This window comes from Mesoplodon mirus (genome assembly GCF_964341445.2).
Source record: "Mesoplodon mirus genome assembly, chromosome: 3".
Taxonomy (NCBI): domain Eukaryota; kingdom Metazoa; phylum Chordata; class Mammalia; order Artiodactyla; family Ziphiidae; genus Mesoplodon; species Mesoplodon mirus.
In genome coordinates, this window is record NC_138978.1 from 125,476,689 (window position 1) to 125,548,777 (window position 72,089).

The following is a 72,089-nucleotide window of genomic DNA, read 5'->3' on the forward strand; positions in this document are numbered from 1 at the left end:
CTCTCCCATGTATTCCCTGTGTCCTCTCCTCCTGGGATGGCCTAGTAAGGCCCCTTATTGCTATTTGTATCTTTTAAAACTATTACTTCAAGCAGAGTGACTGCCAAGGCCTCACGTTTGAGTGGATTCCTTCATCTGTGAGCACAGAACCTGTAACGTCACCTTGAGGTGTTCTGTGGAGGAAGGAGGAGAGAACACCATATATGGGTGGACACCAGTAGGACCAAGGACCATTCTGCCCAGGAAGGATCAGTCCTCAGTGACTCCCAGAACTCTTGTGATCTGAATTGGACCTATACCTGCCCAGCTATGAATCCTGTTAGCAAGAGTATCTCTAGCCTCAACCTTGTTAGGCAGCTTTGTGCAGGTAACTGGTCCCTTCTAGCCTTTCTAGGGCTTATGGGAAATGCTTTGAGAATCTTTAGAAAGAGCTGGAGGGAGTAGATGCCAGCTCTCAGCACCTACCAACAACACCCCTTCCACTTACACACACATGCTCTGATCCCTCTCACTCTACTTTCTCTCTTTCAGGTTCCGAGGCAGTTGCAGGCACTTTCTTCCAGTGACAAGGATTCTCCTAGGGAAGGAGCTTCTTCTCCTTATATTCCTGGGGGTACTAGGAACTTAGTACATCCAGACACAGGTGCTCAGAAAACCTTTTATGTCACCTCAAGACAATGAAAACTGCTAGTGCCCCAAGGAGAGCCAGGCTGTTTCCTGGATGAGACCATCACTCCTCCATGGCTCAGTTAAGTCACATTTACTGACGTGTAGTCCTTTCATGGTGTGGTACTATAGATTGTCAAAGATCAATGGGATTTTTATCCCATTCATATCTTGTCATGTGTGAACCCATGTGCATGCACATTGCATGAGAATGAGGAAGTTTGAGCAAGAAAGGATAAAATAACTTCATAAAAACCCTATGTCATTTATTCTAAGAAGAATTTTCCCCAATAATTTAAGGTTTTGGAAATCAAGGTGAGCCAAAATATTAGTGTGTATAACTAAAAGAGATAGGGTGCTTTTCTCTTGAAAGTCTTTTATTAAAGTGATCCTGCATTTAAAAATCAATGGTGTCTTAGAATTCTTAAAATACTGTAGCTGTAATACAAAGGCAGAGTTTCCTATAGAGGCACATACAGATTTGAGGACTGAAATTTCTAAAGTATAGGGTGTTTTAAGTGAACTTTCAAGAATGCTGATGGTTAGAGATGAGAGAAGAGGGGGTAGTCAGGGCCATGCTAGCCCATTGGAGTAAAATCATAATCATCAATAAGCTCCAACTATAGGTAAGTGCTATAATATGTTATGGTGTACACCAGAAACTAATACAACATTGTAAATCAACTATACTTCAATTAGAAAAAAAAAAGAAGATGACCCTAAGAGGGACTGAGTAACTTCGCCCAACTCATACAGCTATAAGTGATGAAGTCAGATAGGCTGAGTGACTTAGTGGATTAGTAAGGTAGTCTAAGATGCAGCAGCAAATAGACTCCTAAAGTTTCAGTAACATGCACAGTAGATTTTACGTCTTGCTAACATAAAAGTCCTGGATGGAAGTTCACATCAGCAGACCAACTTGTTTCCACATGGTCTTTCAGGGACCCCTGCTGACATTGCATCTTCAACACACGGCTCCCCATGGCAACCTTGGCATCAATACTGCAATCTGGGGAAAGTGAGCACTGAGACCACACATGGGAGATTCCTAGGACCAAGCCTGGAAGTGGCAATCATTATTTTGGACCAAATTTCATTAAAGACAACATAATTATATAGCCATACTTAAGTGAAAGAGAGCTTGGTAAGTCATCTAACTGTATGCCCAAAGAGGAAGTTGATTTTGGTGGCTAAAACATACTAAAATAATGTTTCTCTTAAAAAACTAAACTTTAGCATTGGATGGTGGCCAATTCAACAGAAATTCCAATGGGGTGTGATAAGTAATATGTTGGAGGAACTGTGGTGCAGAACCAGATTGTACAATGAGGGACCTAATCTACTGCAGGGGATTAGGGAAGGTCTTTCAGAGAACACTTTTAAAAAATGTCCTTAATAATTTTTTATTGTGGTATAATGCTTAAAATGTACCATCTTAACAATTTTTAAGTATATAGTTCAGTGGCAATAAGTACATTCATGGTGTTGTGTTCCATCATCATCATACATTCACAGAACTCTTTATTTTGCAAAACAGAAACTGTACCCCTTAAACAATAACTCTCCATTCCCTCTCCCACCTGAGTCCCTGGCCACCACCCTTCTACTTTCTGTCTCTATAAATTTGACTACTCTAGGTACTTCAGATAAGTGAAATTATATACTATTTGTTCTTTTGTGACTGGCTTATTTCATTTAGCATAGAGTCCTCAAGGTTCATCCAAGTTGGTGAATTTCCTTCTTTTTAAGGCTGAATAATGTTCTATTTTGTGTGTGTGTGTGTGTGTGTGTGTGTGTGTATCATATATATCACATTTTGTTTTTTCACTCATCCATCAGTGGACGAGTTGGGTTGGGTTTCTTTCACATTTTAAGGTGTATCTGAGCACATTACTTTGCATTCATTCTATCATATGCTTGATAAAATGGTTAATCACTCTATCATATGCTTGACTGAAACAAATAAAAAACTCACTTCAGTTCTATACTCAAAAAAAAAATGCATTCCCCTCTATTTCATGTCACTCCTATTTCATACCACAATTACTTTTGTGGTACTTTTCTTACTGTTTTCAAATTAATCTCCTTTTTGTCTTTCTCCCTTCCTAAGTTTTGAATGCCTCAAGACCAAATTTATCTTTACATCCCCTGGTGCCCAGCTAGCATAGTTCCATATACACAGTAGGTGCTTAGTGAAGTTTGCCATCAGCAACCCTTCTTTCTCTTCTCCTGTCCTGGATCCCCTGGCTGGGCCTGTCTCAGGCATTTCCTTGACACACATATCTCACTGTTGTACTACTCATCTCCTTCACCAGTCTGTCTTCTGAATTGTCCCATAGCTCCCCTGATGAATTGAGATACTGGAATGTACATTAACAACAGGGGAATAGGAGACTTTCTCCCAAGTAAAATATAGCATCTCCCCAGTATAAAAACTTTTTTTTTTTGCCTGGGCCCTCAGAGACAGTTCAGTTGCCTCATTGACTAACCCGGGGTAACTCCAGGTTGTACTGAAGCTCTCTCTAGCACTTGAAATTTAGATAGAATTTCCTCGATCCTTTAATTTAATGAGCTGGAGAAGCATCCCCAAGATTTCTACAAATCCCCAAGAACTAACTTTCTCCTGGAGAGCAGAAGGAGTTAGCAGCACCCTGAGAAGCTGCCATGTGTATATCATATGTGTAAAGCTGCAGTAGGTGTCAAGATAAAATAGCACAGTTGCTGGAGCTGTCTTATGAATAGGATGGGGGCAGGGATGGGATCAGGAAGGGTGGCATGATACAAAATACTGCATCTAATTTGTAAGAGCAGAAAATATTTCACAAAGGAGTGGCATTTGAGATATTGATCTTGAAAGATGGAAAGACTTTTTTTAATAGGAGGAGGAATACAGGTAATGGATAACATTATTGTTATTTATTGAGCATCTCCTATATTCCAGGTGCTTTGTGTGCTAACTCAATAAATGTCCCCAACAATAGTAGGAAATGGGCATGGTTACCCCCATTATTCAGATTAAGAAGGAATTCCATTAATATTATATTTCCTTAGTTTTATTCTCTCTCTAAATGTTACTACTATCGAGCTAGTCTCCCCAAAGCTGGAGATTATTCAAAATTCCTTCTCATGTATCCTTACATCCAATGATGAATCATGTTCTTTCCACCTAAATAGTCTTGTATCCATTCCTTCCCATCCATATGCATGACATAACTTAAATTTACACTCTCATCATCTTTTCTGAGTGGTTCAATTATCTCTCTGCTAAGCCATACCTCTAGTTTTACCCCTTCCAAATCACCAGCATGATCTTTCTGAAATAAAAAAAAATGATATTTATTTTCCTACTGGAATGTGTGAGTTAGGATGGTTTACGTTGCATATAACAGAAAACTTATCTCAAATTGATTCAATAAGGAAATTCAATAGGGAATCTTGGCTCATGTAACATGAACTTCAGAGGGAAGGCAGACTTCAGTGTTGACTTACTCTGGTGGTTCCAGTACTGTTTCCCTGCAGTTCTCTTATGTCTGCTTTTCCCACTGTGAATTTTGTTCTTCAGGCTGGTTGCAAGGTGACTGCAGCAGTTTTGGTACTCACAATTACAATATGATGTTCATGGAGAGAGAAAAAAACTGCCTCTTCCTTCCTTTCTTAGGAGGGAGAAAACTTTACCCAGAAGCTTCCAGCAAATTCAAATTTCATTAGATCATATTTCATCATGTGTACGACTCCTGAACCTGTCTCTCTGGTTAAGGGAATCCATCCACGGATTGGTTTAGAGATCCTGAACCAACCACTGGCTAGGTGTATGGAATTATTAAAATAGCTTAGAGTATTCATGACCTGCTCCCAGAGACAGGAGTCAATCTTCATGCCATTTGGATGGCACACGATGGAGGTGGTGCAAAGTTGATATTGAGTAGAAAATCATGAGATCATTAGCATAGGTAGGATGCAAATTCCTTAGCCCATCTGACAAGGGCTTTTGAGTTTTGGCCTCTGCATGTCTCTCAGGACTATTTCCCTTCTGCTTTTCTTTGCATACATAAGATCCAGCCATATGGAACTACCCGCACTTCCCCAAAGAGAACATGGTCTTTCAAATGACCCCATTTTTATATATTTATATTTACATTTACATCTATGTCTATATTTATGCCATATATTTTCCACTTCCTGGAATACCAGTCTCCTTTGATTAACTGACAAACATACCTTCAAGATCAAACTTAAATATCTTCTCCCATATGAAACCTTCCTTGATCTCTTGGACAAGTTTGACCAATGACTCCTCTGTGGCTATAACTGTACCTAGTTCACACTTCAAATATTGCTCACCTTTTTTTCCAATTATTTGTTTTCTTTTTCTCCTCAATGAGATCTCCTAAACAAGATTGTGAACTCCTAGAAGGCAGGGTCTATGTCTTCCCTGTTTCTCTCTCTACTGCCTAGCAGAATTCTTAGAACATACTATATACTCATAAATATCTCTTGAATGAATGAAGCTTGCCCTCAACATCACTGTTTCCCCTCACTTTGTAGGCTCCCCTTGCCTAGTTTTCCTAGCCCTGGCCAGGCTATCCAGGGCTGCCTTGCTGGTCCTTAGATCTTGTATTATCACAGTTCAGTATGAGACCTGTACTGGGTATCGCTCCCAGGAGCAGTTATTTCTCTAGTTGGGTAACTCTCCAGGTAAACTAATCCACTTACAAGTGCTAGTGGTAAAGGCCCCCTCCCAGATTTGTGCTTATTTCTTTCACCATGTCCTTCAGTGATAATGTCTCTGCCTCTCTGCCTGCCCTTTGAGTGTCTCTAATGGGCCTTGGTACCAGGCTGGAGGATAAATTTGGACCCATCACTGGACGACTGCGATAGCCTCCTACTATCTTCCTGCTTCTTGTTTTGCCCCTTTTCAGCCTATTCTCAATATACTCATCAAAGTGATCTTTTAAAAGTCTAGTCAGATTCATGTCTTTCTGTTGCTCAAACTTTTGCAAATGGTTTTTCCTTTCACACAGAGTAAACACCAAGGACCCTACAGGGCTACAGAGTCTGCATGACCTGTTCCCCTACGCCTCATCTCTCTGGCCTCATCTCCTACTCTGCCTCATGCTCACTCTGTTCCAGCCACACTGGCCTCCTAATTGCTCCTGAACACACCAGGCATGACTCTGAACCAAAGCCTTTGTACTGGCTCTTCTCATTGCTGGACTGCTCCTTCCTCATTCACATGGATAATTCTCTCACTTCCTCCAAGTCTTTGTTCAAATGTCATCTTCTCAATGAGGCCAACCCTTACTGCTTTCTGTAAAACCGCAGCTTCCTGCATACCACCTCCGTGAACTCTTGGTTCTCCTTACTCTGCTTTTTCTTTTTCATTTTTACCATTACACTTATAGCTTTCACATGTACTATGTAATTTACTAATTTATTTATTAAGTTCATTGTTATTGTCTGAGTGGGGGAAAATGTAAGCTGAATAAAAAGTCAGGATCTTTATTTTGTTCACTGATATATCCCAAGTCCTAGAATAGTGTCTGTTCTATGGGTGTATCATACATGTATGTGGAATGAATGAATGAAAGAATGAATGAGTGGATTATCCAGACACCTTTTTTTTTGACACCTTTTTCACAGTGGTCCTCCTGAGAACAAAGAGGACATGGATTTGCAGAATGCAGTGGTAGAATACAGTTTTTTTTTTGCGGTACGCTGGCCTCTCACTGCTGTGGCCTCTCCCGTTGTGGAGCACAGGCTCCGGATGCGCAGGCTCAGTGGCCATGGCTCACAGGCCCAGCCGCTTTGGGGCATGTGGGATCTTCCTGGACCGGGGCACGAACCCGTGTCCCCTGCATCGGCAGGCGGACTCTCAACCACTGCGCCACCAGGGAAGCCCCTAGAATACATTTTTGATACTCACTAAAAGGAGTTATGTTCGCAGAAAAAGCTCAAAACACAAACCACTCATATCTTATCACCCAAACTCACTAGAAACTTGCAAAATGTATCATTTGAGCAGTGCTACTGTGAAACTCCTTGAATTGAGAATGTTCAGCCAAACCATTCGCATATGTTCTACACCCACTGTATCCATTTCTTCCTCTCTCTTTAACACTTTACAATCCAGCTTCTGTTTCTTTAATAACTGTATTTATGCTGTGCTTATACTCAGTCTGATTCTATGATTTTTTTTTAGCTCCGCAAGGCATCGGCTGAGAACCTCCAGTTTAAGAACTACTTCTCAAAGGTAAGAACTCTATTGTACTACTTTTTTTAAAAATCCCTAACACCTAATACAGGATATTGCACAGAGCAGGTATTCAATAAAAGTTCACTGAATGCATGAGTGGAGTCTCACCCTCTTTCAGTACATTTTCTGCATTATACCACATGAATGATTTTACAACATATTTGATGTGCATGGCTTCAGCATCCTTGAATGACCTCAACTCTAAATACATATGCCTCTGAAACCCAAACTCCTATCAAAATATAGAACTTTACTGGACTTCCCTGGTGGTCCAGTGGCTAAGACTCCATGCTCCCAATGCAGGGGGCCTGGGTTCAATCCCTGGTCAGGGAGTTAGATCTTGCATGCATGCCGCAACTAAAGATCCCGCGTGCCACAACTAAGACCTGGTGCAGCCAAAGAAAGAAATAAATATTTTTTTAAAAATATATAGAACTTAACCATCATCCCTAAGAGTTTACTTGTGTCCCATCTCAGTTAATTCCTGCCCCCATGCCCACCAGAGACAATCACTATTCTGATCTTTTTTTTTAAACTATAGATTAGTTTTGACTGCTCAACAATTTTCTATAAATGGAATCATAAGGTAAGTATGCATTTTTATAAGGTTTTTTTCATTCAGTATAATTTTCCCAATATCTTGTTTAGGATATCTGCAATTATGTTCATGAGTGAGACATAAATTTCCTTTCTTGAACTGTCCTTCTTCTGGTTTTAGTATAAAGATTATTTCTTCTCTCCCCATGTTGGTTTTTCCCTTTTGCCCAACAGCTAATACAATGATTTATACATAGTGAATGAAAAAATAGATAAATAAATGGAGCTATAATAATTTCATAGTTGTTCTGCTCTAGCAAACTCATAGTCCATGTCAAACTCTAAGGCTGTTCATAAAAAGGAACAAAATTGGCTCATTTGTAGAGATGTGGATGGACCTAGAGACTGTTATACAGATTGAAGTAAGTCAGAAAGAGAAAAACAAATATTGTATATTAACATGTATGTGGAATCTAGAAAATGGTACAGATGAACCAGTTTGCAAGGCAGAAATAGAGACACAGATGTAGAGAAAAAACATATGGACACCAAGGAGGGGGGAAAAGGGGGTGGGCTGACTTGGGAGATTGGGATTGACATATATACACTAATATGTATAAAATAGATAACTAATAAGAACCTGCTGTATAGCACAGGGAACTCCACTTCGCTGTACAGTAGAAACTAACACAACATTGTAAAACAACTATACCCCAATTAAAAAAAAAATTCTAAGGCTGTTCAGTTAAGAATGGCAATACCATTAAATTGAACACTGGAAAGTTAGTCTTGACCAGATCCCAATGACAAACTTGTTAATAACAATCAAATTATAATTTTAATAATAATAAACAAAACATTTTTACTATATATTGCAGCTTACACTACTAGTTGCCACACAATATTCATCCATTGGTAACACCTTTAAGGCAGTGGCCACTCTGAAGTGCATTTTAACATTTTAACCAGGACAAAACAGATATTTATTCAGATTAAAAATATCTCCCTCACAAGGAAGAGAAAAATTTTTTTGTAACTCTGTGTGTTGACAAATGTTAACTAGACATTGTGGTGATCATTTCTCAATATATACAAATGTTGAATCATTGCACTGTACATCTGAAACTAATATAATGTTATATGTCAGTTATAATTTTTAAAAAAGAAAGAAAGAAAAGCTCCCATACAGGCCATCACTGCTTGGTAACTTCTGAGACTGTAACTCATCGCACATGGAAAATGTCAGGCAGAAGTCACCAGGGGGTCCTGAAATTTTAGTCCAGTCAATAATCTTGTTCTATAAACCTCATGCAAACATCTATTTGGTGTCCCAGTCCTTCCTGACATCTGTCTTAGGCAAGTCACGCTTCTGTAATGAAATACCATAAACTGGATGGCTTATAAACACCAGGAATTTATTTCTTCCAGTTCTGGAGGCTGCATGTCTGAGATCAGTGTGACAGCATGGTCAGGTTTTGGTGAGAGCCCTCTTCTGGGCTGTAGACTGCCAGGTTCTTGGTGTATCCTCACATGGTGGAGAGCAGAGCACAGGAAGCAAGCTTTTGTGACTCTTATAAGGGCACTAATCTCATGCATGAGGGCTCTATCCTTATGACATCATCTAAACCTAATTATTTCCTAAAGGTCCTGTCTCCTAATACAACACACTGGGGGTTAGGGTTTCAACGTATGAATTTTGGGGAGACACAAGCATTCAGTCCATAACAGCACTCATTCCCTCCCTGTATACCCAAAGCAAAGTGGGTGGTGAATATATGATGGGCAAGCCCACAGATATTTCTTGAGTGTCTATTATTATCAGCTATAAGAAACATTTCCTTCCCTGGCAATTCATGTGAGCATAGATATAAAAGGCTACATAGAATGAATATCAGTGGAATAATATCAGCAAGAGCCCTGCAAAAGATTAAAGAGGGGAGACCCTGACAGGATGGCATCATCAAAGACAGAAAATTTCATGGTGGAGGAGAACTTGGAGCTGAGCCTTTAGAAAGTGTTTAAGCTTTTGTGGTACACAGAAGATTCCAAAGAACACACAGATTACAAAGTGCTTTCATACACAGACCTGTGAGGTAGGTTTCATTACTGTGAAGACCAGTGGCTTCTATCTTGGCTACCTAACTCATGGACTGAAAAAATGGAATGACCTAACACTAGGAACAGAAGAAGATAAGTGGACTGCCAAATGAACTGAGTGTGAAAATATCTTCTTGATCTGGGTGTCACTTACCTGGGTGTTTTCACTTTGTGAAAATTCATTCATCTATATACCCACAACTTGGACATATTTCTATATATGTTATATTTTAATCTATAATTTTGCTTCAAAATACTTCTTCATTTAATTTACATATTGGAAAATCATCTTTACATCTCTAGAAGACTTAAGGGGGTTGGTCGTTCACAAATTGGAATAAATAGGTTTATCATTAGTGTTACTGGAGCCCAGTGTAAGCTAGCTGTGTAACTTAGGGCAAGTTACTTAGCTTCTTAATGCCTCAGTTTCCTCATCTGTAAAATGAAGACAGTAATAGTGTATCCACTTTAAGGGGTGGTCTGAAGATTAAATTAGTTAATGTGTCAATATATAAAGTGTGTAGAGCAATGCATAGCACATATAAGTATTTTAAAGAAAGAAAAATAAAAAGCAGGTGTTCTTGGCTTATTTCACTCTTGTAGTCACAAAAATCTAAATCAGAGTTTACAACTAGGTTCCATGGAAACTTCACACATGGCTTCAGCAAGAAATTGTGATTGAAAACATCATTTTTGTATGTCGGGTGCTGCTCAGTACTAGTGCTTACAGTGAGGGATGGTGACACAACAACCCTACTAGCAATTTCATTAAGAGATCTTTTGGTCCCACTGGTTGGCGCACAGTAGGACCATGTTCATTAAATTGACTTATTCTCGGTTTTCAATATGGTAATTGGTGAGTGCTGACCACATGGAAGGGAGGACTGTAGGCTTGACGATGTCAGCCTCTCTTTTCCAAATTGCCTCCCCCCAACCTCCTCTTATAAGCCACCAAGCCACCAACTGCCTTAAAAGTGTTGAGCAAACTCTACTAGCATAATAGAGAATCACAGGGAAATGTTCATTCTAAAGAAGGAATTTTGGTGTGCCACAACTCAGCTGTTCCCTGCAGCTTTGCTATTGTTGTAAACATTGCAAAATATGGATTATCTGTTGGAAGTAAATTGTATTGTAAAGTTTTCATATTTCTTGTAATTTTCTCATTTAATTATATTTTTATACCCTTCCATTTTATATTATATTAACAGTTATGTTTTACCAACATGACCAATGATCACATGACAATTTTTGAAGATGAGTCATAAGATAAAAGGGTAAGAGTTTAGACCTAGGCCTGTGGAAAGTTTTGCTGAGGTCAGTGACAAAAATTACAGTCATTTGAATAATTTCACTGCACTGGTGCAATAAAGGACATAAAAGAAGTGCATTTTTACAGTAAAGGCTGATTATCAGTGGGTTTTACATAGGCTGGTAATCCAAGTTGTCCTAGACCATTTTGCTAGGCTCATAATGACTCTTAAAAATAGGCCCACTTCTATTCCCCAGAACTTGTGATTGTCACTTTGGAAAAAGGGTCTTTGCAAACATAACTGATGATTTTAAAATGAGGAGATTATCTCGTATTATATGGTGGTCCCTAAATGCAATCACATGTTCTTGTAAGAGGGAGACAAGAAGGAGAGTTGATACAGAGAAGAAGGTGATAAGAAGGCCGAGCAGAGTTAACATACACAGTTTCCAGGGATATCTTTGGGGGCTATTATTCGGTCTACTGCATGTAGTATGAGAAACTGAGAAGTTTCCACTCTCAAACAGTACAACGAATCAACATAGTAATGACAAGTCACATGATACTGAAGAGGTTTTGTGTAAAAAACTGAAGAATGAGAATTTCTTTATCCAGGTTGATGAGTTAACAGGTTTCAGAAATAAATACACTGTAGCACTTGTAAGATTTTTTAATGATATATTTAAGAAAACATTTTCTGCTGCAAAGGGTAGAACAAAACAAGAAAAGGCCAGGAAATATTGTGTCTTTGTGTCTAGAAAAGATAGTTATCTTGGAGGCACTCTATTGGCAAGTATAACTAGTGGTGTGTCCCATCGATGGCTGGTTCCATATGAAGTTTCATTCTTTGTTGTTTAAAAAAAAATGCTGATGTTATCACAGCAGACTGCCTTCTTCAGAGAGGTGCTATTGAAAAACTCTTGGAGATGATACAAAAACTTATGATGATGTTGTTACAAAAATGCTTAACTTTATTAAACAGAGAACTGTTCACTCAAAAATGTTTAAAAGCCTGAGTAAACACCCAGACAAAGAACATGTCTCCTGCTACACACAGATATCTGGTAGCTGGCAAAAGAAGACCTCTCAACAGGGGGCTTGAGCTGAAAGGTGAATTGCAGGACCCCTTTCAAGAAATAGGAGGCCAGATTTTGCTGGGTGTTTTGAAGATGAAGAATGGCTACAGAAACTAGCTTTCTTAGCAGACATTTTTGATCCCATGAGCAAGGTGAATTAGGTCTCTGTAAGGCCCTGAAGAAAATGTATGGACTTAGGTGACAAGATTCTTATATTTAAAAGGAAACTGAGTCTTTGGAAAAATCACATTGTAAAAGGAAATTTCACACTGTTTTCACTGCTGCTTGGGATTAGAAGAAACCAGCGAGTTTCAAGTCTTACTAAAAATGACCTGGAAGTACTAGAGAAAAAACTGAAGAGTTTTTTTACTTTTTTCCAATCCAAATGGATGACTGGGTGAGGAACCATTTTTCCCCCCCTGAATCTTCTGTGCTTGGCTTTGAGAGAAGAGAAAGTACTTTGTGATCCACAATCTGATCACACACAAAAGATGAGATGCACTGTCTGACCCCTAGACAAGTTTTGGATTTTGGCAAAATAAGGGTATCTTGCCATTCATAGAAAAACAATAAACATTTTGCTGCAGTATTCAACTACTTACATGGGTAAGAATGTTTTTTTCTGGTATGCCAAGCATCAAGAGGAGGGACAAAAATGATCTTATTTTATTTTATTTATTTTTTATTAATTTTTATTGGAGTATAGTTGCTTTACAATGTTGTGTTAGTTTCTGCTGTACAGCAAAGTGAATTAGTTATACATATATCCACTCTTTTTTAGATTTCCTTCTCATTTAGGTCACTGCAAATCAAAAAATGATCTCATTTCATTAAAAAATGAAATCCATTCATGCTTATCTCAAGTTCAACTGAGAATTAAATATTTGTTTAGCAAAAAAAAATCTAGCACAGATTAGACATTAAAGAAATAAAAATTTGAAACTAACACAAAGCACAATGTTGTAAATCAACTACAATTTAAACATTTTTTTTTAAAAAGGAAAATTTTTTCTGCATTTGTGGTTTCAAAAATAAAACTTTCATATAAAAAAAAACCAATCATGTATATAATAATTTTGTTACAGCTACATTTGTGTTTGAGGCAGATCATGGCACTCGGTAAGAAAATATTTTTAAATTCTTGTGTAAATTTGTATCTTAAACTAGATTTTTATTCAGATTGTTTGGCTTATGATTTTAATAGCTTAACTATTCAATAAGTGTTAATAAAATGTCATGTTGTAGATGATGTTAATTAAAATAAATATATAGCTTTTATTTAAACTAAATCAACCAAGCCTACCTTTAGAAAAATTGTCTCATTTTGGCTTAAGTCAGTTATTCAACAAAAATTCATTGCCTGCTTATGAATTTTTAAAAATTATGAAAAGAAAAGAAAGATTGATTTCAAAAAAGATAAGCTAAGCTTAACTCCCTATTTTTTTCAAGGAAGTTTGGCTAAAAAGTAATTTTTAGTTTTAAATAGGTGGGAAACTACTCTTCCCCAGGAAATATTCCACAGAGTACACCTCATTAGCATCTCACACAGTAGGAATTTATTATAAGACTTTTAGGCCAAGTTGGGTTAGGAAAAAAAAAAAGTCAAAGGCATTTAAACAAAGGAAAAACTTTGGAAATTTAGGGAAGTTTTCTCTATCTACACTAATGACTTTCAGTGGAGTTGTGATCCTTTGTGGGGAGGGAGAACCACACAAAAAATACAGTAGTAATTGGACCAAAATAAGTAGGTCTGCAGGAAAACATCATTCTCTTCTAAACAGAGCATTGACCATTATTATCTACACCTTCCTGATGGCGTAAGCCAGAGATTTAATAATTTCTCAGTAGGGCTTCCTTGAGACTTGAAAATTATTTCCGGGATTTCTCCAGGGTAAGAAGACTGAGAAAGGCTGGTCTCAACAGTCAGCTGGCCTCCTCCCCCTCATCTCATGTATTAGTCAGGATCTAGTTAGGGGTCAGACACCACACTAGTAATTTGAGCAGAGAAAATTTAACATAAAGAATTATTAAGTAGTAAAAGGCAGTTAACTAAAAGGGGGAAAAGAGGACACTAAAGAACACAAGAATAGAAAATACAGGAAGCAGCTACCACCTCCAGGGTTAAGGGAAGGAATGCCCAAAGAGGAAACAAAGACTTTGGAAGAGGGTACCCACCATACAAGGTTGAGGTTCAGATCCTGTTGGAGAGAGCAAGGCCACAGCTTACCTGTAGGGCAACAGAGAAATTCGCTGGGCAAACTCACTGGAGGGTGCATTCTGTCCGGCCTCTCTCATGTCACTTGCAGCCACACTGGAGGAGGAAAACAAAGCGCCCCAGAAGCAGGGAGAGAAGCCCCATTCTCTGGCAGGGTCCCTCCAAGTGCCCTCTGTTATTAACAGAGACAGCTGGCAATGGAGAAATGTTCACAGGGTCCTGCTCCAGTGTCCCAAAGCAGGTCAAAGAAGGATGGATTTGAATCAGAGGCAAGAAATTGGTAACTGGCACATCTCACTGTATCTTCACATACCTTGCTAAACAAGACATTGTCTCCCAAGTGTACTACTTAGTACGTTCTATTTCTGTTAACAGAGCATGGAGAATATTTCTAAGCATATATCATCACATAATTATATCTTCATAAATTTTCTAGCTGAATAAATTGAATGTAGTTATTCCTTAACCGAATACATTTCCCATCCTCCTAATATATTTCTATTCTGATCAGTGAAAACCATCAGATATTAAGTAGTTTGTTCTTTTCACAGATAGTTTAAGTTGAAGGCTTTATGGAAGTGTTATTTTCAAGCTTTTAAAGCCATAAGATTTTGCAAATGATACAGCTACAACAGCTTAAAATTTTCACTTTCATCTTTACTCTCAAGTAATAAGATAATACTTTTAATACCTGATGACTTGAGATTTTTGTGTGTGTGAAATAAAAGAGCTAGGGAGCACTAACTTCCAAAAGAATCGTGCCTAGTCTACACTGAACATTAGTGCTCTACAATGCGCCACTATTCAATAGTTTCACCAAGGGGTTTCTCGTGAAGCCCTACCTGAACTTACTAATTTGTAACTCACATGGCTCTCCCATTTTTATATTATATTTGCTTTTCATATCTGATTTAGTAGAATATTTCTCTCATGCCCTTTTTGATATCCATTATCTTTTGCCTAATTTATGTGTAGGTGTGTTATACCATTAGTTTCCGATACCACATGTGTAAAATAAACACACACACAGAAAGTATCTTCCCTTAGGCTTGCAAAATTCTTTATACAGAAGACTAATACAGAAAATCTTTATGGTCTATTAAAAAAAGAGTAAAATTTACATGTAAAAATCGTATGTCTAAAAATTTAAGTTGTTTTGATATAAAAGTAAGAATTTATAGAAAGTTGCCTGCTTTAATAGTGTCTGTTTCAGAATCAGCAGTTTTTCTGATTTTTTAAATTCACTAAAATCATTTGTCATTGAATTTTGTCTAGAGCCTTGGTAGTAACAACAATCAGAAGACTACAAAAAATCCTTGTTTTTGGTAAAGGTGTGGAAAGTGGCTATTGCCACCAAGTAGCAACTAATGAAGATTTTATGTCTTGGGAGAAAATTTTTGGAGAATGTAGTTTTCTGACAGGGCCAACGTGGCAGGTTAAAATCATACTAGTGGCATTAAAAACAGGATAGTTTTAAGGGTAATATCTTAGGTTCATGATCACTTGGGGAGGGGAGAGGATTGGAGGGATCAAGTATACCCATTCAATAAACACACTGGCTAAATTTCAAAGAAAACAGCTCAAGATGGGGCTCAAAGATAAAAAAGAAGTTTTCCCACTGAACCAGTTTAATTTCCTGCCTGCTACACCATCTACGTCTCTGACTCTCATCCTTATTCACTGGGTCTGCTGAGGGGGTCCTAGTAATGGTCCTACCACCATTCTAGAAAATAGAACAGATGAGATCATAGCACCATCTGTAGGTCCCAACAAGGAAGACAGTTTTAGAATGCTTCAATCTGATTCTCCCAGGCATTTTAGGGGTCAACGTGGTAAATAATTCGAAATCCAGAGAAGCATAACTAACAACTATTGCGTGCTTATTCTGTGGCAACCACTATGCTAAGCTCTTTAAACACAGTATTTCTTTTAGTTGCCATAGTAACCCAATGAAGTTTTAATGTTGAAGAACTGGAAGTTTAGTTAGGAGAAGTCACTTGACCAAGATCACACACATGATGGCAAAGTGGTGAATCCAGGGTTAGAAGCCAGACAGTACAACTCCAAAGCCTAGGCTTTCAACCATCACCCTGGATATCTTAATATGTCATCTACAAAGAAATGGTATTACCTATCAGTTCTGCTGAGGCCTGCTAAATGCTTGCAGGGCAGAGATTTTAGATGATGATTACTGAATATATTAGAGACACTTTCTTCTTGAGAAATTTCATTTGCTAATTTATGGACTTTTCTCTTTAAGAATTTGCTAACCCCGCACTTCCCCCAAACCCACATCCTCCAACTAGAAAAGTTTAGTGCCTTTACCTTTCTGAGTTTTTAAGGTAGGCTCTGTTAACGCCCTATGTAATGGGCTGAGGGTCAGAGCTTGGAATTGCCCTGCTACCATGTGGAGAGAGGTTGAACGCTTTAGTAAGAGAGGAGCAAGATCTGGTTTAGGGAAAAGGAAAACGTTCTCCTCATCCTTCACTCATCCTTATCACAATTAAGGATTGTTGCTGTTCCTCATTAGGCTTGGGATGGGTGTAGGTAGAATACAAACTTATCTTTTTCCACTGGACACCAAATAGGTTCTTTGTCAAAATCTCATCAATTTGTTCTATATTATAATACAGATCCAGGGCTTCCCTGGTGGCGCAGTGGTTGAGGGTCCGCCTGCCAGTGCAGGTGACACGGGTTCGAGCCCTGGTCCAGGAAGATCCCACATGCCATGGAGCAGCTGAGCCCATGCACCGCGGCTGCTGAGCCTGCGCTCTGGAGTCTGCGAGCCACAACTGCTGAGCCTGCATGCCACAACTGCTGAGGCCCACGCACCTGGAGCCCATGCTCTGCAACAAGAGAGGCCACCGCAGTGAGAAGGGGGCCCGCGCGTGGCAGCGGGGACACAACACAGCCAAAAATAAATAAAATAAAACAAGTAAATAAATAAAGGAGAAGAAAAAAAAAGAAAGAAAATGCATTGTATTAAAAAAAAAATACAGGGCTTCCCCGGTGGCACAGTCCACCGGTTTGAGAGTCCGCCTGCCGATGCAGGGGACACAGGTTCGTGCCCCGGTCCGGGAGGATCCCACATGCCACGGAGCGGCTGGGCCCGTGAGCCATGGCCGCTGAGCCTGCGCGCCCAGAGCCTGTGCTCTGCAACGGGAGAGGCCACAACAGTGAGAGGCCCGCGTACCGCAAAAAAAAAAAAAAAAAAAAAACAGATCCAGCGCAACCAAAACAACAACAACAACAACAAACCCCAAACTTCAAACTGTTAACTCTCACTCTGCATCCATTTCTCTCCGAAAGAATAAATATGATATAAAAATGTATTAAAAGATATAACATTAAAATATATAGTACCCATATATGAGCATAGCAAGGATCAGTAGCTTAATATCACACATGAACCCATGAAACAAAAAGAGTTTAATGAAATTTGCTCAGGCTGTAAGAACCAGAATAATAATTCATAAGCAGTGTCTTAAAATTTCAGAGGAAAACTGTTAGTACTTGAAGCAATAATAATGCAGCTCAGTGCAAATTAGTAATTAAGGAAGTTTGTTATATTAAGTAAAATAGTGACAAGTGGTGATTCATATCTCTCTTTTGTGATTTTCATTATTTCAGGATCAGGAATAAAAACACAACACTTTTGAATCTAGAGACAATTCTTAATTTTATATAAATGTTTATGCAATTTCTGGATTATCAAGGCCTTTGATTTTCCTTGGTTTGGCTGACTATCTTTTCACTGTTTATTAACACTCCCACCAGAAGGTGGAGAACAGAGCAGAGAGGCTGAGAAGTCCACATCACCTGAACGTCACTGTCTGCAAAAGTGGCTTTTGTAAGAGCTGGACCTGGGAGAGAAAGGAAAGGAAGAGAGTGAAATGAATGGCCTGAGAGTGTTGAGAAGAGACTGTAGGAGGACAAGAGTGGGAGCAGAAAGACCAGTTAGGAGGTTATTTCAATAATCTAGGCAAGAGGTGATGGAGGCTTAGACCAGGCTGGTAGCTGGGAGATGGTTAAAAAAAAAAAAGTGGTTGAGTATATTTTGAAGATAGTAGAAAGATAAGAGTCAAAGAATGAGGCCAGGGTTTGGGGGCTGACTGGGGAGAAAGATCAGGAGTATAGTTTTAAATATATTAAGCTTGAGATATTAATAAAGTGTTGACTTGGCATAACCCAGTCAAAATTTTCAGGACAAATAGTTGCTGGGGCCAGTTGCCAAGAGTGACATTGAGGCATACCCCTTCCCCTTACCTAGCCTTTTCCTCAATAGTGTATACAGTGCAGAACTGCCTGCTAAATATTATCTAAAAGCCAGTTTCAAATCAAGAGATAGTGTATCAAGAAATCAAGATCTATCTTGAAGATAGATAAACGCTCTGCCCTCCATATTCACGGTTTCACGTTCACGATTTTCAGTCTTCTCTGGGGTTGGTAGAATCTGCGGATGTGGAACCCATGGATACAGGAGGTCCTCTGGGCTACAGGATTTTATATAAGGGACTTGAGCATCCATGAATTTGGTATCAGCCAGGGTCTTAGAACCAATTCCTCCACCCCCAGTGGATACCGAGGGACATCTATATACCACTCCATTTAAATCGACCCTCCTTTTCAATACACTTCTCATTGAAGTTATTTTCTCTTCCAGCTTTGACTTCTTTTCCCTTCCCTCTTGGGATGATGATACCATACCACCTTAATGGTAAAGCTTGGGGTCATCAGCATCATATCACTTTCCCACAATCATTATCTTAACTTTCTCCAATCTCAAATAATGAACTTTTCCTTAAGCTCTAAGCATAATTCTTCACTTGTGCTTTTTTTTTTCCTCATTAAACTTGTCTGTCTCCCTCGCCAGATTCTGAGTTCTTTGTCCAGGGAATTATAATAGTTCTTTATAAATTTTTATTGAAGTCAGGAATAAATGAATAAATGGTTTCAAGCTATCAGGCTTTTCTACCTTTCTGGATTTGGGCCCCACAGTCCTCTCTCTAGAATATTCTATCTCTCTTGATGTAAAGGCCAAGACTAGACTGATTTTCATTAATGCTTGAGTAATAAGTGTTTCTACTATTTAGACCCACCTATATTATTAATCACCCATTTTTCATACAACAGTTGGTTGGAGACTTACATGATCTTCTGTTTGTGACTTCTTAACTTCTGCTGCCTTCATCTCTATAGGAAAATAATAATAATACCATGTTTTATAGCTTTCAAACTCTTTTCAAGCATAGTACCTTGTTCTATCCTGACAGGAATGAGAGTTGAAAAAGGCATACCTCACCACAGGCATATCTGAGTTGATTTCTCTCCTTTTATATCCCTTCAATTTATTCTTTTGGACTTTTGATCCCAAAGTAGTTTGAAGAAAAAGCCATCCCTGTTATGTTTTGACATGCTTCCTTTGAGAAGATAACTTCAAAGGGTAATATAGAGTTCTAGATAGGAAACAATAATTTTGTACAGTTTCTATAAAGAGCTATTATTTATCAAAGATCCCTCATGATGTAACAGCTCACAGTAAGTGCTCTATAAAGTTTAGTTTCCATATTTTCTCAAAACAATCTCTCCCTTTTGATCACAGGTTAGTATTTTTCTCCCCAAGTCACTCTACCTCTCCTTGGGCTCTGCTGCTGCAGCTCCAGGGTCAATGGACCTGCCTAGCTCTCTTGTGCCATTTGGCCAAGGACAGTGATCCTAGTGATCCTGGGATTAGACCTGGTGGGTGAATCAGTTGTCCCTCTCAGCTACCTGTTTTACAACCTGGAGAAAAAAAGCCTCCCTATCTCTGTTTTCCTCTGAGTTTGGGAGACTATTTCTGCAGTGCTTTGTGACATGGCTCTAGGGCCTCAGAGGCTGTAATTTCTCCATTGTAACAGAGGGAACCAATGCACCCTCTAAATTTAAGTTCATCCCAGATCTCTTGAGTCAACAGTAGCCTCTAGTCCATTAAGATTTCAAATTCAAATATTTGGAGGTGATGGAATTCCCTGTCATATCTGGCTCACACTGACTTTCCCGAAAATGCCTGCAAGAGGCATCCTGTACCACATTATCCTCCTCCATCTGAAGGGCAGTAAACTTGAACAGGAAAAGAAGTGTGATTCAGGTCCCTCAGATACCACAAGGGGACAGAATACCTGGAGGAGATATTTAGTAGTGTCAAGAAACATAGTTAGTTATCTGTAACATCTTTGCAGTCCACTGAGGAGGAGTCATGATGAGATGATGAGAAGGTTCTATTTTGTTCTAGTGGGCACTCTAAGTCTAAGCATAGGTAAGTGAAAAGAGCAAACCTTACTGAGAGCCCACTGTGTGTCAGGTACTTCATAAGATAATCTACATTTGTTGTTTTATTTAATTATAACAAAGCAGATATTTTGTCCCATTTTAAAATTAGCCAAGGAAACAAGGTCTAAGAGAGTTTGGCTAGTTTACTCAGGGACACATAGACAGTAAGTGGTAGATTGAAATCAGGTCTGACTCTGAAGCCAGGGCTTGGTCTCTAGACCTATAGAAAAAGGACCAGTCAGAGGGCCTGGCTCAGCCTCCTTCTAAAGCTGCTTGTGACATTGACGAGGATGTGGGAATTGAAAAGGTGGGAAATGTCACGACAGACCACCAATTGGTCCACTTACTTCAGGGTGTAGAACAAGGAAATGAGAACAGTCTCTTGAAATACCAGGAAGAAATGGGTTCTATTATATGAATCCTCAAGTGGCCAAAGTTTATGATAATCATTGTGCCTTAGTCAGTTCAAGCTGCTATAACAAATAACCACAGACTGGGTGGCTTAAACAACAATTTATTTCTTATGATTCTGGGGGCTGGAAGTCTGAGATCAGGGTGCCAGCATAGTCAGGTTCTTAGTGAAGGCCCTCTTCATGGTTTATAAACTGCCAAATTCTTGTTGTACCCTCACACAATGGAGAGCAGAAAGAAAAAGCAAGCTCTCTTGTATCTCTTCTTATGAGGGCACTAATCCTATCATGAGGGTTCCACCCTCATGACCTAATTACCTCTCAAAGTCCTTATCTCCAAATACTATCACACTGATGATTGGGGTTTCAATATATGAATTTGGGGGCACACAGACATTCAATCTATAGCACACTGCAAAGAGATATTGTTCAGGAGAGAAGAAAGAACAGGTTAGAGAGGGACAGTAGATTCCTTACAGTTAGAGCCTGCAATTCCAAGTGAGCCTCTGGTATTTCCTGGCGTGTACCAGCCACGTGGAAAGAAAAGAATCTAATCAGAAAGACAATAGGAGTAAGGAAAGTAAAGGGAAAAAGGAAATCTACAAGGTGATCTTGCAAGAAAATTTACAGAAGAGAAAATTAAAATATCTAATAAAAGTATGAAGAAGGTGTACACTACTAATAATAACAAAAAATAAAAACTATATCAAAATATCATTTATTACTTATAAAATTAAAAAGAAAAAATTTTAATCATAATACTTTATAATGAGATGGGTATGGTAAGTCACACACTCTGACTGCTAATTAGAGCATAAATGTATACAACTAGTCTACAAAGCAATTTTTCAACAATGTTAAATTTTGCAGACATTAATTTATTCCTTTCTAGTTTAGTTTTTTCACTGCTACATTATAAATTACTCCACAACTTAGCAACTTAAAACAATAATAAACATTTGTTGTCATAATTTCTGCAGGATTGAATTCAGAAGTGGCTTAGTTAGGTGGTTCTAGCTTAGAGGTCTCTCAAGAGTTTGCAGTCAGGATTTCAGCCAGAGCTACAGTCATCTGAAGACTTGCCTGGGACTGGATGCTTTCTGTTGAGGCAGCCACAGGCAAAGTAGACTAAGAGGAGCACAGAGGCCTGGGCGTCCAGAATTATAGCCACTAGTAACCATAGGTGTGGAAGTGGTGTTAAACCCTTTCCTTTAGTAACTGGGGTATTTCCTCTGGGATCCTGGCTATAAGAAATGTAGGCGGGGTTTTATTTTCCTAGGTTCCCAGTGCTGAGGTGAGGTGCCTCAACAAGAAAAAGGATCAGTTTTAATTTCAGGTGATGTGTGTGAAAGCAGTTTACGTTGGACCTGGAACAGTGAGAACTCAAGAAAGTTTCACATCTCTCAACCTCAGTCCCTTCCTCCAAACCTGAATTCCTCTAATCAACTCTAGACCCCGCCCCTTCTGGGCCCGCCTCCTTCAGCCTGCAGGATTGGCTCTTCCTCCATTTCCGGCTTCTGGGACCACCCCGCCCCCCACAGCGCCTACGGTTTCCGGTGTCATGGCGGCCCGAGGTCCCGGCAGTCGGTGAGGCGGCTGCAGGCCCCTCCCTGCGGAGCCGCTGGTCCGGCGGGCGGGGATGTGACCGCGGGCCCTGCCGTCCTGCCCTGGGCGTCGCGTCAGCTCCGTGTCAGCGTCCTCAGTCCGCACCGATGGCGGGATCCGGCTGCGCGTGGGGCGCGGAGCCGCCGCGGTTTCTGGAAGCCTTCGGGCGGCTGTGGCAGGTACAGAGCCGCCTGGGTAGCGGCTCCTCGGCCTCGGTGTATCGTGTGCGCTGCTGCGGCACACCCGGCTCGCCCCCCGGCGCTCTGAAGCAGTTCTTACCGCCGGGCACCACCGGGGCTGCGGCCTCGGCCGCCGAGTACGGTTTCCGCAAAGAGAGGGCGGCGCTGGAGCAGTTGCAGGGTCACAGGAACATCGGTAATAGCCGCTGTCTCCCTTCTCGTCTTGGCCAAGTCCCAGTCCAGGCATGCACTCCCTCTTGCAGCCTGGCGTTCCGTCTTCCGTCTTTTAGGCTGGACAAGTGGGTCTGGCCCTGTCCTTATCACCCGGTCCAGGGCCCTTTTCCGTCCCCCTTTCACTCTGTAGTACGGTGGAGTTGGTGGTCTGCTTTGCCCGTAGTAGATGCTCAATAAATTCTGTTTTGATTCAGTTCTCGTTGGAGAATGCCGCACCTATTAGCACAGAGAATTATCTTCTCTAGTGACAGGAGGCATATCTTTACTAGATTGTCATGTCTCATACGGAAATGTTTTAATCTTTGCACACCAGTGAAAAATGGGAAATATTTCTAGTACTTGTGACGTCAATGCTAATAACCCGTATAGGTGTTACTTGATACATATTTAGTATGGATTTGGGAGAAATGACTCCCAAATTTTACATAGTAGTCCTATGGAAGTGTGAAAATTATACATAAGCACTTCATACTTTTACCCAGGTAAGACCATGTTTCATGATTCAGATATTCGGAATGTAAGATATGTAATAGTTACTGATGATTGATGTATGAAAACAGTTTTCATTGTTACTATACCAACAGAGAGCTTATAATTAGTAACGGCTTTTGTTAATAAAGAAATGTCTTATTTCCTGGCAAGCATGATCCATATTTAATTTGAAGGTGACCTTTTTAATATTACCATTTGGAGAAGAATTTCTTAACACTAGTGTTGCTTTTTTATTTTTATTTTATTTTTATTTTTTAAGGGTTGCTAAATGGTGTATATAACCCGGGTATTTAAGACGGAAATTTTTTGCAGACCTAAGGAGTTGTTGAATCTTTACAAGATTAGGTTAAAATGTCATCTTGAAAGTCTCAATCTCTCCTTTTAATATTTAGATTATAGAGTGCTATTTTGGATCAAGAAACAATCTTCAATTTTGATTTTGCATGTTGTGACATTTGCCGTAAGAGTACTTAGTATTTGGATTTTTCTTTTGATCATTTTTGCTTGGCACCCTAAGTGCCTATTCACCCATCCCTGAGTGCTTGGGAAACACAATTTGAATTATTGTGCCATGTTTAATATCTTTGAATAGTAATCCGCTGTTGAAGGTCGCCTCATTTTATTAAAATAAAGTAACCCAGTTGCCCAAAAATCTTACTCATGGGAAAAATAAATTACAGTGGGCTTGCTTGCTCATCAAAGTTATCCTTATCTAGACTACCCCAAATTTGTATCCACTTTAATGGTCACTTACTCGGAGTCTGGTTTTTAAAGTATTATAATTCGTTTCTTTTTCTAGTGACTTTATATGGAGTCTTTACAATCCACTTCTCTCCAAATGTGCCATCACGCTGTCTGTTGCTTGAACTCCTGGATGTCAGTGTTTCGGAATTGCTTTTATATTCCAGTCACCAGGGTTGTTCCATGTGGATGATACAGCATTGTGCCAGAGATGTTCTAGAGGCCCTTGCTTTTCTTCATCATGAGGGTTATGTCCATGCAGACCTCAAACCACGTAATATATTGTGGAGTGCCGAGAATGAATGTTTTAAACTCATTGACTTTGGACTTAGCTTCAAAGAAGGCAATCAGGTAAGACATACTTTCTCTCCCCACCCCCTCAGTGGTCTAAACAAAATAGTTTTAAATAACAGAGATGATTTAGTAGAGACTTAAGAGATATTTCTATGTAAAATACTGAAGTGCCTGGGGATGAAGCAAATAAAAAGAATTTCATTGCCATAATCATTAAAAAGGGATATATGTTTGGGTCAGGTAGGGGGTGCTAGTACAAGAGGGCTGTGGAATTATTAAAAGTACTTTACCTACATAGAAGGCTTTTTTTTCTTTGAGCATTTGGTTAATTGCTGAATTACTGTTACTGGTGTCTTCAATGTTGGGACTCTGTCTAATGGCAGAACTCATGTGACAGTTCTGGCAAATGCTCCATTCTCCATGGTTTATCAGCTCTTTGCAGAGTGTCCTTATTTATCAGCAGTGTCTGACAGGCAAGAGAATATCTAAAGAAATGAGCAGTTGTATGGAAAGTGTACAGCTTGCCTTTGAGAACTACCCAGTTAATGAACCAAAGTATTATGGTAGCCAAGGACTCAAAATTTTGACATTCAGTTTGGCAGTGGCTCATTGCACTTTCAGAGAGGTAAATACACTGGTTGGATGGAAAGTGGGCAGTTTTTGATTGGTTACAATATTTACTCATCTTCTTTAGGATGTAAAGTACATTCAGACAGACGGGTATCGGGCTCCGGAAGCAGAACTGCAGAATTGCTTGGCCCAGGCTGGCCTTCAGAGTGATACAGAATGTACCTCAGCTGTTGATCTTTGGAGCCTAGGAATTATTTTACTGGAAATGTTCTCAGGAATGAAACTGAAACATACAGTCAGATCTCAGGAATGGAAGGTAAACTCTACCACTGTTTTGCTTTGGGGCCTTTAATCCCAATGTAAGTGTACTCATTTATAGTGATTCTCTTTGAGGACACTGATTGCTTCATCTCCTCCATATTCCTCCTACTGCATTCATGCTACCTTCAATGCCATTCCTCACTCCCGTAGCTACAGATGTGCTAGTGAGCATGCATTCTCACTGTTTTTAGCTGAGGCCTGGCGTGTCGTAAGTGACTGATTGAATGCATTTCCCCAAAGAAGCAACAGTGATTTGTTTAGTAATATAGTATTATATTCTAAAATATTACTAATACAATACTATTCTATGAGGACTGTTAGAATGGATATTGGTTATTCTTTTACAAATGAAAACTTGGAGGTACAGATATGTAAAACCACTAGCTCCAGATAGTACAACTGGATGTTCTAGACCTGGGCCCCCAATTCTGTCCCTCCTACTCAAAAGTTCAGTGTTCTGTCCACAGTTCCACTCTGCTTCGTGTTTATTTGTATTCTATATGTGAACTATCCTGAGAAAGTGCTGCTAATAACATTGTTTCTTTGGGAACATGGGTTCTAAGTTCCAAACCTCTGACATAGGAATTAACCTTTCACATATTCATGAGTTAGGAATTAACTACATTATGTTTTCCAACATATTGGGGCTTTAATGTTGTGATGATATCATATCCTTTAGGTTAGAGGTTTGATAAACAGTACAATGTTTAGGAATTATTATTGGTTTTGATATTAAACAAGTATTTTTTTGAGCATCTAATGCATAGTGTGTGGCCATTATACCATACAGAGTTTTATTTCTTTTAAACCCCTAGTCATCTATACCTGGTGAAGCAGTTCTTGGAATAAATACTTTAATAGCCTACTGGGTGTACCTAATGCTTACTTTTGGCAAAAAAAGTACTGCCATGTGAGTAAAACCAGTATCATTCTTTATCATTAGTACCCCAAACAGTCCGTTGTTCTTTCTCTAGTGCTAATATAGATAAACGGATCAATTTTCTACATTTAGCTTTGACTAACTTTGAGCTCTTTGGACTATTTCTTCTTGAGCCAGAGCCAATCAGAACTAGATCACATTTGGGCATTTTTTTTGGTGAAATTTAGAGGCATGATGTGTACTAAAGCAATCCCCATTATTTGTCTCCTAGATATAAGCATCATTATTCTGTATTTTATCACTTTCTATAGAGGCAAAATTGCCGAGTATGAGCATAGGCTCTGAAGTTAAATCTCTAGGGTTTATATCTTCCCCTACCTCTACGTTATTTATTTAGGTTTACTAAGCTATGGTTTACTTTCTGTAAAATGAGGATGACAGTGTTGAGGTTAAAAAAGAGATGATACCTAGTTCCTAGCATAGTGTGTGGCCTGTGGTATTAGGTGATGATGATGATATCGGGTCTTTTACTCATGTACACACTTCCACAGTACTCAGGGAGAAAATGTTATGTTCCACAAGGATTTAAGGTATGAATAATGTGACAGATGCAATTTTTAAATACTGTCCTGGTTTCTCTTTGATAGTTTATTTTATTTCTGTCTGAAAACCAATTGAAGACTCATCATGAAGACACTGACTCACCTAGCACACATTTACTTTCTCATTTTGCATTAAACTACATTTCTGTGTGGTTGCTTTGGTATTTGTTTCTTTATTCATTCATCTGGTAAGTGTTCATAGAGTGTCAGGTACTGAGAATGGAGAAAAAATGTTCCTCTTCTCTAGAAGTTTTATAATAATGTACCAATCTCCTTCATTAAGATTGTAAGCTCTCAGAAGAGAGTGTTTTCTGTTGCATTTAATTTAACAAACCGTTCAGTGCTATGTGTCCAGTACTCAGTAAATACAGACTGAATTGAATAACCAAAGGAAGACTTTTTCCGTCTTTTTAGGCAAACAGTTCTGCTATTATTGATCACATATTTGCCAGTAAAGCAGTGGTGAATGCCGCAATTCCAGCCTATCACCTAAGAGACCTTATCAAAAGGTATGTTACATGTACTTTAAACTGGCTTTTTTTTCTGAATGGATTTATATTATTATTTCTGGTTTGCTTAATCATGTAGAGCTTTTCCTTCCTTAGAATCAAAAATCTTTAGATATTCTATATAGGCTAGCTTCTAATAAGAAAGCAATCAAGTTGTTTTACTAAATTTATTTTCAAAGGAGTGTTCTTTTTTCCTAGTGAGTACCAGGTATTAGGCTCTTCCTAGCAGTTATTCAGTGGAAGATAGATGATGGATCACTGTACCTTGGGCCTTTCGTAGCTCTGGCAGTTCTATATATAATAGAGAATAGGTGTTTATTAACTAAAGACTAAGTTTACTTTGGACTACCAACTAAAAGTTTCAAGTAAAGTAATTATATATTATACTTTAAATAATTACCATTGAAAACTCTGGGGACAGATACAGTGGGTTTTTTTTAATTTTTAAATTGTTTTTTAATATAAAAATAATACCTGTCTTTAAAAATGTAGTGACATAAAATAGACTTTCTTTGAATTGACAAAACATGATTTCTGACAAATGGTTTAATTAAAAGGATGTGTACCCTATTCTTAAATTTTCTCCAAACTGGCTTTTAAAGCTTCATTAAAACTGCTCATTAGTCCACTCCTACCCAGGAATGTTTGTTTCTCAGAGTAAACCTACGGCCATTCAGATTCGGTGGCAAGTTAGTCATGCCCTTATGATAGTCGTTGTCGTCCATGTGACTCCTGGGCCAGGTGTTGCTCCGGAGGGTGTTCTGATTAGTGTCAGTTATTGTAAGTGAAGGTGTCTGTTTTTATCTGGCACGATTGATTGTTTTATAAATCTTGGTGTCTAAGGAAATGACACTGCGGTTTTTTTTTTTTTTTTGACACTGTGGTTTTTGATCAGAGATAATTGATATTACACATGTGTATATAATGAAATGAGTCAGGCGGTTATGGAGCTTTTTGCTTAAAGTATACAGATGTAGTGTTTTGATTTCACCCAGTTTCCCCTAGCGGTAACATCTTATGAAACTAGTACAATATCGAAATCAGGAAATTGACATTACAGTCCATGGAACTCAGATCTCACCCGATTTTTTTTTTGTTTTTCTTTTTAACGCTTCAAATCCTTTAATCCCAAATTATCAGTCACAGATAGCAGTTTTTAAAGGATTAAAAAGAAAGACTGCTCCCCTCAAAACATGTCCTACTACAGTAAGCAGTTCTGTAAGTTAAAAAAAAAAAAGTATGTTTTAATAAAACTGATAAATCATTCTGTCTTTAGGATAGTTATGTTCAACAAACCCACATATGCTTGATATCTGCATCTTACCTCCTAGGATCTCAAACTTTATTTTAGAAATAAAAACATGGGGAGAGGACAGTTCATTGTAAAATATGAAAAAGCAGTGATTCAAGCATGTGAGTTTTTGCTTTATATTCCTAGCCAGAGCACAAATGACTGGATATTCTCATCAATACCAAGCTAAAAAAGAAACAAAAAACAAAACTGGAACCACCATGAAGACAACGCCACATTAAACTCTCTTTCTCTTGATAATTTCTGGCTTCCAGCTGACTGGATGAGTTTCTTCTGTCGCTGTATCATCCTCTCTGTACACTTTAATGGTTTTATCAGCTTCAGCTGTTAATAACCGACTTTCAGACTGATCAAAAGCACAAGCAAATATTCCTGACTCACTGTCCAAAGACCCAGGCTGCACTGCTGCATGAACTCTGTGGAAATTGTAGCCAGTTCTCCAGTCCCAAAGATGCGTAGTGCCATTGTCAGCTTCACCAGTTTTACTTGCACTTATTTGTGTGTGTGTCTAACAAATTACAGTAGTTTTAAATAGCTGCCAGTATCTGATTGATACTAGATATTAAATATTGCACTTTATATTGAAAAGAGGCAGTGTAAAATTATATAACGGATTCTAGGATAGAAGTCAAATTATGTAATGGATTCTGGGATAGACTTAAAAGTCTAATTGACCTTGTTATTTAAGCTTGAGGGGTTTGGTTTTATTTTGTTTTTAATAATACTTTTTTTCCCTTTTTTCTACAAGTAATACTAGATTTGGAAGCTATAGAAAATTGTGACAAGAAAAATAAAAATTATAAACTCATTTTCTACTGTTAGCACTTTGGTGTATTTCTTTTCAGTATTTTTCTTCATATTTTGTTGTATATGCATGCAAATTATTCGAACCTTTTTTTTTTATTGTAGACTAAAACATAGATACTGAAAACACATGTGTAGCTTAGTGAATGCTTAGGAATACTCTTGTATCCACTATATTCAGGTTGAGAATTAGAACTTTACCAGCTACTCCTGAAGTCCTCTACGTACCCTATCCCAATCTCAAGCCCCTTCTTCCTCCCTAAAAGTAACCGCTACCCTGACTTTCATGGTTATTACTTCCTTGTTTTCATTGTAGTTTTATTACCTAAGTGTGTATCCCTAAACACTATGGATTAGTGTTGCCCTTCTATTAAAAAAAAACAAATCCCTTTTAAGTTTCATTTACTCTAAAAGGTCTCTTTCCATCTCCTACTCTCCCTGTTCCTTTGTTTATTTGTTGAATAGCCTGAGTTGTTGACTCAGTATAGTTGTCCACAGTCTGAATTTTACAGATTGTGTTATTGTAGTATAGTATAGTCTAACATATTTCCCTATTTTCTGTAAATTCGTAGTTGTATATTTGTATCTAGAGAGTTTTTTTTTTTTCCAGACTATAGATGGTATTCTGTTTTTTTATGTCAGCACATAATGTGGCCATCTCCATTTTGTGTGTTAAGAACTGTTAATACTTAGTGCCTAGATCCATGACTTTGTTAGGGGTTGTAGAATGGTGATGTTCTTATTATGTCATTTTCTCTTCGTTTAGTTAAGACGAAATAAATGCTTGATTCTCTTGACTTGTTTTCATAATGAATTGATTGCCTGTCATCTTCCAAAGCAGACCATCCCCTTTTTGAAAGGTCAAAGTATCATTATTAATTAGTGAATTTAAATATATTTGGTATATTTCAATCCATTGCAGTTCTTATCCTAATTGAAGCTGAAATTATCCCATCTTTGAGGAATGTGAGCCTCTGCAAGTTGGTTTTGGCAGACCTTATTATCTGTAATAGTTTCATTTTTATCTGGTGTGGTAAGATGTTCCTAGTTCAAAGTATACATTTCCTGCCCCAGACCTGGAAGTAGCATTTCTCCAAGAAGCCTGGTTTCTTTTAGTAGGAAATGGTATTTTAAAAACCACCATCTGGGTATTAGGAATACTCACTGCTACTGGGGCGGTCATTGTTTCAAGGCCTATTAAGTGGACAGAGTTCATACTGATGTTTCCAGTTTAAATTCAGAACCACAGTGTTTTTACTTCTTCTGTTTTACATCTCTTTCTCTTATCTTTTATGTCAGGAATTCTGGTTCTTAAGGACAGAGAGAATGCCAGATTAGAATATTTCATAATTACTCATTTGCTTCATTCCACATTACACTAAAACAGTCTCAATAATAGTGGTATAGTAAGATTACTGAAAACAGTTGTTTTTGCATATGCTTTTCCCATTCTTCCCTCTTTTGAAAAATAGTTATATCTGCATTGTCAAATTATATAGCCATTACGTGCTATGCACTCTGTTTTCAAACACTCTCATTTAATCTCAGTTCTATGTGTAACTAGATATTTAATGTTCATCACTGATCCTTGTGTTGATGTCTCTCTAGTCATTTTAGTTTACTAAAGCTTGTTCTCTTGATCATAGGATTAATATTCTCTGAGTTCTTAATGTTTTTTTCTTTTAACATTTTTTTAAAATACTGTTTTATTTATTTTTTAATTTATTTGTTTTATTTATTTATTTTTGGCTGCGTTGGGTCTTCGTTGCTGCACGTGGTCTTTCTCTAGTTGCGGAGAGCGGGGACTACTCATTGCGGTGGCTTCTCTTGTTGCGGAGCACAGGCTCTAGGTGTGTGGGCTTCCATAGTTGTGGCGCATGGGCTTAGTTGCTCTGTGACATGTGGGATCTTCCCGGACCAGGGATCAAACACGTGTCTCCTGCATTGGGAGGCAGATTCTTAACCTCTGTGCCACCAGGGAAGTCCCTTGCATATTAATAATAGTTAAACTGTGCTTATTATAATTGAAAGTCTATTTACCTGGGTATAAAAATCCTTAGCAGACACTTTTCTTGAGTGTCTTAAATTACAGTTGACCCTTGAACAACATGGGTTTGAACTGCAAGAGTCCATTTATACATGGAATTTTTTCAGTAGTAAATAGTATGTTACTACATGATCTGCAGTTGGTTGAATCTGCGGCTGCAGTACCGTGGATACAGAGGAACTGTGAATATGGAGGGCCAGCTATAAATTATATGGATTTTACACTGTGGGGAGGGGGTGTGCCCCTAACCCTGGAGTTGTTCAATGGTCAACTGTACTCTGTTTTCTTCTAGCATATAGTGTTGCTGTTGAAAACAGCGTGTTGATGACACTCTATTAAAAGTCACTTGGGGCTTCCCTGTGGCGCAGTGGTTGAGAGTCCACCTGCCGATGCGGGGGACACGGGTTCGTGCCCCGCTCCGGGAGGATCCCACATGCTGTGGAGCGGCTGGGCCCGTGAGCCATGGCCGCTGAACCTGCGTGTCCGGAGCCTGTGCTCCGCAACGGGAGAGGCCACAGCAGTGAGAGGCACGCGTACCGCCAAAAAAAAAAAAAAAAAAAAAAATTTTTTTTTTCTCTTTTCTGCCTTGTTTGTCTTTAAGACATTATCTCTTGTGTTTATTCATCTTTATGTCTCTTCTAGCTTAAGCTTATTTTATGAAATTATTTTTTCCTTTTGTTTCTCCTGAGTTCTGTTATCTGATTTTTGAAATTTTCTAATTTGATTTATGTTACTCTTTCATATCTTGTATCTTTGTAAAAAATGCCTTTAGCTCATTTGAAATGATAGGTTATAGTGTTCATCTGTGTTGTGGTCATGTCTTTCTTGCATGCATTCGTTGTCTGAGGGCAGTTATTTTGCAATTCTCTTTTCTTGTGTAGTAATTTAGTTATAATACTTTTTATGTGGTTCATTTTTATATGAAATTCATTTTCCTAAACTTACAGAAGAAGGTGTAGCTTTTCTAACTACACAGGGCTCCTTCTGTTGTTTTGTGTAATTTTTTTTGAAAAAGTGTTTTTTTTTCTCTTCCTGAGATCTCTTGGCTCTTCCCTGCTTTTTTCCTGGTGTCTTTGTCTCTTTCTCTCTCAATTTATTTACCCCATCAATGTGGATTCTCTTTCCAAGATTTCTTTTCTTTGCAGGACTCTGCCCTGGAAGGGAGCTTCAGCTGGTTGGTTTTGAGAGGTTCTAGTGTCCAGATTACTTCAGCCCCCTCAGGTCTTACAGAGGACCCCTTGCATTCACTTGGAATTAGAATGTATAACCCCTGGTAGTTTCAGCTGCTTTTCTCAAATTGGCTAACTGTGCTTTCCAGTGAATACCTTTTGGTTCTTTGGGATTTTTTTTTCTCTGGTTCATCAGATTAACTGTTATTTTTGTCTGCTTCCTTCTGCATACATGCCAATGTGGTGCAAGTCCTACTGCTATTGATGGTTTCTCCCTAGCCTCTTTTATTTTGGAGTCTAGTGGGGTTACCTACTTTTGTTAGAGATGTTGTCCATAGATTTTTGATTTTGCTATCAAGTTGCTTTATTATTAGGGGGATTTGACAAGGCTCAAAAGTCATCTCACCTCTTCTTGTTTTTTTTTTTTAATTGAATTACCCTAGATCTACGTCTAGCTGTTTTTCACTTAGTGTTACAGAGTGTGGATCACTTTCCCATGTTGTATTTATTAATCAAAAAGATTTTAAATTAAAATATAATATTATGTCTTAGGTATATATAATTATTGAACTATTTACTCATAAATAGCATTTATTTTTTTGTAGATGAATGATTCAGTAAGTCATGCTAATATGATTAATGCTGTGGTGTACATTTAGACGTTCTTATTTTCTTTAATGGTTGCATTTTCAGAAGATTTGACAAAAATTGTAAAGATACCTATTTTTGTGTTTTAGCATGCTTCATGATGATCCAAGCAGAAGAATTCCTGCTGAAATGGCATTGTGCAGCCCCTTCTTTAGCATTCCTTTTGGTAAGTTGTATATGTCTTTATTTTTTTCTTGGTTATTTTACAATCAAATAAAACATTAGAGCTAATTTATATTCCCAAGCTTCTTTGCCTGGTAGTCATCAATTTATTTGGGAGAGTTTACATTTAACCATGTTGTAATGAATTTAACAGCCCCTCATATTGAAGATTTGGTGATGCTTCCTACTCCAGTGCTAAGACTGCTGAATGTGCTGGATGATGATTATCTTGAGAATGAAGAAGAATATGAAGGTCAGTGTTTCCTAAATTATATTTTAATGTGTCTTTCCTAACTGTGTGGAATAATCATACCAATTAATAAGATTCTCATATTTTACTAATTTATATAGTGAGGATATTGAACTATATGATCTCTAAAATACTCTCACTTTTGATTCCTGCTATAGATTGAATGTGTCCCCCACCAAATTCATATGACAAAGCCCTAATCCCCAATGTGATAGTATTTAGACTTGGAGACTTTAGGAGGTAATAGGGTTAGGTTAGGTCTTAAAGGTGGGGCCCTCATGATGGAATTAATGCCCTTTAAAAAAGAAGAGACAGGAGAGGTGTCTCTCTCTCCTCCCTCTCTTTTTCTCTTTCTCTGCCATGTGAGTATACAGCAAGAAGGCAGCTGTCTACACCAGGCAACAAATCTGCCTGCACCTTGATGTTGGAATTCCAGGCCTCAGAACTATGAGAAATAAATGTCTGTTGTTTAAGCCACTCAGTCTGTGGCATTTTGTTATAGCAGTTCGAGTACACTAAAACAATTCCTAAGGTCCTTTCAACTCTTTTACATCTCATAGGCCTTTACAAAATTAATAAAGAAGGCTATCTTTCCCAGCAACTTGTTTCTCCTTGTCTATTCTAGTCCTGCCCTAATCTTTCACTTCTCCTTTTAGCTCTCTTGTTTTGCTTTTAATAATTCATTCACTCAAGACATATTTACTGAGTATATACTTGCCACTGTGGAATTATTTCATGACTTAAGTGTGATCGGGGAGACAGTTATATAAACAATTATAGTTTTGATAAATCTGAAGGTAGGGTAATGTACTGAGGCAGAGAGGAGGGGTATTTAACTACTCAATCTGAGTGATGCATGAATGGGCATCTCTACAGAGGTAACATCTGAGCTCTGTTAATAAATAGAATTGCTTGGCTAAAAGTTGAGGGGTTGAGCTAAAAGTAGCTGAAAGACATAGAGATGAGAGAAAGTGTGGCATGTTCAGAGAACAGCGAATTGTTTGGTATGGCTGTATCTTAGGATATTTATTGGGGAACAGTCAGTTAAAGTTAAAGAGGTAGCCAGAATACAGATATCTAATAGACTTGTTTGCTGTGTTTAAGAATTTTGACTTTAATCCCAGAGATAGTAATATTGGAATATAAACTACACAAGAGAACTTTGCATCAGGGGTAGAATAGTCCCTGGCTTCTGATAAGTACTCAATAAATATTTTTTCTTTGTTAAATGCAATAAAGAGCCATTAAAATTTAAACTAGGAGAGTGATATAGTCAAACTTGCGTTTAATAAGAGCATTCTGGAAGCAGAGTGGTGAATGGACTAAAAAGCAGGACCAGGGGCTTCCCTGGTGGCGCAGTGGTTGAGAGTCCGCCTGCCGATGCAGGGGACACGGGTTCATGCCCCGGTCCGGGAAGATCCCACATGCCGCAGAGCGGCTGGGCCCGTGAGCCATGGCCACTGAGCCTGCGCGTCTGGAGCCTGTGCTCCGCAACGGGAGAGGCCACAACAGTGAGAGGCCTGAGTACCGCAAAAAAAAAAAAAAAAAAAAAAAAGCAGGACCAAACATAAAAATATTAATTGCTTAGTATTAAACATTTTCTTTGTGGAAAATTAAACCATTACAGATGAAGCTAATTTTACCATACTGTCTCTTGTAAGGGTAAATCAGCTTTATATAGTTATCTGACAAATGAAACAAACATAATTTCTTTGAATCTGTGACAGTTGTAGGAATCTCCAGTCTCTACTTTTTAGGATGCCTTTTTATCTGAAAGAATAGTCTTGCCCTCAGCATTGTTTTAATCAGGTCCTTATGGTACAGTAGTTCTAAATAATCTCTACATCTAATTCAAATTACTACTTAAGTCCTTTTTCCTTTTTTTTTTTTTGTGCTACGCGGGCCTCTCACTGTTGTGGCCTCTCCCGTTGCGGAGCACAGGCTCCAGACGCGCAGGCTCAGCGGCCATGGCTCACGGGCCCAGCCGCTCCTCAGCGTGTGGGATCCTCCCAGACCAGGGCACGAACCCGTGTCCCCTGCATCGGCAGGCAGACTCTCTACCACTGCGCCACCAGGGAAGCCCCACTACTTAAGTCCTTCAAGTCTGTCTACCTACTGTACTAAATTCTGTCTCCTCCTAATAATTTTTATTGCTGTAAAACTCAAGCTTGGACTTCATTGAATAAACGCTAGGGTAGACTATACCTACTCTTTTCTGGGTATATTGCTATGTAACACCTTTTTTCTACTTCTAAATACATTGAGCATTGAAATGTTTAAATGTTGCTATTAAATCTTACTGTTTAAGAGTCTTGTGTGAACTAAAGTGCAACAGACTATGTAGTACCATTAAATGCCTTGTTAGTTCTAATTAGCAAGGTCTGCTTCAAATAACACTAGTTTTAGGTAAGTTTGCCTTGCTAGAAATCATAAGTGTTAGGACAGCTGTCTTGTAATCTTGATGGTGGTGGGGAAGAAGTTAGATTCAAATCTTCCACTTTAGACCAAAATAAATTGCAAATCATGTACAGGTTAGAGTTTAAAGCAAAACAAAGAAGTAAGGGGAGGGAGTAAAACAGGGAAAAAAGAAAAAGAAAGGAGGGAAGGAAGGAAGGATGGAAGAAGGGCAGACAGGAAGGAGAGAATAAAGGAAAAAAAATTTAACTAAAAAATCATGGGAGATTAAAAATATATATATTCTTGGAGTGGGGAAGGCCTTTTACTAGTCTGACACAAAACTCCGAAGAGGTAAAATTTTAATTCAACAAATTTTACCTTGCATAAACCACCAAAGACAAAATATTTACAGCTCTTATCACAGAAAGAACCCCTATAAATCAAGCCAGTAGATAATGGGTAGAGGATACAAATAGACAATTTATATGAAAGGATGTACAATGTATCTCACACACATATTTCATTCTCATTTATTGAAATGTTAATACCATACTATGATATCTTTGTTACCTATTACATTGACAGTGAAGAAAATATATGAAAACCCTCCTGTGAGTGAGGTATAGGAAAACATATCCTCATACATCACTGGAGAGAGTTTAAGTTGGTGAACCTTTATGAAAAACAAATTGGTAACTCTAACAATTACAAATTGACATCCATTTTGACCTAGCAATTCCATTTCTAGAAAGTTAATTTAGAAATACACAAGTGAAATGAGATATGTACAAGTTTATCTATTACAATATTGTTTATAATGGCAAAAAGCTTGGGAATAGTTTAATTATTCAGCAGTAGGACACATTAGAGAATTTATCAACCATGTATAGAGTGAAATACTACACATAAAAACAAATGAGAAAATTTCATGTAATGATATTTAAAGATCTAAAAATGTAATGTTAATTTGAAAAAAGCAAGATTAGAACTTTTTACTTAAAGCATATATGATCATGTTTGCTTGTATAAGCTTATAAGATTTATGGAAGGATACAGAAGAAACTGATAATGTTTATTGTCTTCAGGGAGAGGAACAGAATGACATTTGGGAAAGTGGGAAGGAGACTATTTTTTTGGATTTCGAGTCACTTGAATGTATTAACTATTCAAAACAAAGTAAAATATAAAAAGAATTATTAAATGCATTGAATTTATATTCTTAACTTAAGCTTAATTTTAGAAGTTATAGAAAATGACCTCATTACTTAGATATGGATTCCTGAATTCTTTAATTTAAAATATGAAAATAATGAATGCTCGTTAATTACATCTGATTACTGTTGTGTTTATTAATAACCAGATGTTGTAGAAGATGTAAAAGAGGAGTGTCAAAAATATGGACCAGTGGTATCTCTGCTTGTTCCAAAAGAAAATCCTGGCAGAGGACAAGTAAGTGAATATTTTCATAATTCCAGAATGATTCAGAGGTTATTAAAATCCTGTACAAAATGTTTTAATTTTGTAGAAAGATATACACAGAATGTTGCTAGGGATTATGAATTTTGCATTATGGCTGTTTTTATTTTCTTGTACTTTTCACTTTTTCCAAAAGTTCTATAATATGCATGTACTTTTTTATCTGTTAAAATTTGTTTTTTTAAAAAATATTAACCTACTTTTAAGCCATTATATACAGGCCAGCTGAATCATATGCTAATTTAGGTCAGGGTCAGCTACAGAAATATTTGGCCTAATTTTGTTCTAATTAAGTATAGTTAGGAAACCATTTAGGTTAGATTCTAATTGTAATAGAATTATCGGTGATAATTTAAACAAGGAAAATACACTGGACTGAGAATCCTGAAAGCTGAGTTCCAGTTTCAACTTGACTAGCTTTGTGATGAACTGTAGTTTTTTCATCTATAAAATGTATAGGCTAAAACTATGATCACAGTTTCTAAAGAAAACTCTGTATCCTAAATTAAATCTTTCTTTTATCTGTAGTTTTTTTTTTATTTTTCAGAAAACAGAATATTGTTTTACTCTAAGTGTTTCTCAACCTCAACACCACTAACATTGAGCTGGATAATTCTTTGTTAGGGGAGCTGTCATGTACATTATAGGATGTTTAGCAGCATCCCTGGCCTCTACTCACTAGATGCCCTCCCTCCATCCTCCTTCTCAGTTGTGACACCAAAAATGTCTCTAGACAGTGCCAAATGTCCCCTGGTGGGTGAAATCACTTCTGGTTGTAGATTTTGTTTTTCATGGTTCAATATTATGAAAATTCTTGGCAACTGAAAAAAAAACAAAAGAAATCTCACTCTAGTCTTAGTGAAAAGTTATTATTGCCAGTCTAGTAATAATGGCACTTACCTCATTCAGTGTCAGGAACATACTGAATACATCATTGCTGCTTATTTATTCAACCAGTATATGTTGAGCATCTGTTATTTTCTAGGCACTGGGATACAACAGTGATCAAAACATAAAAGAATATATAGTGAAAAGTGCTATGGGGAAAAAGAGATTGGAGAAGAGATCTAAAGAGTGCTGTGGAGGGGTGGATTGCAGTTTTAAATAGGCAGGTGAGGAAGCACTAGTGGATTACACTTGAGTCAAAATTTGAAGGAGGTAAGGAAGAGAATTCCAGCAAAGAGAACAGCAAGTTCCAAGGCCCTGAGTATGCCTGGTAGGTTTGAGGAGGTCAGTGTGGCTATGCAGAGTGAGAAAAATGGGGAGTAGTAGGAGATTAGATCAAGGAAGTATGGGAGTGTAAAGGACAGATCAAGTAGAGTGAGCCTTGTAGGCCTTTGAGATAACATTGGCTTTTACTCTGAATGAGAAGGGAAGGTATTGGAAGATTTTGAATTGAGGACCAATGTGATCTGACTTGATATTAATCTGAGTGGTCAAAATAGAATGGGAAACACAGCATAGAGAAACAGGGGGAGTATTTTCAGGGGGGAAGTATCCATCTTTAAGATGATATGAAAAAAATAAGTCTTTATGAGCAAGAAGACATTTGCTTTATCACCAAAAGAAATAAGCTTCTACTGACATTCACTGGAGAGTGGAAGCAACTTTTGATAAACTCTTAGAATCACAGATTTAACTTCCTTGGGTTATTGAAAATGTTGCCTAGTTGATAAAGCCAATTTGACTATTTCAGTTCAAATTAACATGTTATTTTTTTTAAGGAATATTTAAAAAACACTGGAAAGTAGACTATGGGATGCATCTTACAATTATAAAAAGTAGTCAAGATTAAAATGATAGAGCTCTAATATAATTATTTAATTACATAGTTATAAAATATGTTTCCTCTTTATTTAGTTCAGAATGATGTAATGTGTAAAATTATAGGTTATCTATGAAGCAAGGAATCTGATAGAAAGCTTGGTATTCCTTCTATAATTGCATGTCTACTCATTTATTGAACTTTGGTGTATGGATTTTGGAGTAATTATGAATCAATTTTTAAAAATCAGAAACAGCTTCATTTTTCTCACTGAACATCATCTAATCTTCCTTTTGTATTTAGTGAAAAAGTATATATTGCTAGAAACTACAGCTAAGCTCATTTTTTTGGGTAAGAAAAGGAGATATAAAATATTAACTATATCTAAGGTGAAAAAATGAACATCAATTTTTAGCGCTGTATGGTCTCTACTTTGTGTTCAAGAGTAATGCATAGCTTAAAATGTCATAGAATGGAAGAGACGAAATCAGTTCTACCTGTCCCTTTTACAGTAAATATGAATTCAGAAAATCCCATCACAGGCCAAAATATCCTAGGTCTAATGTCACACATCATCCTTAACAGAAATATTTGCATGAGACAGGGAGTGACCAGTCATAGACAGGGCATGGAGCTTTGTTTATCAATGAAGAAACAGTCCATTAAAAAAAGTACTGTATTTGAAATTGCTTCTTTTTATGCCCTGAAAGTTTTTATGCCCTTTGATAATAACTTCGCTTCGTCAGCTGGGAAAAGGGCTCCTATGAAAGGGGAAATGAAAAGGGATAACCTGCCTGAACTTCTAGGTAGATCCAGTTTTAGGAAAAGGTACAAATGAAAGTTAAGAATTTGGAAATTGATGTCCTTAAAACTGTCTATTCTTGCTTCCACTTTGAAAGTCTCTGAGTGTCCTAGGATGCTCGCACCTCAGTTTGAAGAATATTGATGTAACAAATGAGGCATACAACTGAGGAGGGAAGGCAGTTCTTTTCCTGGCTCACATATTTACGGGTAACTGAGGACAAGTCATTTCAAGTCATGTCACCTCCCTGTAACTTCTGCTTTAGATCATCAAAAAGAACTAATAAATTATTATGCTATTTCATTTACCTATGGGAAAGGAAATTACCTAGTTTTAAACCTCTTCCTTACTATAGTTGTGGCTTCTGCAAATCTTCTTTGAGACACTGTCGAAATGTCATTGTTCTCTGGGCTGTTCAGCCCTGTCTTCAGCAAGTGTCTAGCACTGTTCAGCACTCCTTTATGAACCTGACAAAAGGATGTATGTTTTGATGGAATTTTTCAGAATTGAAATGAGTTCTAAGGAAGTATTCTAAACTTTGCTGTTCAAAAATGTGGTCCCTGGACCAGCAGCATTGGCATCACCTGGAAGTCTGTTTAGAAATGCAGAGACTCAGGCCCCACCTTGGATCTACTGAAGTAGAATCTGCATCGTAACAAGGTCCCCAAGTGATTCATATACATATATACACACACACACACACACATATATATACACACACACACATTAAAGTTGGAGAAGCACTGTTCTAAAACAATTTTGATAAAAATGAAGTTACTTTGTTTTCTCTATCCTTTTACAGGTCTTTGTTGAGTATGCAAATGCTGGTGATTCCAAAGCTGCTCAGAAATTACTGACTGGAAGGATGTTTGATGGGAAGTTTGTTGTGGCTACATTTTACCCACTGAGTGCCTACAAGCGGGGATATCTGTATCAAACTTTGCTTTAATCAGTAACCTAAGGACTATTTCCTGTTTCTCCTCTTCTATTTCCTGGGTTATTGTATTCTACATCTGAATGCAGAAGTACCCCCTTATCATTTTAAGGGAATACTTTGTATATTTATTCAATCCTACCAATGTGCAGCCATTGCTCAAGCAGTGACTGCATTGCAAACATTTGGCACTGAGTAGGACAAGACCTCTCAGCTATACATTGAGGGGTTTTAGAGCATCCATGTGGGCAACCTTTTTTTGTGCAGTAGGGCAAGTGCTGCTCTTCAGTATGTAACCTAAAAAGATATTAACTCTTTCATGTGATCATGAAGCAAGGATGAATAATATCATGTTGTAGTGAATATTATTAACAAATTTGTTAGAGTTGGTGACATCACTTACAGATTATTCCTTTATGTTGTCAGAGGGGTCTTCCTTATTGATATCTGTAGTTGGCACTGGATGCTCTCAGTAATGTTAAGTAATTGTTAAGCAGCAATTCCCTACTGTGTTCTTAACACTGAGTTACGAATTTTTTTAAAGGAGTACTGTAGTACTGAATATTCCTTTAAAGAAACTGCAGTGAGCCTATCTACATTTTTTTTTTAAATTAAGGCTTTTAAAATAGAAAGCTAATGCTTGATCTTGCACAATTTTTATGTCCAGTATGTATGCTCGAGTGAGTGTGCAGGTGTGAAAGATTAGAGAAAATTTGAGTAGCTTTCTTTATAGTGTGAATCTTGTGAGTTAATACAGTCTATGCCCATCTCCTCCCTACCTGTTTAATATCTGTAAGATTTAGAATACAAGTTTTTTGGGAGTCGGTCTGTCTGATAGAATGAAATGAGAAAATAGTTCATTCCTGAGAGGCCCAGAACACACAAGTCTAAACTGGGTTACATTGAAACTCTCTTAAAGTGAGAAAACTCTTGTAAAAGTTTTGGTACACATAAATTGCCCCTTCTTTCAGTCTGCTTTAGACCCTGCATTAGCTCATCTGTTTTGTACTGAATCTTCTGGGATCACTGTAAAATTTCTCAAGATAGAGTTCTGTCTACTATGATGAAAAATTGACGTGGGTCAGAAAGAAAGAATTAGTTGTTCAGTGAAGGGAAAAGGGAAAAAAAATAGGCAAAGGGTGCATAGTCAAGGATTATTTGTTTCTTTCTTTCTCTCTCTCATCTCCCTCCCACTCCTTTTTTTCCTCTTCCCCCATTCTTTACCTCTATCCTTAGCTGAAGAGAAGTTAGAGGAAAGCATCCTAGGTGGTCAGGTGATCTGACTTCTAATTACAAGGAAGTTAAGGAAGGTGTAGCTCTAATAAGGTGGAAATATAAAAGAAGAAAAACTTATGAAGAATTCTTAAAAAGATTCATAGCAATCTAATGTGTCCCCCAATAGAGGAAACTAGTATTCGTGAGTTCATGGGCACAGGTTGACTGCATGGTTTTAGGAATTATAATTATGGATTCCTCCCACTTTACAGTAGATTGTCTTCAAAGGTTTAAATCTTAGGAAACCTTTATAAAGCACTGATTATACAAAAAAAGAAAAGTATACAGGTTATGTATTTTTTGCTTTCTTAACTAAATGAAAAATTTATTTATTTATTTATTTTCCTAAGGAAAAAGCTTTTATATCTTTCCCTGCTGGAAGCCTCCTCATATCGTCTTTCCTTGTGTGTGCCATGCAGGTTATTGAGAGCCCAATTAAGAATTTATGTTTTAGAGGATGAATTATTTTACCCTATTCAGACAATTACCATTTGATATTTTAGTTATTCACAGTTACCTAATTATTCAGGACTCTCCCTAATATTTGTTATGAAGCCAAATTTGGTATAATGAATTGCCAAAAGATCTGTGGCATGGCGCCCAAGGGAGAACTGTAGAGTAAGCTTCTAATATGTGCCCTTAGAAGGAAGAGCTATTATTTTTCATTTTGGCCTTTTCAGAGGTTGATTAGCCGGTTTGGTTTCAAATAAGAGTTCAAGAGAGTATTGTGGAGACCAAAGCTTTCCTAAAACATAAATGTTTGTATGGTAGCAGCTTCTATGGTGATTAAAAACACCAGGTCTTTCCATACATACTGATGAACACAGAATGCAAATGAATTCTTTTTAAGGGCAAGTATTCTAGGTTAGCACATATACCTTTCTCATTCTCCCTCCCCCCACTACCACCAAAAAGAAAAGTCCTTACAAATAAACTGCAGGTAGGCTTCTAAGCTTAATGTTGCAGTATGCTGCTAACATCTTGATGCTGAATTTCACAGCATTCTTTGATCGTCTTCTTATTGCTGATGTATTCATGCGTATATGTAGTGTTTAACACTGTAGAATTTTATTACAGAAGATGCTAACTAGATTTTAAGGGAGCTGAGGGAATAATTGATGAGCCTAAGTAACCATGCATCGAATTAAATATTTTATATTTAAGCCACAAAATTGAATGGAGGTGCCTCCTTTGATTTAAATTGTTATTTTATAGCTCTTAGCCCATTACTACCAAAGATGACATTTGCAGATTCTCCCTCCCTCTTCTGATATTATAAGAAGTTTAATCTTGTTATCTTTTTAAAACCTGAACCAAATATTGAATGATGCAATTTTCATGATCCTTTAGGATGAAATATATACACAGAGATTTTGATTCCTTGAAGTTTTAAAGACAGAAATTTTCTTTTTGAGAGGTAGGGTAAACATGTGAGGGTTCATGTCACTTAACCCCTACCATTTTGGGAAAATTTTATCTCAGGTAGTTTTTCTTTCCCTAAATTAATATCTGTGCTTCCTTCTCTCTTGCCTTCCAGTTTCTTCTTTATTATTCCATGGTATTTTCATGGTACATTTTTGTCCCAGAAAAGGCATGTAAATTGATAATTCTATAGGAAATCTTTGGTTCTTTGGAAACATATTTGGAGGAGGTCACTAGTTGGCTACTTTCAAAACTTTAATGCTGTATTTAGAGAAGAATAAGTAGAGTTGGACACCTCAGTGAAAGATAGCACTGCTAAAAGAAACTATTTGCTGCATTTTAAAGGAGTAACAAAATGAGCCTCTTGCAATAAGAGATTGCATTTATTATTACTGAATGTCTTCCTTGTTTTGTGGCCATCAGTATAGAAAATCTTTAGAGAAAAATTCCCTCTCTGCTATGCCTTGAGCCAATACTAGGCTTCTTTTAGAACAAAACCATAAATATAGTTTTACTCATCCTTCTCCCTGTTTTCATTGAGACAAGTGTTGCCTTCTTTTTGGTATTCCAGCTGCTAAATAAAGAGGGCTGAGCTATGTTAAATTAACCTTTTTAAAAAAATCTCTCAATTCTTATTTAACTTGCCTTCTAGATTCATATTGCTTGTACTTATATTTTAACCTTTGAGCAAATTTATTATAAGGAATGCTGCCAGAAAGAGTGCTGCCATGTAAAGGAAGTTGAAGAAACTATGAGCATAAGGTTTGTTTCTGTCTTAGTACACTGGGCTTTCACCCTGGTAAGGGAATCAGTTACCTTTATGGAATAAATTATAGTCAGAGTTACAATACTCAGATGCTGTTTTATGGCTCACTTGAGCTATTCCTCAAATGCAGGTAACTGGCATTTTGGCATCATTATCTTTTTAGGCTTATATTCTGACCTTATAAAATTAGGCCTATCTTACATAATTTCTACTATTATACTTGGCAGCATGACATTTTATTTTTTATAGTTTAATGAAAATCAGCACCATAGTAACTGATGATAAGTATAATAACATAGTTACTGGGTGAGGGAGTGGGGGAGATACTCAGTAACCACGTGTTTTACCTGGACTCTTATGCAAAGGTACGTGCTAGGTGGCTTTATTCAGATAAGTGTACAGATGGAATTGCATCATGACTTTTAGTCTGGTGGATGTGTAGACAGTCAAAGATTTAAGCAAGTGCCTTGTGTTTCCTGGAAAATATTAAAACTCATTTGGGTGAAAGCTTCCCAAATGATAATTATTGCTCCTTTGCCTTTTCCTTGGAATAACTTTTGGATTGAGTCACTTAATATAAAACTCCAAAATTGCCTGGGTTTGCCTTTTTTTATATGTGTAAAACTATTCATATTTGTTTTTTTTCCCCAATATTACATATAACGGAAAGCCAGAGTTATCTGGCAGAATCAAATTCTTCCTTGGATCTAGTTCCATTTTTAATATTAGGTTCCTTCTTCAAATCTTATTACTCTAGCTCTGATAAAATTTATTTCTTGTCAAGTGTGGTCACAATACAGACCAGCCTTTGGTCACAATTAGCTCAAAAGAATTTCCATTTCTTCTTAAGGTGCTCAATAAATCACCTTTACTTTGAGATGTTAGCCTTTTCAGGTTAGTATTACTTTCTAGCTTTCTCAGTGAATATAGGACTGTTGAATCTCTATGATATGGAATTCATCTGAGCCTCTTATGGTATATTTGGGTAAGTTATATTTTCCTAGTTATAGAGGAACCATGGATGTTTTAGTTTTTGAAGTACCCCAAATTTTAAAGATTTTGTTTTGTGTTAGGTTAGCTGCTTCTCTACCTGACACCACAGGGTGTATCATGTTTGTTATCTTAGCCACCTCCCCTTCTCCAGTGTCTTTCACTGCTTTTTAAATTCACACAGTGAATGACCAATAGATTTACACAGTGACATGCAATTGACAAGTACTTATGGATATTTAAGAAGGTAAACAATTTTAACTTTTTGCTGCAATTTTATAGGAGAAATGGGCTATAAAAGAAATATCTATAAACCAGAGAGCATTTAGGAAATTGTTTATTTTATAGGTGGTCATGAAGGTGATCTTCAGGATATCAGATGTATAGTTTACACAATCTTTGTTCTCCTGATATGAAGTTTTTATTCATTTTCCTACAACTCAGCACTTTTGTTGTCCCTTATACTGTTTAGAAGGATTAATGTTTTATTTGCTTTATTTGTGCTTTTCAGAGAGTTGTCATAATCATGGCAGTTATGTTTGTGACACCATAAATGCTGGAATTCATGGGAAATTTATCAAATGATTGCCTGAGTGTTACTTCCCATTACATAGAGTAGCTGTCACAATATCCTAAAGAAAACTGATTTTTGTTTTTGAAAGTCATGTATGTTTTATGACCTAGCTTTGGGTATTTTAATTTAAAAGCAAAGAGAAGCCTCGTGTCTTATTTTGCCTTATATGACCGTTGATCCTTGTTGTGTTGTGCAGAAAAGAGCTTCTTTTGTTATACTACTTTGTATAATGAAAATAAGTCACATTCTGAAGAAAAAAACCCCAAAACTGGAATTGTCAAAATTTTTGTTCCTTTTTGGGAAACCCTTTTGTAAACATCAGAGCTATTTGTTATCATAAACTCTTGATTGTCAGCAAGAGAATTGTTCATAGTCACTTCTATCCCAGGGTGGAATTGCCTTCCCCTTCTAAGCTCTCTCCTTAATAGTATTCATGATGTCAGGACAGTGAGTGTGTAAAAGCAAATGTAGTGAGGTGTTCTAAATCACACATCCAAAATCATGCATTTGTGGACTCAAAACTCTTTTCAGTTATTTGAATTATCTATAGCTGTATTATTTTATTAGCATGAGTTGTCAGAAGTCTGCCAAATTTAAGAGTAAAGAAGAGAAAGATAAGTAATAAAAATAGAGATGAGGGGAAGAAAATAGCTTCCTTATTGGTGTTGTTAATTGTTCATATAGTTTATGAACTAAAAATGATATTTATTTTTAAAAATCCAGGTTTGGTACCTGTAACATAGAAATGTTGCCATTTCTACACATTCCTCATCATTGTTTCCCCAGAAAATTGCTTTAAGAGTGTATGAGATCAGACTAAATATCCATATTCAGTTTGGTCTAATTTTTTAAAATAAATATTTAAGTTAAACTCCATCTTTTGTGTATTTGGTATACATCAACACTTATGCAAATCAAGGATCAGAAAGAAACGGGATTAGCCATCTCCTTATTTCCCTTTGCACAGTGGGTACAGTGGGTGGCATTAGTATGCACTAGCTGCAATGTTATAGCACCTTATGAAGTAAGTAGTGTTTATTATAATAAAAAAAAAGTTAAGCTGCACCTCTGTAGAATATTACTTTGCAGAGTGTAAAGCTGTCATATCTTTTTCCAGTAGGACTTAACTCCTTCATTCTTAATTTTATTGAAAAAAAAATCTTCAGTAATTTAGCATTCCTTTATATCCTCTTAACAGTGGCAAATCTGGGGTAGAAGGGATTTTTTTTTCCCCCAAAGGGCTCCATCTTTGTTATCTTTTGGTCACTCTTTGAAATCCAGTTATCATTAATAGATTTTTAACAGTTTATGGCTTCCCATATCAGCACTGGAGTGGCTGGTTGTGAATATTAAAACCTACTACTATTTTCCCTCAATAACATGTAATTGCTATGTTTTTGATTAGAAGGTATGGTTAGAAAAAATGTGAACGATCACTTAAACCAAAGCCAGTTATAAGGAGTATTCTCTCCTGTTGGTTTACCTTCACCTCAGAACTACAAGACTATTACAGTACATAGTGAATTGTCTGTAACATTTCTACCAGTTGTTTCAATAGTGTATTGGTCTTGGCATTTCTTGGCACTATGGTTCTCTGTTCTTGGTGATGTCTTACTATTTTGTGATTTTTTTTTTAATAACTAAGTGGGACTATAAATGTAGATGTGTATCAGTACCAAGAAGTTCTTTTCTCAAATCCTTATATTTCTGATTTCAAGTCTTTTAAACCTGTTTTTTTCTTGCTGAGTAGCAAAGAACTTTTATTTTCCACTTTCCTATATACCTAAAAAGTATGGACACTGCGTTTCAATTAATTGTACTGCATATAGTTTTTTGCTGAAAACTTTATCTGTAAACACAATTGCCTTGTTCAGTTTTGTTGTAAACTGACTTACCATAAGATGCACTGTTGATATGCTTTCTGATGTGTGTTTGTTTGATAAGGGTGATAAAATAAAGCTTAAAAATAAAGGAATTGCTTTTTTATTTCAAATATGTCTGTATTTAGTATAAATATTCAAATTTAGATAACAGGTAAGTATACTTATTTTACGATTTCATTTTTACTGCGAGCTACCATTGAAAAATTTCCATGTAGCTTCATTCATTCATTTCTAAAGAATGTGATTTTTCATCTTTGAAAATAGTACATCAAACTGACAATACTGAAACATAATTTTTTTTTTTTTGGAATAAATGTTCTTGATAATGTAGAAACAGCCTTGTCTCCGGAAAAGAACCAGAATTCATAGTTGGGAGACTTGTGTTCTAATCTTGGTTCTTTTATCAAGTTGGATGACTTTAACCAAGTGACTTAATTTCTGACAACACTGCGAGATAGTAGGTTCAACCATCAGTTGTGGAGCATCTCCTAGATGATGGTACTGTTTTAGATAGTTTATGTCATGTTTAATGTTCCCTTTTACGTATGAAAACTGAGGCCCAAATAGGTTAAATAAACTTGCCCAACATTTCCTGTGACTTAGAGGTGGTAATCATATACTGGTCTCTCTAGGAGTGGCATGTTTTTTAGGAAGCCTATGGCTGTTCTGTATGATGAATTCAAGGGAAAGAGACTGCTGAGAGGGATACCCTAAGAGACTGTTTTAAGATAAGAGCTCAGAGTTGAGAAAATGAATGTTTAAATCAGTAATTCTCACAGTCACCATATAACAGTATCACCTGGGAGGGCTTGTTAAAATACAGATTGCAGGACCCCCACCTCTAAAGTTTATAACTGTAGTTCCTGCTGGGTCTGAGAATTTGCAGTTCTACTAAGTTCTCAGATTCTGCTGCTGCTGCTGGTCTGGAGACCGTACTTTGAGGAGCACTGGTCTAAACAAAGGACTTGGGCTGTAGGATTGAAAAGCTAGACCAGATTTGAGCTACTTGGGAGTCATTCTCAATCCTTCCTTCTCCCTGATGGTTGCAGTAAAAATAGTAACTAATTGAGCACTTATTTTGTGCCAGGGACTGTGCTAAATGATTTTTGTGCATTATCATTTTTTCCCCCACACTAAATCCTTAATCACAAGCCTGTGAGGAAGGTACTGGTATTCACTTCATTTTGTGGTTGGGAAAATGAACATTTAGATGATCTTACTTCCTATGGTTACATAGTGGGTAAATGGATGTCTGGCTCTAAAATTACGTTCTTAACACCACTATGCTGGATTGCCTTCTAGTCAACCCAGTAATTCCTCTCCGATCCATCTTCCCTTTTCCATTTCCTCTGATACTACTTAGTTTAGTCCTTGGTCTCTCCTCCTTACTCTAGCTTCTCACAAGATACTCATCTTTAGTCTCATGCCCTCCAGCCTCTGCTTCGCAATGCTGACAGTTTTCATTCTTAAAAATAAACCTGATCATGCTACTCCCCGCTTCAAAAATTCTTCACATTATTTCCTATTTCTTTTCCTGCCCATTTGCCTTCAAAATAATATCTAATTCCCTCAGATTGGCATATAAGATTTTTCACAACCTGGCCCCTCCTACAAATCTTGCTGCATTTCCTCTCTGTTTATGCTTCGTTTGTACTTAACTATCTATCTTTCTACAAATTTCATGCTTTTTCTTGTATCTGAGCTTCTTATCAAAATGTCATTCAGTTCTCTGTCCCCCCACCTTACCTGTGTGATGAAATCCTGCTCATCTTTTAAAACAGCTCAATTGTCACTTTCTCAAGTTATCTTCCCTAAGCTACACCCCCAACTTCCCACCTCCCCAAAAATGTCATTAATGCTTCTGTGCCAACTTCGTACTTGTATACATGTATTTCCAATGTGGTTAGACTTACCATTTTGTTTTGCCCAAAGTGCACTCCTTGAGGACATTGGGTCACCATATTCTGATCTGTATCCCTAGCACCTAGCACCATGCTGGACTACAGTAATTGCCCAATAAATGTTTGTTGATTTGAAAATGAGTTTGTAGAATCTGGCAACCAGTGGTTATGGATGACTTCAATATTTCAAAGAATGACAATTTGGTAGTTTCTACTTCAATTACAAAGCAAAAGGGAACAGTTATAAAATGTTAACCTATTGACACGTGAATAATAACATTGGCAATGAATCACGTTATTGAATTTGGAAGGGTAGACTTTCTTTGGACTTCTTAAAGATATGGCAAATTATTTTTGTGAAAGAGTGTATGTGGTCTTACAGTTAAGGAATTTGGGTTTTTCATTTCCTTCTACTGCATAAAACTGTATGTCTGAAAAACCCAAATCTTTGAGTCTTAGCATGATTATATTAAAAAGCAAAGCAAATTTCCAGTTTAAAAATATGAGGTGTTTCATTGTAATTTGTACTTCTCTCCACCATTCTGCAATTTTTAATAAGAATCCTTGACTTATAAAACAGGATAGAACACAAGAGAGTTTGCAACACATAATTACTAAACCATTTCCAAAAGCCCATTTTCCGTGCCATATTTTTTGTTTGTTTAAAAAGGCAAACCTGCATTTTAGAGCATGTTTAGACAAACTGTTATGAGAGAAAGGATCAAGCATATAAAGTCTCATCTTTAAGAATGAAAGCCAAAGTTTAGTTAATCAGGAACTGAACAGTTGAACTTAGAGAAGAGTCTATTAGTGTTTAGCTCAGTATTTCCCAGACTATATCCTTGGAACACTAACATGCTGTATGATATTAAAAGAAGCTTTGGGGAGCAGGGTAGGATGAAAATATTCGTGGCTAAATAAGTTGGATATGCTGCATACATTTTCCCAATTTTATTAGAGAAGTCTTGAACAGAAGCCTGTTTAAACAAAGAGTTAGAACTATAGTATAAGTAGATGCCAATATACTTTTCACCTAAATTCACCTATTGTTAACATTTTGCCACATTAAAACATTTCTTTGTGAAGTATAGTTGATTTACAATGTATTGGTTTCTGGTGTACAGCAAAGTGATTCAGTTATATATATATTCTTTTCCATATTCTATTGTGGTTTATTACAGAATATTGAATATAGTTCCCTGTGCTATACAGTAGGACCTTGTTGTTTACCTATTTTATATATAGTAGTTTGTATCTGCTAATCCCAGTCTCCTAATTTATCCCTCCTCCACCCCTTTTACCCTTTGGTAACCGTAAGTTTGTTATCTATATCTGTGAGTCTGTTTCTGTTTCATAAATAAGTTCATTTGTGCCATATTTTAGATTCCACATATAAGTGATATCATATGATAGATACTTGTCTTTCTTTGACTGACTTCACTTAGTGTGATAATCTCTAGGTCCATCCATGTTGCTGCAAATGGCATTATTTCATTCTTTTTATGGATGAGTAATATTCCATTGTGTATACATACCACATCTTCTTTATCCATTCATCTGTCGATGGACATTTAAGTTGCTTCCATGTGTTGGCTGTTGTGAATAGTGCTGCTGTGAACATTGGAGACCATGTATCTTTCTGAATTATAGTTTTGTCTGGATATATGTCCAGGAGTGGGATTGCTGGATCATATGGCAACTCTATTTTTAGTTTTTAAGGAAGCTACATACTGTTTTCCACAGTGGCTGCACCAATTTACAATCCCACCAGCTGTAGGAGAGTTCCCTATTCTCCACACCCTCTCCAGTATTTATTATTTGTAGACTTTTATTTTCTTAATAATCTTTATTGGAGTATAATTGCTTCACAATACTGTGTTAGTTTCTGTTGCACAACAAAATGAATCAGCCATATACATACACATTTCCCCATATCCCCTCCCTCTTGAGCCTCCCTCCCATCCTCCCTGTCCCACCCCTCTAGGTCATTGCAAAGCACCAAGCTGATCTCCCTGTGCTGTGCTGCTGTTTCCCACCAGCCAGCTATTTTACATTTGGTAGTGTATATACGTTGATGCTACCCTCAGTTCGCCCCAGCTTCACCCTCCCACCCCATGTCATCAAGTCCATTCTCTGTGTCTACCTCTTTATCCCTGCCCTGCAACTAGGTTTATCAATACCATTTTTGTTTTTTTAGATTCCATATATATGTGTTAGCATATGGTATTTGTTTTTCTCTTCTGACTTACTTCACTCTGTATGACAGACTCTGGGTCCATCCACCTCACTAAAAATAGCTCAATTTCGTTTCCTTTTATGGCTGAGTAATATTCCATTGTATATATGTGCCACATCTTCTTTATCCATTCATCTGTCATTGGACATTTAGGTTGCTTCCATGTCCTGGCTATTGTAAATAGTGCTACAATGAATATTGTGTTTGAATAATGTTTTTCTCAGGATATATGCCCAGTAGTGGGATTGCTGGGTCATATGGTAGTTCTATTTTTAGTTTTTTAGGGAACCTCCATACTGTTCTCCATAGTGGCTGTATCAATTTACATTCCCACCAACAGTGCAAGAGGGTCCCCTTCTCTCCACACCCTCTCCAGCATTTATTGTTTGTAGATTTTTTGATGATGGCCATTGTGACCTGTGTGAGGTGATACCTCATTGTAGTTTTGATTTGCATTTCTCTAATAATTAGTGATGTTGAGCATCTTTTCATGTGTCTGTTGGCCATCTGTAGGTCTTTGGTGAAATGTCTATTTAGGTCTTCCACCTGCTTTTTAACTGGATTGTTTGTTTTTCTGATATTGAGCTTCATGAGCTGTTTGTATATTTTGGAGATTTATACCCTGTCTGTTGCTTCGTTTGCAGATATTTTCTCTCATTCTGAGGGTTGTCTTTTCGTCTTGTTTATAGTTTCCTTTGCTGTGCAAAAGCTTTTAAGTTTCATTAGGTCCCATTTGTTTATTTTTCTTTTTATTTCCATTACTCTAGGAGGTGGGTCATAAAAGATCTTGCTGTGGTTTATGTCAAAGAGTGTTTTTCCTATGTTTTCCTCTAAAAGTTTTATAGTGTCTGGTCTTACATTTAAGTCTTTAATCCATTTGAGTTTATTTTTGTGTATGGTGTTAGGGAGTGTTCTGATTTCATTCTTTTACAAGTAGCTGTCCAGTTTTCCCAGCACCACTTACTGAAGAGGCTGTCTTTTCTCCATTGTATGTTCTTGCCTCCTTTGTCGTAAATTAGGTGCCCATATGTGCGTGGGTTTATCTCTGGGCACTCTATCCTGTACCATTGATTTATATTTCTGTTTTTTGTGCCAGTACCATACTGTCTCGATTACTGTAGCTTTGTGGTATAGTTTGAAGTTGGGGAGCCTGATTCCTCCAACTCTGTTTTTCCTTCTCAAGATTGCTTTGGCTATTTGGGATCTTTTGTGTTTCCATACGAATTGTAAGATTTTTTTGTTCTAATTCTGTGAAGAATACCATTGGTAGTTTGATAGGGATTGCATTGAATCTGTAGATTGCTTTGGGCAGTATAGTCATTTTCACAATATTGATTCTTCCAATCCAAGAACATGGTATATTTCTCCATCTGTTTATGTCATCTTTGATTTCTTTCATCAGTGTTTTATAGTTTTCTGAGTACAAGTCTTTTGCCTCCTTAGGCAGGTTTATTCCTAGGTATTTTATTCTTTTTGTTGCAATGGTAAATGGGAGTGTTTCCTTAATTTCTCTTTCTGATTTTTCGTTGTTGGTGTATAGGAATGCCAGAGATTTCTGTGCATTAATTTTGTATCCTGCAACTTTACCAAATTCATTGATTAGTTGTAGTAGTTTTCCAGTGGCATCTTTAGGATTTTCTATGTATAGTATTATGTCATCAGCAAATAGTGACAGTTTTACTTCTTCTTTTCCAATTTGTTTTCCTTTTATTTCTTTTTCTTCTCTGATTGCTGTGGCTAGGACTTCCAAAACTGTGTTGAATAAGAGTGGCGAGAGTGGACATCCTTGTCTTGTTCCTGATCCTAGTGGGAATGCTTTCAGTTTTTCACCATTGAGTTTGATGTTTGCTGTGGGTTTGTCATATATGGCCTTTATTATGTTGAGGTAGGTTCCCTCTCTGCCCATTTTCTGGAGAGTTTTTATCATAAATGGGTGTTGAATTTTGTCAAAAGCTTTTTCTGCATCTATTGAGATGATTATATGGTTTTTATTACTTAATTTGTTAATGTGGTGTATCACATTGATTTTGCGTGTATTGAAGAATTCTTGCATCCCTGGGATAAATCCCACTTGATCGTGGTGTACGATATGTTTAATGTGCTGTTGGATTCTGTTTGCTAGTATTTTGTTCAGGATTTTTGCATCTATGTTCACCAGTGATATTGGTCTATAATTTTCTATTTTGTCATATCTGTTTCTGGTTTTGGTATCAGGCTTTGTAGAATGAAATTGGGATTGTTTCTCCCTCTGCAGGTTTTTGGAAGAGTTTGAGAAGGATCGATGTTAACTCTTCTCTAAATGTTTGATAGAATTTGCCTGTGAAGCCATCTGGTCCTGCACTTTTGTTTGCTGGAAGATTTTTAATTGTGGCTTCAATTTCATTACTTGTGATAGGTCTGTTTATATTTTCTGATTCTTCCTGGTTCAGTCTTGGAAAATTGTACCTTTCCAAGAATTTGTCCATTTCTTCGTGGTTGTCCATTTTATTGGCCTATAGTTGTTTGTCGTAGTCTCTTATAATCCTTTGTATTTCTGCAGTGTCAGTTGTGATTTCTCCTTTTTCATTTCTGATTATATTGATTTGAGTCTTCTCCCTTTTTTTCTTGATTAGTCTGGCTAAGGGTTTATGAATTTTGTTTATCTTCTCAAAGAACCAGCTTTTAGTTTTATTGATCTTTGCTGTTGTTTTCTTCATTTCTATTTCATTTATTTCTGCTCTGATATTTATGATTTCTTTCCTTCTACTGACTTTGGGTTTTCTTTGTTCTTCTTTAGTTGTTTTAAGTGTAGAGTTAGATTGTTTATTTGAGATTTTCCTTGTTTCTTGAAGTGAGATCGAATTGCTATAGACTTCCCTCTTAGAACTGCTTTTGCTGCATCCCATAGGTTTTGGGTCGTCCTGTTTTTGTTGTCATTTATTTCTATGTATTTCTTTATTCTTTGATTTCTTCAGTGATCTCTTGGTTATTTAGTAGTGCACTGTTTAGCATCCATGTATTTGTGTTTTTTATAGTTTTTTTCCATTAATTGATTTCTGATCTCATAGTGTTGTGGTCAGAAAAGATGTTTGATATGATTTCAGTTTTCTTAAATTTTCCAAGGCTTGATTTGTAACCCAAGATGTGATCTATCCTGGAGAATGTTCCATGTGCACTTGAAAAGAAAGTGTATTCTGCCACTTTTGGGTGGAAAGTTCTGTAAATATCAGTTAGATCTATCTGGTCTATTGTGTCATTTAAAGCTTGTGTTTCCTTATTTATTTTCTGTTTGGATGATCTGTCCATTGGTGTGAATGGGGTGTTAAAGTCCCCTACTGTTATTGTGTTACTGTCGATTTCTCCATTCATGGTTGTTAGCATTTGTCTTATGTATTGAGGTGCTCCTATGTTGGGTGCATATATATTTATACTTGTTATGTCTTCTTCTTGGATTGATCCTTTGATCATTATGTAGTGTCCCTCCTTATCTCTTTATTTTAAAGTCTATTTTATCTAATATATGTATTGCTACTCCAGCTTTCTTTTGATTTCCATTTGCATGGAATATCTTTTTCCATCCCTTCACTTTCAGTCTGTATGTGTCCCTAGGTCTGAAGTGGGTCTCTTGTAGACAGCATATATATGGGTCTTGTTTTTGTATCCATTCAGCCAGTCTTTGTCTTTTGGTTGGGGCATTTAATCCATTTACATTCAAGGTTATTATCGATATGTGTATTCCTATTACCATTTTCTTAATTGTTTTGGGTTTGTTTTTGTGGGTCTTTTTCTTCTCTTGTGTTTCCTGCTTAGAGAAGTTTATTTAGCATTTGTTGTAAAGCTGGTTTGGTAATGCTGAATTCTTTTAGCTTTTGTTTGAAAAACTTTTTTTTTTTTTTTTTTTTTTTTTCTTTTTGCGGTACGCGGGCCTCTCACTGTTGTGGCCTCTCCCGTTGCGGAGCACAGGCTCCGGATGCACAGGCCCAGCGGCCATGGCTCACGGGCCCAGCCGCTCCGCGGCATATGGGATCCTCCCAGACCGGGGCACGAACCCGTATCCCCTGCATCGGCAGGTGGACTCTCAACCACTGCGCCACCAGGGAGGCCCTGAAAAACTTTTGACTTCTCCATTGAATCTGAATGAGATCCGTGCTGGGTAGAGTAATCTTGGTTGTGGGTTTTTCTCTTTCATTACTTTAAGCATATCCTGCCACTCCCTTCTGGTCTGCAGAGCTTCCACTGAAAAATCAGCTGATAACCTTATGGGGATTCCTTTATATGTTTGTTTGTTTGTTTGTTTTTCCCTTGCTGCTTTTAATATGTTTTTCTTTGAATTTAATTTCTGTTAGTTTGATTAATACATGTCTTGGTGTGTTTTTCCTAGGGTTTATCCTGTATGGGACTCTCTGTGCTTCCTGGACTTGGGTGACTCTTTCCTTTCCCATGTTAGGGAAATTTTCCACTATAATATCTTCAAATATTTTCTCAGAACCTTTATTTTTCTCTTCTTCTTCTGGGATCTATATAATTCAAATGTTGGTGCATTTAGTGTTGTCCCAGAAGTCTCTGAGATTGTCTTCAGTTCTTTTCATTCTTTTTTCTTTATTCTGCTCCTCAGCAGTTATTTCTACCATTTTGTCTTCCAGCTCACTTATTCATTCTTCTGCCTCCGTTATTCTGTTATTGATTCCTTCTAGTGTATTTTTCATTTCAGTTATTGTGTTGTTCATATATGTTTGTTTGTTCTTTAGTTCTTCTAGATCTTTGTTAAACATTTCTTGTATTTTCTCAATCCGTGCTTCCATTCTATTTCCGATATTCTGGATCATCTTTACTATCATTAGTCTGAATTCTTTTTCTGGTAGATTGCTATTTCCTCTTCATTTATTTGGTCTTGTAGACTTTTACCTTGCTCCTTCATCTGTGACATATTTTTTTGCCATCTCATTTTTTTTCTTTTTATGAGTGGGATTGTGTTCCTGTTTTACTGGTGTTTTGGCCTGAGGCTTCCAACACTGGAGTTTGTAGGCTGTTGGATAGAGCTGGGTTTTGGTGCTGAGATGAAGAACTCTGTGAGACCTCACTCCGATTAATATTCCCTGGGGTCTGAGGTTCTCTGCTAGTCCAGTGGTTCGGACTTGGAACTCCCATTGCAGGAGCTTCCGCCCGATCCCAGGCTTGTGAATCAAGATCCTGCAAGCCGCGTGGGACAGCAAAAAAGAAAAAAAAAGAAAACAATAACAAAGTAAAAAATAAAATTAGACTAAGAAGCTAACAGATATGTTAGAAAGAATGTAAAAGTAAAAATATAGATGAATCAACAACCGTGAAGTACATCAGTAACAATAATAAAAAAGAGCAGGAGGGAAAAGGAGAAAAAAAAAAGGGTGGGGGGGGAAGGCCTTGGCTGTGGAGGGCGGGGCCTAAGCCAGGGCCAGGTTTGGATGGTGGGTGGGGCCAATGGTCAGGACTCACAGGCTGGAAAAGGCCCTGGGGGCTGTGGGGGGTGGGGCTTAGGCTCAAGGAACATAACGGGCCCAGGCGTGCCCCCCACCCCTGGTTTCAGAGAGCAGGGTACCTCACCAGGGAGCCCAGCAGGCTTCCTGGGCTTAAGTGGGTGGGGCAAATGCCCTCCTCTCCTGCTTCTCTGGTCTGGGGTCTGGGAGGGCCCCTCCTGTCTGCCTCTCCTGATCTCCCTCTTATGCCCCCAAGGACCCACATGGCCTAGAGGGGGCTTTGGAGGGAAGGGCATCCGCCTGGGAGCTCAGCAGGCTCGCTGGGCCCCAGTGGGTGGGGCAATCACCCTCCGCTCATCTCTGCTCCTTCCTGAGGGCCCCTCCCGCCTGCCTCTCCTGATCCAGTAACCCCCCGCCTCCCTACTGTGCCCCCAAGGACCCATGCAGCCTGGAGGGGGCTTTGGAGGGCGAGGGATCAGCCTGGGACCTCAGCAGGCTCCCCAGGCCTGAGTGGGCAGGGAAGTCACCCTCTGCTCCTCTCCTGCTCTCCTCCTGGGTGTCCCCTCCTGCCTACCACTCCTGATCTCCCCTGGCCTCCCTCCTATGCCCCCAAGACCCACGTGGCCTGGATGGGGCTTTGGAGGCAGGGCAACCGGCTTGGGAGCTCAGCAAGTTCCCTGGCCTGAGTGGGCCAGGTGATCGCCCTCCACTCCTCTCCTGATCTTCCCAGAGAGTCCCTCCCACCTGCCTCTCTTGATCTCCCTGGCCTCAGGAGCGCTATCTTGTCTGGCCTCCACTTCTCCTCCCCCCAGGGTCCTTCTACATCCTACCAGTTCACTCTCGGGTTCCTCCCGTCTCCTTGGGGGTCAGAGTTTCCCACCAGTGGCAGGCAGGTGCCCTAGTTGTGGGGAGATGCTAACTCTTTTCTTCCCACACCGCCATCTTCTATTTGTAGACTTTTTAATGATGACCATTCTGACTGGTGTGAGGTGGTACCTCATTGTAGTTTTGATTTGTATTTCTCTAGTAATTAGTGATGTTGAACATCTTTTCATGTGCCTATTGGCTATCTGTATGTCTTCTTTGGAGAAATGTCTGTTTAGGTCTTATGCCCATTTTTTGATTGGATTGGGTTTTTTTTGTTATTGAGTTGTATGAGCTGTTTGTATATTTTGGAAATTAAGCCCTTGTTAGTTGCGTTTGTAAATATCTTCTCCCAGTCCGTATGTTGTCTTTTCATTTTGCATATGGTTTCCTTTGCTGTGCAAAAGCTCATTAGATTGATTAGGTCCCATTTGTTTGTTTTTGCTTTTATTTCTATTGCCTTGGGAGACTGACCTAAGAAATCATTGGTGTGATTTATGTAAGAGAATGTTTTGCCTATGTCCACTTCTAGGAGTTTTGTGGTGTCATGTTTTATATTTAAGTCAAGCCATTTTGAGTTTATTTTGTGTATGGTATGAGGGTGTGTTCTAACTTCATTGATTTACATGCGGCTGTTCAGCTTTCCCAACACCACTTGCTAAAGAGACTGTCTTTTCTCCATTGTATATTCTTGCCTCCTTTGTTGAAGATTAATTGACTGTAGGTGTGTGGGTTTATTTATGGGCTCTCTGTTCTGTTCCATTGATCCATGTGTCTGTTTTTATGCCAGTACCACACTGTTTTGATTACTGTAGCTTTGTGGTATTGTGTGAAGTCCGGGAGGGTTATGTCTCCAGCTTTGTTCTTTGTCCTCAGGACTGCTTTGGCAATTCTGGGTCTTTTATGGTTCCATCTAAATTTAAGATTGTTTGTTCTAGGTAATTAACCAGAAAATGTCTGGTTAATTTGATAGGGATCACATTAAATCTGTAGATTGCTTTGGGTAGTATGGCCATTTTAACAATGTTAATTCTTCCTATCCAAGAGAGTGAGATATCTTTCCATTTCTTTGAATCATCTTCAATTTCCTATATTAATATTTTATAGTTCTCAGCATATAGGTCTTTCACCTCCTTGGTCAGGTTTATTCCTAACTATTTTTTTGGGTGCAATTTTAAAAGGGATTTTTTTTTTTTTACTTTCTCTTTCTGATATTGTTATTGTAAAGAAACGCAACATTAAAGACCTAAATGTAAGGCCAGAAACTATCAAACTCTTAGAGGAAAACATAGGCAGAACACTCTATGACATAAATCACAGCAAGATCCTTTTGGACCCACCTCCTAGAGAAATGGAGATAAAAACAAAGATAAACAAATGGGACCTAATGAAACTTAAAAGCTTTTGCACAGCAAAGGAAACCATAAACAAGACCAAAAGACAACCCTCAGAATGGGAGAAAATATTTGCAAATGAAGCAACTGACAAAGGATTAATCTCCAAATTTTATAAACAGCTCATGCATCTCAACAGCAAAAAAACAAACAACCCAATCCAAAAATGGGCAGAAGACTTAAATAGGCATTTCTCCAAAGAAGATATACAAACTGCCAACAAACACATGAAAGAATGCTCAACATCATTAATCATTAGAGAAATGCAAATCAAAACTACAATGAGATATCATCTCACACCAGTCAGAATGGCCATCATCAAGAAATCTAGAAACAATAAATGCTGGAGAGGGTGTGGAGAAAAGGGAACACTCTTGCACTGCTGGTGGGAATGTGAATTGGTACAGCCACTATGGAGAACAGTATGGAGGTTCCTTAAAAAACTAAAAATAGAACTACCATATGACCCAGCAATCCCACTACTAGGCATATACCCTGAGAAAACCATAATTCAAAAAGAGACATGTACCAAAATGTTCATTGCAGCTCTATTCACAATAGCCCGGAGATGGAAACAACCTAAGTGTCCATCATCGGATGAATGGATAAAGAAGATGTGGCACATATATACAATGGAATATTACTCAGCCATAAAAAGAAACGAAACTGAGCTATTTGTAATGAGGTGGATAGACCTAGAGTCTGTCATACAGAGTGAAGTAAGTCAGAAAGAGAAAGACAAATACTGTATGATAACACATATATATGGAATTTAAAAAAAAATGTCATGAAGAACCTAGGGGTAAAACGGGAATAAAGACACAGACCTACTTGAGAATGGACTTGAGGATATGAGGAGGGGGAATGGTAAGCTGTGACAAAGCGAAAGAGAGGCATGGACATATATACACTACCAAACGTAAGCTAGATAGATAGTGGGAAGCAGCCACAGAGCACAGGGAGATCAACTCGGTGCTTTGTGACCACCTGGAGGGGTGGGATGGGGAGGGTGGGAGGGAGGGAGATGCATGAGGGAAGGGATGTGGGAACAGATGTATATGTATGACTGATTCACTTTGTTATAAAGCAGAAACTAAAAAAAAAAAAAAAAAAGAAATGCAACAGATTTCTGTATGTTAATCTTGTATCCTGCTACCTTGTTGAATATATTTATCAGTTCAAGTAGTTTTTATGTGCAGTCTTCAGGGTTTTCTCTATATAGTATCATGTCACCTGCATATAATGACAGTTTTACCTCTTCTCTTCCAATTTGGATACCTTTTATTTCTTTTTCTTGTCTGATTGCTGTGGCTAGGACCAATACTGTGTTAAATAGAGAGTGGGCATCCTTGTTTTGTTCCAGATTTTAGTGGGAAGGCTTTCAACTTTTCACCTTTTAGTATTATGTTGACAGTGGGTTTGTCATAAATAGCTTTTATTATGTTGAGGTACGTTCCCTCTATACCCACTTTGGTAAGAGTTTTTATTATGAATGGATGTTGAATTTTTATCAAATGCCTTTCTGCATCTATTGTGATGATCATGTGGTGTGTCTTTTCTTTTGTTGATGTGGTGTATCACATTGATTGATTTGCGTATGTTGAACCATACTTGTGACCCTGGGATGAAGCCAGCTTGATTGTGGTGTATGATCTTTTTTATATGTTGTTGGATTCAGTTTGCTAATTTTGTGTTGAGGATTTCTCAGTCTATATTCATCAAAAATATTGGCCTGTAATTTTCTTTTTTGGTATTGTCTTTGTCTGATTTTGATACCTGGATGATGGTGGCTTCATAGAATGACTTCGGGAGTGTTTCTTCCTCTTCAATTTTTTGGAAGAGTTTGAGAAGGATCAGTATATTTTTGTATTTCTTCTTTGTATTTTTGGTAGAATTCCCCAGTGAATCCATCTGGACCTCGATTTTTGTTTGCAGGGAGTGTTTTTTATTATTATTATTACAGATTCTATTTCACCTCTATTAATATGTCTGTTCAAATTATGTATTTCTTCTTGATTCGCTTTTGGTGGGCTGTATATTTCTAGAAACTTGTCCATTTCTTCTAGGTCGTCCAATTTGTTGGCATATAACTGTTCATAGTATTCTCTTATGATTTTTTGTATTTCTGCGGTGTTGGTTGTTATTTCTCCTCTTTCATTTCTTATTTGTTTATTTGAGTCCACTCTCCTCTTCTTGATAAAGCTGGCCAGAGGTTTGTCGATTTTGTTTACCTTTTCACAAAACCAGCTCTTGGGTTTTTTTTGTTGTTGTTGTTTGTTTTTTAATCTCTACTTTATCAATATTTAATTCCCTCTGATGTTTATTTCCTTCCTTCTGCTGACTTTAGGTTTTGTTTGTTCTTGTTTTTCTAATTCTTTTAGATGGTAGGTTAGGTTGTTTATTTGAGATTTTTCATGTTTTTTGAGGAAGGCCTGTATTGCTATGAACTTCCCTCTTAGGACTGCTTTTGCTACATCTCATAGATTTTGTATGGTTGTATTTTCATTGCCATTTGTCTCAAGATATTTTTAAATTTCCTCTTTGATTTCATTGTTGAACCATTGGTTTTTTAGTAGCATGTTGTTTAGTCTTCATATAATTGTTTTTTTCTCGTTTCTCTTTCTGTGGTTGATTTCTAATTTCATGCTGTTGTGGTCAGAAAAGATGCTTGAAATAATTTCTATTCTCTTAAATTTGTTGAGGCTTGTTTTGTGTCCTAGTATGTGATCAATCCTAGAGAATGTTCCATGTGCACTTGGAAAGAATGTGTATTGGTTTTTTTTTTTGTTTTTTGGATGTAATGTCCTGAAAATATCAATTAAGCCTAAGTGTTCTATTGTATGATTTAGGATCTCTGTTGCCTTATTTTCTGTTTGGAAGATCTGTCCATTGATGTGAGTGGGGTGTTAAATTCTCCTTCTATTATTATATTCCCATCAGTTTTTCCCTTTATGTCTGCTATTATTTGCTTTATGTATTTTGGTGCTGCTATATTGGGTGCATATATGTTAATGAGTGTAATATCCTCTTGTATTGATCCTTTTATCATTATATAGTGTCCTTCTTTATCTTTCTTTATGGCCTTTGCTTTAAAGTCTATTTTGTCTGATATGAATATTGCTACCCTCACTTTGTTATTTCCATTTGAGTGAAATATCTTTTTCCATCCTCTTACTTTTAATCTATGTGTGTTTTTTGCCCTAAAGTGGGTCTCTTGTAGGCCGCATGTTGTAAGCTCTTGTTTTTTTATCCAATGTACCACTCTATGTGTTTTTTTTTTTTTTTTTCGGTACGTGGGCCTCTCACTGTTATGGCCTCTCCCACTGCAGAGCACAGGCTCCAGACGCGCAGGCTCAGTGGCCATGGCTCAAGAACCTAGCCGCTCCGCGGCATGTGGGATCTTCCCAGACTGGGGCACAAACCCGTGTCCCCTGCATCGGCAGGCGGACTCTCAACCACTGCGCCACCAGGGAAGCCCAACTCTATGTGTTTTGATTGGAGCATTTAGTTCATTGACATTTAAGGTAATTATTGATAGATATGTATTTATTGCCATTTTATACCTTGTTTTCCAGTTGATTTTGTATTTCTTCTTTGTTCCTTTTTCTTTTTGTTTTTCCTTTTGTGGTTTGATAGTTTTCTTTTGTATTACACTTGTGTTCTTTGCTTTTTGGTTTTTGTGAATCTATTGCATATTTTTGATTCCTGGTTACCCTGTTTTTTAAGTATGTTAACCCATTACTATATCTACTTGCTTTAGACTGGTAGTCATATAGGCTCAAACACATTCTAAAAAAAGAAAAGAAAATCTACATTTTCTTACTCTCCTCCCTGCCATTTTATGATTTTGATGTTCTCCTTTACATCTTCATGATTATCCTTTTGCTGTTCATTGTAGTTTTCATCACTTTCACAAAAATTTGAAAAAAAAATTTTTTTTGATAATCTATGTACAGACTTAAGTGATTTACTTTATAGTTGTCATTTTCTTTTTCTTATAGATTCTTGCTTCTTTTCTATTTCAAAAAGACCTTTTAATATTTCTTTTAGGATAGGTTTAGTATTGCTGTATTCTTTCAGTTTTTGCTTGTCTGGGAAATTCTTCCTCTCTCCTATTCTAAATGATAATCTTGCTGGATAGAGGATCCTAGGTTGCAGGTTTTTCCCTTCCAGGACTTTGAATATATCTTGCCACTCCCTTCTGGCCTGCAACGTTTCTGTAGAGAAATCAGCTGATAGCCTTATGGCAGGGGGTCCCTTGTAATTAACTCTTCGTTTTTCTCTTGCTGACTTTTGAATACTGCCTTTAAGTTTTGCCATTTTAATTATAATGTCTTGGTGTAGGTCTGTTTGGGTTCATCTTGTTTGGTATCCTCTGTGCTTCCTGTCCCTGGATATCTGTTTCCTTCTTTAGGTTTGGGAAGTTTTCAGCCATAATTTCTTCGAATACATTTTCAGTCCCATTATCTCTTTCTTTGCCTTCTGGAACTCCTATTATGCACAGATGGGCATAATTTATATTATCCCATAGGTCTCTTATGCTGCTTTTATTTGTTTTTATTTTTTTCGTTTGGCTTTCTGTCTGATGTTTTGTTGGGTGATTTACATTATTCTATATATCAGATCACGTATTCATTTTTCTGCATTATTCATTCTGCTATTCATTGCCTTTAGCTCAGCTTTCATCTTGGCAAAAGAGTTTTCTAATTTTTCTTGGCTCCTCTTTATAGTTTCTAGTTCCTTTTTACAGTAATCTGTATTTCTATGAATAGCCTTTCTTTTTTAAAATAATTAATTAATTATATTTTTGGCTGCCTTGGGACTTCATTGCTGTGTGCCGGCTTTCTCTAGTTGCAGTGAGTGGGGGCTACTCTTCTTTGCAGTATGCAGGCTTCTCATTGCAGTGGCTTCTCTCGTTGTAGAGCATGGGCTCTAGGTGCATGGGCTTCAGTAGTTGTGGCACACAGACTCAGTTGTTGTGGCTTGCGGGCTCTAGAACGCAGGCTCGGTAGTTGTGGCGCATGGGCTTATGTGCCCCACAGCATGTGGGATCTTCCTGGGCCAGGGCTCGAACCCACCCATTGGCAGGTGGATTCTTAACCACTGAGCCACCAGGGAAGTCCTCAATAGCCTTTCTTAATTCCTTCAGTATTTTAATTATCTCTTTTTTGAACTTGGTGTCTACCAGACTGAAGAGGTCTGTTTCATTGTTTTTTTCAGGGGAGTTCTCTTGACCATTTAACTCGGAGTGGTTCCTCTGCTTCTTCATTTTACTTATATTTCTCTGACTCTATGAGTTTAGGAGAAACTCTTATCTACTGTGGTCTTGAAGGGCTGTTTTTATATAGGAGTGTACCTGTGTAGCCTCCATGAGTCTAATATTTTTGGTGCAAGGGCTGTTTTTAGTATGGATGCCTGCCTCATTTTTCCTCAGTGTGTGCTGGCCGTTATCCCCTTGTTAGGGGATGTGATTGTTGTTGTGATGACCAGAGCCTGAACTGAATGTTGAGTGGAGCCTCCTCTTTGCTCTGTGGTTGTCACAGCCCTGTGGAGACAGGTCTGCTCTCCTGTTGTTGGAGTAGGCTCCCCGACATCTGTTTCTGAGCTGCGGTGTGAGGTAGGTGGGGCTGGAGTGTTCCTGCTGGGAGAGGAGCCACTGAGTATTCCTTCACAGGAGTTGTCCACTGGGAAGTGTGCTCTGTGGTGTCACCTGTCACCTGTTGTGTGGGCTCACAAAGTACATTGTTTTTGGCACTGCCATCAGCCCTGCCTCAACTGTGGGAATTCAGCTAATTGGACCAGTTTTCCCTCAGGCACTGTACACAAAGCCACAAATGCAGATCTGTTGGCACAGAACTGCCGAGGTCAGGCACAGGGACCACTGCAGTAATGCATCTGGACCCGCAGTGGGAGCTACTGTGTCTGCCCAGACCCCAGCACTGCTTCTGCATGTGCACACCCACAGAGCTCACAGCCACCATTGCTGGACCCGTGCAGCTGCAGGAGCACCAGTAATCCACTTGGATGTCCCGCGGGCACTGAGTTTACAAAACCACTGCCAGCACATAAATCTATGGATTGCACAGCCGCTGAGACAGGGCTAAGATTTCAGCTCCGCTTCTGCATGGGGGCAGCCGCCAGTGCTTGCATGGTCCCAGAACTCTTAGAGGTGGAACTGCACCAGCTGTGAGCAGGCCGAGAATGAGGCTGCTATGGTGGGCCCAGCCCCTCCCTTTGAGAAGGCAAGTTAACAATGGGGCTTCAGTGGCAGACCCGGGCTCCTTCCTGCACACACCCTGGGTGTGGCCCAGACCACACTCCAGCTCCTTCAGACTGTCTCCATGCAGCCTACCCCAGCCCTCTCCCTGGGTCTGCCTGCTGAAGCCAGAGTTTCAGCATCCAGCCCCCATGTGCACCAGCGGACACGTCTTGGGCCTGGGGAGTGTAGTGGGGTGGCACAGACCCTCTCTGCTGGTCTCTCTCTGTTCTGCCTGCTGCAAGCTGGCTGCTATACTCTCCTTTGAGCCTCTGAAGCTTCCTTTCTGTCCTGGCTGACCTCCCCACTGGTGAAGGGGCTTCTCAGCGTGAGGGAACACTTCCTCTTTCACAGTTTCCTCCTCCGGTCCCGATTCCTTTTTTTTTTCTTTCATCCTACCCAGTTACTTGGTGATCTTTCTTGCAATTTGTTTTACGAGATCTGTCAGCGTTCAGCAAGTGTTCTGTGAGCATTGTTCCACGTGTATTTTTGATGTGTTTGTGGGAGGAGGTGAGCTCCATATCCTTTTATTCTGCCATCTTGATCCGGCCCCCTCTAGGAATTTGCCACATTTGTTTTATCTCTTGCTCTTTCCCCTTTATATACATAAGTGAATGGTAATTTCTCTTTTTCTGAACTATTTGAAAGTTGAAGATATCATGACACTTGACCCCTAAGTACTTCAGCATGACTCTCCTAAGAATAAACACTGGGGACTTCCCTGGCGGTCCAGTGGTTAAGACTCGACACTTCCAATGCAGGGGACGTGGGTTCAATCCCTGGTCGGGGAACTAAGATCCCACATGCCACATGGTGCGGCTAAAATAGATAAATAAATAAATAAAAACATTGTCCTCTATAACCATGAAGCCTTTATCACACCCTTGGAATTTAGCATTGATACAGAAATATTCAATATACAGTCCATATTCAGTTTGTCTCAATTGTTTCAATGTCTTTTATAACATGTTTTTCCTCCTCCCCAGGACCCAATCAATACTCTTTTGTATTTAAAATACCTATTGGGAATTTGTGGGATGTTAGTGTTCTGCAGAACTCAGTTTGGGAAAAAGTAGCTTAGATTGTATATTTAAATCTGTCCCTTTTCTTGTAATTTAATAAATGCTAACACTTCATTTAAAATGTGTTTTCCAGGAATTCCCTGGTGGTCCAGTGGTTAGGACTCTGCACTTTCACTGCCAGGGCCTGGGTTAAATCCCTAGTCGGAGAACTAAGATCCCACAAGCTACGTGGCACAGCCAAAAAATAAAAATAAACTTAAAAATAAAAAATTTTTTAGGGGAAACAATATTGCCTGAACTGTATATTTTATCCTTTGGATTTCTCAATTATGATTGCAGGGGAAAGCAGAGCTATAATTACTAAGTGCCTGAATATGCCTGACAAAATAGTAAATATCATACAAAAAATTAACTATCTTCAGGACTATGCCCTTTATTTAAAATTTTTTTTTGTTTTTTTTTTATGTGGACCATTTTTTTAAAGTCTTTATTGAATTTGTTACAGTATTGCTTCTGTTTTTTTTACATTTTGTTTTTTTGGCCTCAAGGCATGTGGGATATTAGCTCCCTAACCAGGGATCAAACCCTCACCCCCTGTATTGAAAGGGGGAGTCTTAACACAGGACCTCCAGGGAAGTCCCAAAACCATGCCTTTTAAACTTAATATGTGTTAATTGTTAACAATATATGGACAACAGTAGATTTTTTAAAAAAATTCTGTTTCTAATGACAAATTCCATGGTCAAAGAAAATTTGGAAGAATTAAAATGTTTCCTTCCTGTCTTTTTTCTATGTCACTAAATATGGATTTGGGACAGAAGAATGGCATATGCTTCAAGGCCTAAACTTTAAAACAATATTTTAATGGAATGTGTGACTTTAAAAGGAAAAAGAAGGAACAAGTAAGATCCAAGGAACCATCATAACTGACAAACGTCTTAGTGACCTTTAATAAAAAAGTTAAACATTTTATTGCCCAAAGTCCCATGACAAATAATGCTTAACACTTGTTTGGAAATCATCCCAGACCACATCCCAGGGCCACTGCTAATTTAGTAGGTATGGTAAAGTTTTGACTCCACGAGGCATTCTGGTCCTCATTTGTAGCTAAACTAAGAAATCCTTCTCAATCTCTTTAGCAAATCAGTTGTGTTGCATCCTGAATTTCTGCATTCTGTGAAGTGGGTGTTAGGGTCATCAAAGTTGTCCACTAGTCGTTGGGTTTTCCTGAAAGGAAATGGAAGGCACTGCATGAACATTCTTGCTCAACTGGAGTAAATACTACTATGTCAAATTTGCATGTAGAGGTTTCTTTCTAATAATGTCTGCCATTACTCATCACTTACAGTATTATTAGATTAATTATGTTTTTAGACCTTAATCATACTTAATAATTCTAAGAATTAGGGAAGATCCTGTTTTTAACCACAACAACCAAAGGATCTTTTCTACTGCCTCAGAAATAACAAGCCTTTAACTTTCCTCCAGAATCATTTTAGTGTCTAGATAGCATATATTTATCTCCTTTCCCATGATCTAAGTGACCATAGCCATTCTCACTCAACCTCAACCTATATGCCAAACACAGGCAAATATGTATTTCATCCCAGCCTTTCCACCGCTTTTTTGCACACCAGACTAATATATCAAACATCCTACTAGGTGTTTTCACTTGGTTGTCCTGTGGATACTTCAAATTTTGATATGTCCAAAATCCAGTATGCAGTCTTTATCCCTGTATGGCACATAAAAGAGCTGAATTGAATAGACCAAAAAACAAAAGGATGTATCATAAGGACACATTTGAGTTTATGAAATACAAGAGTAGCAATACAACCAGGTCTTACACAGAGGTAGGAACCAAAAATGGGAAGCTGCCGGTATCCTCCCTGGTTATTTTCTTAATCTCTGCTAATTTTGTGGTATGTCTGCTTTAGTAGTGCCTCTCCTCTTCCTCTTCTTCCTGCTACTACTACTATTACTGTTGCTGTCTTCTCTCTGGATATGGCTGCCCACAGCACAAGCAATTAAAATTCCCACCACAGTTTAAAAACTCTGGCTTTCCATAGGTCCAATCACAAATTACCAGAAAAGAATATATAATTGGCATAGTGTTTTTAAGTGTCCATACTAGATCAATAAGATACGACGAGTCTACACTGTGCAAAGACTATTGTGGACTCTTCCTTTGGAGAGGGGGCAGTGCTTACAGAAGGGACAGTTGCTCATTAGCTAAGGAGATACCTCAAAACCTACCTTAACTGTATTCTCTTTCCTGCTTATAGCCTATCCACCCAGTGACCTATGTCGGAAACAGGAGCCACCCAGTTTCTCCATCATTGTCAGTATGCAGTCAGTTAAGTCCTGCCCATCCTACACCTTAAATATCTTTTAAATTTAGTCCTTGACCTTTATGCCCATTGTCAACTGCACATTTGGGACCACCAGAGCCTCAAACTATTATAGTGAGCTCCCTGCCTTCAAGCTCCACTCTATCAACAGCTAAAAATTCTGTTCTTAGTAGATTCCTCCATTTCTTGAAGCTCTTCAATGGCTCCCCAAGTTTAGTTAGTGTTTCCCAAACTTTCCTGATCAAAAAATTACCTGGGGTGCTGGTTAAAAATACAGATTCCCAGGTTACTCCTCCCTCTGGATCAGTAAATTTGTGGTATAACCTGGTCATTTGTGGGGCTTTTTTTTTTTTTGCGGTACGCGGTCCTCTCACTGTTGTGGCCTCTCCCGTTGCGGAGCACAGGCTCCGGACGCGCAGGCCCAGCAGCCATGGCTCACAGGCCCAGCCGCTCCGTGGCATGTGGGATCCTTCCGGACCGGGGCATGAACCCGCGTCCCCTGCATCGGCAGGCGGACTCTCAACCACTGTGCCACCGGGGAAGCCCCCATTTGTGTTTTTAACAAGCACTCCAGTTGCTTCCAATGTTTACCAAACTCTTCAACATATACCCTGTCTTCTCCTCCCCAACTCTGTATTGGACGTTGGACCCAGTGTTCCAAAATCTGCTCAGAGTACTTTGTCCATTTCTGTGCATCAGTGCTTGGCAAACAACTACTCATCCTTTAAGAATCAGCCTGTGCACCACCACCATCTTTGTAAAGCTATGGTCTGTGGATTGACTCAACTACTCTTTCCTTGGTGCTCCAGTGAATCTTGTGCTCCACCTCTGTTAGAATTTCTTCACGCTAAATAACTTTTCTGTTTCTCCCCATTGCATTTGAGAACTTTAAGAGCAGTAACTGAGTTTTATTTGTCTTGCATCTAAAAGGACATGTGTTTTAATAGGAACACTACATTATTTCTTTCAGGGAAAGAGAGAGTTAAAAAAAAAATGATACCGGGCTTCCCTGGTGGTGCAGTGGTTAGGAGTCTGCATGCCAATGCAGGGGACATGGGTTCCACCCCTGGTCTGGGAGGATCCTGCATGCCACGGAGCAACTAAGCCTGTGCTGTACAACTACCGAGCCTGTGCTCTAGAGCCCGTGAGCCACAACTACTGAGCCTGCACGCCACAACTGTTGGGGCCTGCGTGCCTAGAGCCCGTGCTCTGCAACAAGAGAAGCCATTGCAATGAGAAGCCTGAGCACCGCAACAAAGAGTAGCCCCCACTCGCCACAACTAGAGAAAGCCTGTGCACAGCAATGAAGACCCAACATAGTCAAAAAAATAAAATAAAATAATTAAAAAAAATGATACCCCTCTTCCCTGAACCAGGTCCTGAATTTACTGAGATAAAGAAGTCAGGCAATTGGAGCTCAAATGACTACTGTTTACTGATAGCACAGCTGGAGAACGCAGTTCAGGTGCATGACTACAATAAGCTTCCTAATACTGCACCATAGAATTAGACTTAACACCCAGTGACAGCGAGTGCAGAGGATTTACTACTAAGCTTACCAAAAGGCTGACATTTGCAGAAAACCTATGCTTTCTGCAGAACCAAAGAAAAGATGGGTTATGAAAGCCCAGTTCCTATGCCCAAATTTACCCGTCGGTTCCCTCGTGGTCCTCTGGCAATGAATAGATAAGCACATGGAGTGATGGCAAGAGTGAGACTCTAAAGGTGCTCTTTCCACATGGAGCAGCAGGGGTGGGGACTAAGTGTTCACTCAGCACTTTGAATCAGAGATGGCTCCCAGCTTGTGGTAAAGCACTCTCTTCTTATCATTGCTGCATATCCATCAGGGGCCTCAGCATCTGACTTAGATTGTAGCCAAGAAAGAGAACTTGGAGGTTGGTGCTGTGATGATAGGTAACATGGAGCTATAGCCCCCCTGACCTAGGCTGCTTCAAAGTGGTGACTTGGTGTCACTTTCATGGTTTCGGCAAATTGGAATTCTGCCACTCAGAATGGCTTCCGGCCACTTATTCATATTATCTATTCATGCACATAATCATTTTCTTCTTCCAATCCAAAGGAAAATCAGCTAATTGGCTAACCTTTAGGAATAGGGAAGATCTGGCAAGGCTGTTGATGGTGCAACATTGGTTGGTATCACAAGTGGACATAATGGCCAAGGGTTAAGGAACAGAAGGTTTTTTCCTTTTTAATATCTGTTCTTTTTAATGCTGTATTTTCCCCAATATCTTTTTGGACAGAACATCAGGGCCACTTGCCTGCTTACAAAGGCCAAATTACTAGGGTAAGAGACAGAGATAATCAGATGCCATATGTGTGTGTGAGAGAGAGAGACAGAGAGAAAGACAGACAGAGACAGAATTAGAGATTTAAAGACCAGGCAAAGGAAGTGACTTGGAAATGCAGACAGACAGGTAAGTTTGAGTGATAAGGGATTGTATGACTCACCATCGCAGTTTTAGAGTTGGAGAGACTTCCTCACATGTTAATTCTATGACTGAAGCAGCTGCTTAAACTCTACAAGCCTTGGTTTTCTCATTTGTAACAGAGATAATAGTTGTAATTACATCATAAAATTGTTATGATGACTAAATGAGCTAATTCACATGAAATGCCCCATTAAGAGTTTTTTCTGTACTTTTGCTTTGTTCTCATCATCATCCTAATTATTCTGATCACGTCATGCTGCAGGTTGAA

General features: G+C 38.2%; 1 protein-coding gene across 1 annotated transcript; it reads left to right on the top strand.

Annotated features, from left to right (window-relative positions):
- Positions 1-22,347: 22,347 nt before the first annotated feature.
- UHMK1 (U2AF homology motif kinase 1) lies at positions 22,348-48,003 on the top strand. Its single transcript, XM_082614392.1, has 8 exons — positions 22,348-22,792; positions 24,122-24,414; positions 25,052-25,243; positions 27,145-27,239; positions 33,309-33,385; positions 33,536-33,634; positions 37,389-37,477; positions 40,874-48,003. Exons 1-8 carry the CDS (start codon positions 22,525-22,527, stop codon positions 41,018-41,020), a joined length of 1,260 nt encoding a protein of 419 aa, XP_082470518.1. The 5' UTR covers positions 22,348-22,524; the 3' UTR covers positions 41,021-48,003.
- The last annotated feature ends 24,086 nt before the right edge of the window (positions 48,004-72,089 follow it).

What these genes read in the sequence shown, in the direction of transcription:
- UHMK1 (XM_082614392.1), top strand. Translation starts at nt 22,525, where the DNA reads ATGGCGGGATCCGGCTGCGCGTGGGGCGCGGAGCCGCCGCGGTTTCTG. An exon ending in TCAGATCTCAGGAATGGAAG is followed by an intron (nt 25,244 to 27,144) that starts GTAAACTCTACC and finishes CCGTCTTTTTAG; the next exon opens with GCAAACAGTTCTGCTATTAT. An exon ending in GAATGAAGAAGAATATGAAG is followed by an intron (nt 33,635 to 37,388) that starts GTCAGTGTTTCC and finishes ATTAATAACCAG; the next exon opens with ATGTTGTAGAAGATGTAAAA.